The sequence below is a fragment of the Elgaria multicarinata genome, chromosome 10 (genome assembly GCF_023053635.1).
Source record: "Elgaria multicarinata webbii isolate HBS135686 ecotype San Diego chromosome 10, rElgMul1.1.pri, whole genome shotgun sequence".
NCBI lineage: Eukaryota > Metazoa > Chordata > Lepidosauria > Squamata > Anguidae > Elgaria > Elgaria multicarinata.
Genome location: NC_086180.1, coordinates 83,111,153 through 83,183,241, shown reverse-complemented (window position 1 = coordinate 83,183,241; position 72,089 = coordinate 83,111,153). Strand labels below are relative to the sequence as shown.

Here is a 72,089-nt window from a genome sequence, read left to right as displayed (position 1 = left end):
TCATCTTCACAAAGTGATCTGCACAGTGAGAGACATGACTTACCTGAGAGCATACAAAAGTTAATTAATTGTTTGAAATTGTAGATGAAACTGAAGTTTTCTCAACGGGGAATGTTTTTAATTAACTTTGTATTGCTGCTCAGGAAAGGAACACTGAGAATGCAAATACTAAATAATGCACATTGAATATGCCATTGAGCTTACACAATGACGTTTTCATTCTGGGAGGAATAGCAAAGTTGTTTCCGTCTTGGATGAGAGAGCATATGCAGTGTTCTTTTAAACAGTGCTGGGTATGCCACATGGGTAGCTGATGAAATGACTCCAAACCATGTGCACATATTAGCAGGACTGTGTGCTTATCCTGCAGTGGTCTAGACATGCCGTAAAGACAGAAAATATGAAATTGGCTGCAGAATTTAGTCGTCTTTTCATTTTTAAATGCGTTTTAAAAATAAAGTTTTTAGAAGTTTCTAGTACTTCTTGCTCCTAGGAGGCTCTGGAAAGTGTGTGAACAATGTCTGGTAATGTCTTAGAAATCAGAGTTCCTGAAAACCCTCCAAAACATTCCCACTCTTCATAACCCTTCTCATAACCAGCAGAATAGGCAAAATAATTACCTAACTACACAAACTAATTAAAATGCAGCATAAATTATGCAAAATAAGAGAAGTCGTTTATGTTTGCACAATGCATACAAGTCATGCAATAATCAAGCTCTTTTTTTAAATGCAAAGTCTATGCTGTTTTGGTGCAGAACCTGCAGCGTACAAGTGAAGAATAAACATTTTCTAATTTAAATAAAATTCTTTTAAGATTCGCACTAGAGTATGAGTAAAGGTTTCCCTGTTCTGATTCACTGTTGTTCTTTGGCTTGGTTCTTTCCTGTAATCCTGTCCACTTGCTTTCTGGTTTAACTTGGTAAATTCTAATTGGCACATACACAGCCTTTTTTTTTCTATAGGAAACCAAACATGCACAGTTTTCTGTTCAAAACTCCCTTACAGGAGGGAGATACTTGATGGTATCTTTCAGTGCTTTACTCAATGCACAGATGTACTTCTGCACATCAGCAACAGCCTGAAATCTTCAGTGGACTGAAGTGTGCAACAAACTCTTTTATGCCAAGCATTCTGAACAAAGTCTGGAGATAAAGAATGGAGACATGGTAAATTGTTAATATATTGCTCCTACCTGGAAATTCATAACACCCAAATCTGGGGAGAAATTCAGATGGGGAAACATTTATAAGAATCTCTGTTGGTACCCAAAGTTTGGACCTTCTTGACATCTGCAGATCTTTCCAAAGTCCCCAAGAGGGACCTAGTTTCCAAGAATCCATAATACAGCCCAAATTATTTCTCCTTTCTGAGAAAATAAAATCAATTGTGGCTGGGGAAAGGAACTGAATATTGCTTCTTTCCTGAACTTTCCCTAATGTCAAATTGTAGTTATTTCTCATATTATTTTTGGTTCCTATTGTGTTATCAAGTATGAATTGCGCCAGATTGAAGGTGAAGAGAAGGCCCGCAAATTGCAAAGCTTCCTGCGAGGTTGTGAAGTATCTCTATATATGCTCCACACATGAAGTACTGTAACTCTATATATGCTGTCAGGGACTGATTGGGCTCATTGACTGATGTTTGAATTCACTGAAACATTGTCCACTGTGCAGCTTTCAATTTCCCCCCATAGAAAAGAATGGCAGCCACAAATTCAACAATAATAATAATAAAGGAGGAGGATGCATGTCTATCTGTCCCATCTATCCATCAGCACCATAGTGCCAAGGCTGTGACACCTAGGCACTTGGAACTTGGCCCTCGTACTAAGGGGATCCTAGGAGTGTGCACATCAGCGTTTCTTTTTAAAATGTTAGCTTTTAACGTGTCTATGTGGTAGAAGGCAGGCATCCCTAATCAGTACATAGCTTTGCAGTTGTTATAGTTCCTATAGGGCAGCCTCACCCTCAAGGGAATGGAGTGGACAGAGCCCTATCCAAAGAGGGCTACAGGGGCTGTGCAGGCATGCCTGCAATTGAGGCTTTGCTCAGACACGGCAGGCTAGGGTGACCATATGAAAAGGAGGACAGGGCTCCTGTATCTTTAACAGTTGCCTAGAAAAGGGCATTTCAGCAGGTGTCATTTGTATGTATGGAGAAGCTGGTGAAATTCCCTCTTCATCACCACAGTTAAAGCTGCAGGAGCTATCCTAGAGTGACCAGATTTAAAAGAGGGCAGGGTACCTGCAGCTTTAACTTGTGATGAAGAGGGAATTTCACCAGGTTCTCCATATATACAAATGACGCCTGCTGAAATGCCCTTTTCTATGCAACTGTTAAAGATACAGGAGCCCTGTCCTCCTCTTCATAGGGTCACCCTAGGGCAGGCGAAATGTGTCCAACCCTAGCAGCCCTATGCAGGTGGAAGGGAGCAGAGTTACATAACATAACAAGAGCCCTGCTGGAGCAGACCAAGGGTCTATCTAGTCCAGCATTGTTCGCACATTGGCCAATAAGCTGTTGACAAGGAACCCACAAGAAGGACACAAGAGCAATAGTACCTTCCCATCCATATTCCTCAGCAACTGATGTACATAGACCCTCTGCTACTGCAGGTAGCACATTGCTATCAAGAATTCTAGCCACTGTTAGCTTTATCATCTATGAACTTGTCTAATCCCCCTTTAAAACCATCCAAATTGGTGGCCATTGCTACATCTTGTGGTTGCTCCCTGTGCCTCAGATTGCAGCTTGTTTGCGTACTCATTCTAAAAATATTCAGATACATTTTAAAATGGCGACTGTGCATCACAGGAGCGTTGTGGGGTTGCAAGCGTGGTGGTGGTCCAGTCGCACTCCCAAGGCTCTTAAAGGGGAGCTGCCATTAGAGCTGAATAAGACTGAAAGTTGTATGCATTTCTGCAGAGAGAGGTGTGTGTGTGCCTGGAGGGGGGTTGCACTCACACTATTCCCTTACAACTATTGGTATTCGATCATTTTTATGGAGCCTGGGGTACCAGAGTGTCATAGGGAATTATACTAATCTATCCTTGAAATAACAAAGATGTTTACCGCCTTTTCCAGATCATTCTCTCATTCTCACTGAGCCAAAGGTCTCATGCTGGCAATATTTCTAAGGTAATAAAAAAGGCATTCTTGCAAGGAACCAAATGTGTTTTGTTTGCTTTTTTTTAGTTTTGTCCATAGATAAATCAACTGGCAGCATAACACCAAGGACTTAATGTTCTCTGATGGGATTAAGAGGACATTATAAAGTGGAATCATCAGAAGAAGGGTCTTGCTCAGCAAGTGTTTGGAGCCAAAGTAGTAAATCTTCTGTACTGGTTAGGATTAGTTTTGTAAAAGCATGGCATTACCCAATTTTGTGTAATATAACGCAGATGGATTGGTGAGAGCTTAAAGAATAGCAGGATGATTTAACAAGAAATCCAGATCTCAATTGTAGAGCAGAACAAGTACATGGTACATAACACAGAGCCACTTTCTCCCAGCTTGGACTGGAGAGAAATACAGCTTTGGAACCCACAAGGTGGTGGGAGAGGTGGATGGGTAGAGGAATGAACCCACCCCTGCCACATACTACACATTTTATTTTTTGTGTGGCCATCAAGGTTTTAATATATGAGCTGGTTGTGGAGTGTATGGTTCTAGTCTGAATAACTGTGGCTAAATAGATGAAAAGTTCTGGAGAACTTGGAGGTTTGCACACTATTGGTCTAGTAAAGGTATTGGCCAAATATGGATTGTGGATAAAGATAAATAGATAACATTAGGGCAGGGTTATACAACTGGCAACCATCTTAGCTAATCTTCCCCCACCTGGTGCCCTTCTTGTGTTTGGGACTTCAGCTCCCACTAGTAGGGTGACCATATGTGGTGTGAGAGCCAGTGTAGTGGCTAAACTGTTGGACTGGGAGTCAGGAGATCTGGGTTCTAGTCCCCACTCAGCCATGGAAACCCACTGGGTGACTTTGGGCCAATCACACACTCTCAGCCCACTCCACCTCACAGGGTTGTTGTTGTGAGGATAAAATGGAGAGGAAGAGAGGGATTATGTACGCCGCCTTGCGTTCCTTGGAAGAGAAAAGGCAGGATATAATTGCAATAACAAAATAAAAAAATAAATATGAAAAGGAGGGTAGGGAACTTTTACAGTTCCCTAGAAAAAAGGCATTTCAGCAGGTATCATTGGTATGCATGCAGCACCTGGTGAAATTCCCTCTTCATCACCACACTTAAAGTTGTAGGAGCCCTGCCCTCTTTTGTATCTGGTCAAGAGGGCAGGGCTCCTGCAGCTTTAACTGTTGTGATGAAGAGGGGATTTCATCAGGTGCTGCATCCATACCAATGACACCTGCTGAAATTCCCTTTTCTAGGGAACTGTTAAAGACACCCTATTTTACCTACTTTTTTTTTTTAGGGTTTATTTTCCTTCTTCCTAAATACCAAGCTAAACTGTCCCTGTCAGCGATGGGTCGATGCAGAGCTTTGCAGCACTTTGCAGGAGTGCTATTCCTGCCCCATGGGAACTACACTTATACATCCCATAATGTAGGCCCACTGTACATGGCCTCTATTTGCATAGGAATAGCAGCACAGTGCCATGCTCAGTGCCAAGACGCTGCTTGTAGCAATGGTTTGGTTTTAAGTGGAGGGCACTGGGAGAAAAGGGAAGAGACCTTTCCCACTACATAAAAATGTATATAAAGCAGTAAGCCCCCCACACCTTCGGCTTTAATTAATTCCCATCCTTTAAAAACTCTGCAAATGTAGCCATTTAATTTAAAGCACTTTTAAGGACCATTCACACAGCAGGAAGAAATGAGGTCAAAAACTCCTTCATAAATAGCCACACAACCATTCCCAATTGTCCATAGAGCCATCAGCCATGCTGCTACAGCTGGCCCTCACCTCAGAGGAGGCCCAATTACTATGATTTAAGCATTCATGCTGTGCTTCGAGCCTTTTACGTTAAATGTTTTTATTCTATGAAAAGAGGGGGCAAAGGGAGCATTGACTCTGTTAACATGCTTCAGGGCTATTAAGCTGTTTTATGTGGTCTAATGTGCAGGCTCCCTCTTCTGGTTAGGATGGCATGGACTAGGTGATTCCGTGGAAGTACAGAAATGCCACAAAATTGGCATTGGGTGCAGAAATCAGCATTTTGAGAATGTGTATGGCAACTGCCTGGTGAAGTCAGTATATTTATTTACTACATTTATAAGGGCTCTTTACTTGAAAGATTCAGGATAAGTTGGGGTCAAACTATACCTTACTTGTACTACACAAACTACAATGAAGCTATGTCAAAAGTCAACACAGTGGACTTGAACTGGGTTGGACCCTAGCGTGGGAGTGGGTGGTAGGGTGCTCTAACCCTCCCCTGTCTCTTTCACGCATGACTGTGGTCCAGATCCATATCAGGGTCCCTTTACCTGTAATGTATAAAAGGTTGGATGCACACTTAGCTATATTCAGAGTAGAGACATTGAAATCAATGAGCATTAAGTTAAGCATGGCTAACTTAAGCATCACTGACTTCAATGGGGCTACTCAAAGTATAACTAAATCTGCATCCAACCCATTACAAAATTGATCCATTTATTTGAATGGATCACTTCTGTGGCAATCTAAATTGCAGGCATGAGCAATTTAGTTTCCACTGTGATCTAAATCAGGATCATGGTGGGAACAAAGGGTTAAAACACCCCACCTCTCCCCCCCACTAGGGTAGTAGTAAATTATAATAGGAGATACATCTTCAAAGTAATGTGTAATTTGGCTCTTAAAAATACTGAATATTAAAGAATTATACAATTATATGCAATGGCCCTCTATCCTTCACTGACAAAATCACAAAGTCTGAACTCACTTCTCCCCCACCCCACACACCAGTAATTCTACAAGTTTAGGATACAGTGAGTTCCAAAACACAGGGAAATCCCAATAAAGGGGAGATCCATCTCAAAATAACTCTGCAAAAATATGGGGTTTTTTTATGACAAGGGGGTCACGTCATGTGTCACACCTGTGTGAGAGGTGCAGTAGCATCACAGTAGATTGGGCCCAGTTCATCTTGACCACACAACTATTTATCTACAGCTCCCACCACCACCATATAGACATCCTTTCTTATCCGAATACTTACCTACATCACTATATTGGCATTTACTCTTCTCCAGGAACTACTTTGTAGGCACTCATCCAAATCCTACAACTACTTACCCATATTGTTCCATGGGCATCCACCCTAGTCCTGCAGCTACTTACCCACTCTATGAGCATTCCTTCTGATCCTGCAGATACTTAGCCACATTGCCCCATAATGATTCATCTGGTCCTGCAACTACTTACCAGGAGGGATGAAGGGCAGAGGCAATAGGATTCAACAGAGCCTTGGGGGACTTCGTTTATGTGTGCTCTCTGCTCTCAGTGGAACTAGATAATTACCTATGTAAATAAGGAAATGTATGCAAATCAGCCAAATTGGCAACACATGTCACAGAATTCATGCTTTCTTGATGCAGAATTTAGGTTCATTTCATGCAGAATTTGGATTATTGTTATGTACAAGGTACATGCAAGCCTGTTTTATCCCAAAGCCAGATGGTTATAACAGGAATTTATGATTTACCGAGTTTAGAACAAAGAGGGTGAACTCCCAGATGCGGCATCAGCTCCCCACTTAAAATGACACATTACTGCAGCCTTCCTCAACCTGGGGCGCTCCAGATGTGTTGGACTACAACTCCCAGAATGCCCCAGCCAGGCTGGGGCATTCTGGGAGATGCAGTCCAACACATCTGGAGCGCCCCAGGTTGAGGAAGGCTGCATTACTAAATCCATTTTAGCTTTACATGGCTTCAGACAAGGACAATTGATGAGAGCATTCGTATCGATTTGTCCAAGCATTTGATTTAACATTTGAGGGAGATAAAGACAAACGCACATCTGGCTTTCTTCGGGCAAATCTGATAAAGCTTTTATATCTGTGTGACAGAAGGGCAGTTAAGAACAGGCAATCAAGGAATTCAGACTGAAATTATTACAGCGTGGCATACAAAAAGGGAGTCGGTGGGCTGTGGTTTTCTCTTTAAGCCTACAATCCTCAACACAGCAATGAACCCCATGAGATGAACACAGAAACGAACCTCAACACAGAAATGAACCCCATTCTCTCAGCAAACATGCTTAAGAAGTTGCTGTATCACCATTGGATTCTATACTAAATAGTTCCCTGGGTCTACAAAAGCCTTCACAGGGTTGCTGAGCAGTAGCCTCACCTCTGAGTTCTCTTGAACAGCAGAAAATGCATGGATCTTTTTTTCCTTTGTGCCATCTTCTACCTTCTGCATTAAATGAAAGAGGGTACTCCCAGTCCCTTCCCCAATGCTCCTACATGGACTGGGGAAAGCAAAAGTGCCAATAGAAAATCAGGCTACTTCTTGCCTTCTCCAAGGCCTACATCAAGTGAAGCAACATCATTGTGAGAGTTCAAAGCAACTATCTAAAATATCCATTTTCCATCTTTGCATGTCTCTCCTATTGGAGTCACAGACTAATGGTCCATTTCTCGGGTTAGTTGCAAGTCACTGGGGCCAGAACTACAGCAAGGAGAATATAACACTGTGAAAGTGGTTTGAAATGATATATAGAAGGTGTCATGGCCCCAACAGTGGTCAGTGCACCTCTATACTGTTTTCAAGCAGTACTGTAGATCCTGCCTGTTCTTTGCAAAAGATTACATTGGTATTAATGGTATTATTGATGAGATTATGTCAACAAATTGCCTCCCTTTGTCTTGGTCTTTATTTATTTATTTATTGCACTTTTATACCGCCCAATAGCTGGAGCAACCTGGGTGGTTCACAAAAATGAAAACCATTCAAAGTATAAAACAGTATGAAAACATGATATACAATATAATTACTTCTAATTACTTCTGCTGACTAAAGATGGAAAAGCCAATATCCAAAAGCCCCTGGAAGACTCCGCCTTATAGAATTGTTCTCTAGATGCCAGAACAGACTCATTTCATCGTCATGTAACTAGTTGTCTATGATGATGCTTCCCAGTGAAGAAGAAACATTGTCAGCATTTTCACAGTGATTCTAGAGGCAAACTAGGAAACAAATGTTTAGCCTCATCCTGCCTCCATGGTCAAATAAACAAGATGATAGATGCAGAGAGAGGGGACAGACTTTGCTTAATACATTGTACAGCCTTCCTGAATGGAAAACAGGCCCAATTGTACCTGGCACATCCATTTCTGGCTCTGAACGTTCTTGTCAGGACCAACCTATGCTAATATTATGTTTTTCTCTGACCATCTTTTAATGGCAGGTTTGGACTGTTGGGCACGATCTACACTACTGCTTTAAAACAGTTTATAACAGTAGTGACAACTGTTGGGGCCCAGGACACACTCCAGATACAGTTTTCAAACCAATTTCAAAGGGCATGTCTAGACCTGCCAATATCCCAGGGATCACCCCGGGATCATTCCTGTGCATCCATATGACACACAGGGGATCCCAGGAGCAGGGAAGGATGATCCCTCCTTCTCCCCAGGATTTGGCATACCCTTTAATCCTGACTTTTTGTGGCCAGGGGTCCCATGGCCGGGTGTCCCATTTTCATTCCGGCTTCTCATGCGTAACCACAAGGAGCTGGGAACCAGGCATGGATCACAGAGCTATTCAGGAGCTCCATGCCCATTGGGGGTGGAAGGGGTGTGTGTCTTTTTAAAAAACAAACAAAACCCAACTCACTTTTTCGTACAAGTGCTCCTGCACTCTGTTTTGATTAAAAAAACCAAAATGGCAGGTGCAATGTCCTCTTCCTCCTGGGACATCGTGCACTGCATGTAGACTGAGGGGGAGGATCTCACGATCATCATATCATGAGATCCTCCACCTCCACCTCCCTCATCTAGCTATGCCCAATGTGTCATATCCTGATTGGTGTAGATCTGGCCTCAGTATCTGTATCACACTCCAGACCTGGTGTGTGTGTGTGTGTGTGTGCATGTTCTGGTCTCAGGGATCTGAGATGAGTGATAAGAATAGAGACCTTCAATGTGAACTTTTATTTATATTTCCACAGGATTACTGTTGAAATAAGACAGAGTAAATTAAGTAGCATCTCTCAAAGTTCTGTCTCAATGACTTCCCAAATTTTCTATTATTCATTTTCTGACTAGTTTCTTTGCTTTATTGCTGAATCTTCCAACCTTAAATCTCAGTGAGGCCTGGAATGCATCACATTGATATAATTTGCATACAATTTCAAGACAATCCATGATAGTTATAAAAGCTGCATGACTCAAAAACAAGTCAAAATAGCTTTTAATTTGTAGGAACTGACTTGCCACATTTTATTCCTTTCATTAAAAAGGTAAGGGGATTAATATTTAATTTTAGACAGTCAGGAGCAAATCCATTATGATTTCAGAATTTGACTGGATTGTTAATTCTAACACTCACATGTTGCTAGTGTTCTCCTGACCCAGTAAAGTCAAAGGTTCTAATGGAATGACCATGGAAATTATTCTGATACTTGATTGTACTATTGTTCCTCTTGACTTGGACTTTGTCGACCCAGCATTTTTTCCCTACCTTACAAACACAGTACAGGAGAATTGCCAGATATTATTCATCATTTTAAAAATATCAGTGCAAAACCAGCCTTCAACTTCAGCATATAATTGGAATCTAACTCTTCAACCACTAGACCCAGCCAGCGGATGTCAGATGTCGTCCAAACCTGGGAGATATCATTCAAAACATTTGAAGGTTGGAGAAGGCTGCCCTAAGTGAAGCATACCCACCCACCCACGCACTCAATAGCCTGTCAGCTATTTAACTACACCCACCATCAAGTGTTTTAGCATTCCCAGGCAGGCAACAAAAACAAAGGATCTCAGCTTGGTGCAAGCCTATTTAAGGACAAACTGGAAAATTACAATGAGACCCCGCAAGACTGGCCCTACTATGAGGCTGCATCAGTTGAGAGCTGTTCAACCTCTTCTGGACTGTCTTGTTGAGGGTGCATTGGTGCCTTGAGCCTCCAAAATCCCATACTTGTTCACCTGTGGGTTGTCCCCATGCTAAGAAATGAGCGTGGGATTTGCCTGGGAGGAGGAGCAGCCGTCCAGCACCTGTGCACCAGCATACCTGCATGTCCGTGCGTCCTTCAACTCCACAGTTCAGACAATGATATTTGCAAACTTGCTGCCAGTTTGGAGCTACATTATTATTATTATTATTATTATTATTATTATTATTATTATTATTAATTTTCTTGCTTGTGTTGATTTTTCTAGATGGACATGACAGGATTTGCCAAGTCATGCTGTCTTTTATTGATTCAGGAATTTCCTGACTACTGCACATGTTTTAAGCATGACTGCTTTCTGGATGTTGGTGTGGGTTGTAGTTGTTGTTGTTATTATTATAATTATTTTCTTGCATTGGGATAGAGGTCTAGAAGTCTCTGTGCACTTCTTAATTGGAGAAGTCTCTCCAATAGCTTAGTCTCTGTGCACCTTAATGTTGGAAATGATTCTCCAAGTTCAAATGCAAGTGACAAATAATTAAACCCTAAAACCCCATGAAACCATCACCTCCATAACAGCTTCCTGTAACTTACGTTTGTCTGAGACACTTTTGTCTTTATCATTATGTTTGACATTTCTGGTGGAAGCTGTGTTCTAGACTTTTCTAGCACATCCCTCAGTTACAGATTTGAAAATGTCATTTGTCCAATAAAATAAAAAGACCAGCATAATGATTTCCTTTTGCAACCAGGAATTTGGTTTTCTAAAGCCTGCAAATTCTGAATGCTGCCCTTAGTTTTAGCACAATCAATTGTGTCACTTTGAAACTAATCTGCATTATTGCACTGAATAATTTCTTCTGCCTGAGCCATATAAAGCACAATAAAATATTTCGTGTTGCCCACTGGGAGTTCTTGAGGCTAATTCACATGAAGCATTTCATCAGGGTTATGGGCCCAGCTGTAACACTTTCCCATAGTTCCAGAAATCTTAACAAGTTTTAAGATTGTTATTATGAAGGTTGACTAATCTTTAATAGAAATTGCCTTTGGATTATAAAAATAAAGGACACCCTGTCATGTTTATATCTAGACTAAACCATTGAAAAGAACATTTGAATTTAAGGTCATTAAGGCTCCTGTCCTACTGGATCTCCCCATCTTAGGGTGAAGAAGAACGGCCTTTCCTCAGAAGAGGAGATCCGACTTTAGATCCCCTTCGCAGCCTCCTCAGAAAGTCCCTGACATTGGAGCTCTGGCATTGGTAGAGATGCCATAGAGGTACTAATCACTCAGAGGCACCACAATATCTTTAAAATCATGCGGCCTACTTCCTGTCATTTGCGTCGGCAGCACCAGAAGCTGCCAGAATCCAGGTGGCAGCGCCGGTGGCCAGCAGCCGGCAGCAAGTAAAGGACCCGCCAAGGGCCAGCTCCGAAGCGCCGAGGTGGCCCGAAGATTCAGAGCCAATTGGCTTTGGCTTCGGGCCTCCTCGGGCTACGCCAGAACTGCCTCAAAACCGAGTCGAGGTGGGCTGAATCAGCCCACCTCGGCTCGGATTCGGGACCTTGGTCTGAGGCAGAGCACAGCCCTATTCCCCAGTGCCTAACAAATCTGAACCCCTCCTCTCTGCACTATCGTCTCATCCACACATTGAACTGGTAGCATTTCAGAGAAAGCTACCTTGGTGGTCCTGGATTTCACCCTCCTGCCTAGCAACCTAGATTTGGCTTTCAGGACCTCACGACTACAGTTCCACACATCGTTGGTACCAACATGGACCACGACAACTGAGTCCACCCCAGCACTGTCTACTATGCTATCTAGATGGCATGTGATATCCACAACTTTCGCACCAGGCAGGCAATTTACCATGCGGTCTATACGCCCTTCACAGATCCAGCTGTCTATGTGTCTAATGATCGAATCTCCAACTACCACAAGCCACCTTCCCCCCGGGGGCATATCCTTGGCAAGAGAGGATATTTGCATGTCTCCTAAGGAATGGGTCCCTTCTAAGGGATCATTTCCCTCTTCCTCAGAGTGACACACTCCTTCCTCAAGACCCTCATTCTCCATGACTGCAGAGGAGTCCTGCAGAGCAGTTATCTCAGGGTTCCCAGTACTCTACTATACACACAGAACACACTTCATTTGGTACTGACCATCATTCAGAAAGGCAGTCTGTACATTAAGAAAAAAAATGCATGCTTCCCAGGCTTTTTTTTCCATGGGTCTTTCTACATTCACGATGGACATCTTTAGACAGCGACCAACAGTGACCATGCGGTTTGTAAGTGAAAACTTCCCCTCTGGGTAATGCACCATAAAGTTCAATGACACAGCACCATCTAGTGGATGTATTATAGCCTAATGCCAACTTTACACACTGGAGATATCCCACAAGAATTTTAAGTTGTGCATTGTCTCTGATCTTTTTTTAAAAAAAAATAGATTACAAGGGGAAGGTAGATGTTCTGGAGGTTGACAGGACCCACAAACTTCTATAAGTGGCCAATTATGAGCTTGCAAAAATTTGCTCATGTAGAAAAGCTCTAAGTTACATTCAGTGTTGCTTACTCCTGAGTAAAGGAAGTTAGGACTGTGTCAGTTCTCTAACAGCTAGGTAAAGCCAACAAGGATCATCCTGACATACATTTGAAACAATGAAAGCCTCAGGGAACTACCATGTGTACAAGATCATACTTGGGCAGCATTGTATCCTTCCTCTTTGACAGCTCTGTGCATTGGTTACTTAAAAGCAGAAATAGTTTGCACTGGATTTCAAAGATCTACCTGGATTATGATCATTTTTCTGTCACCTTTAGTTTCATACTATGTTGCAAAAGCCATAAAGGGTGTCCGTCTAAAAGTTGTTATTCATATTTCCATAAGAAAGAAGAATAGCGTGTGGACAGAATTAATTTTGGCAACAGTCTTTGTTCTGCCTACAAAGTTGATATTGTCAGAAATTGCATTTTCCTTTTACTTCTGTGAACAATATGAATTTTATCAAGTCTCTCAGGTTCTTTTTTCTGGAAAACATTTGCCACAGTCTGTCAAATATTTCACCCTATTCCATCAGTTAAATCATCTCTGCGTTCATTCTTTCAACATTAATCTATTCAGTTCTACTTCATTTTTATTTTATTTTATTACCACAAGGATGTCACTTTCTCTGCAGTTTTTCTCTCTTAGTGTCTGTTACAGTTGTTGAACTTTAACCTTTGCCTTACTTGTTAAATAACACAAATACATAAATAAACACATTTAGTCTAAACCATGGATAAGCAACTTCCTTCCCTCCAGATGTTTTCAACTACAACTCCCATCAATACCAGCCAGCATAGCCAATATTAAGGAATGATGGGAGTTAAAGTCCCAAAATCTGGAGGGAACCAGTTTGGGAAATAGATCTCTTTTATAACTAGGATTCTAAAATCACATGTTCAGTAACGAGATAATAAAGGGTGCTACCCTAGCAGTAATGGCCAAAATAAAACAGACTAAATCAATGGTTTATAATGCTGCATTGATATTTTTATTCACCTCCTGATATATGGCAGAGTGACTTAATTGTGATAATTGTGACTACTCTCCCTCCATGCTGAGGGACAGAAGTTTTCATTTGTGCCCGCTATATTGATTCCTGAATCTCAAATTGCCCATCCAACCTCTCTTTCTGGGTATCAGTCAGTACAAGACAGCCAAAGACTAATTGAGAAGTTAGCAGATTCATCTATATTGTAGTGTCCTTGCAATAGTGAAGTGTATAACACCAATTGGCTGTGATGACATAGAATATTCATAAACATTTCAGCTGCTGCAAGAGCAAAGTTATGAAAATGTTGATAGTCCTGATTTCTGTGAGGAAAGGGAAAGTTGGGGATAAGGGCTGCATTTCAGACCTTGATTCGAACTAATACCAGTTCTTTTTCTTTGTGTATCTATCATGCATTATTACGATAAAGGTTCACACTAGAATATTTTGATTTTTTACATCAATATATTCTAACCTTTTTTTTTCCTATTTGAAAAAATCAATAGAGTGGTATAAATTATTTGCTCTCCAGCCTACTTTTACTAGTAAAAGAGAGGTACTGGTTCCTCTCTATTCGGCCCTGGTTAGGCCTCATCTTGAGTATTGTGTCCAATGAAGAGAGACTGAAACAGCTGGGCATGTTTAGCCTGGAAAAGAGAAGACTGAGGGGAGACATGATAGCACTCTCCAAATACTTTAAAGGTTGTCACACAGAGGAGGGCCAGGATCTCTTCTTGATCATCCCAGACTCCAGGACACAGAATAATGGGCTCAAGTTTCAGGAAGACAGATTCCAGCTGGACATCAGAAAAAAACTTCCAGACTGTTACAGCAGTATGACAATGGAACCAGTTACCTAGGGAGGTTGTGGGCTCTCCCACACTAGAGGCCTTCAAGAGGTAGGTGGACAGCCATCTGTCAGGGCTGCTTTAAGGTGGATTCCTGCATTGAGCAGGGGGTTGGACTCAGGCTTTGTAGGTCCCTTCCAACTCTACTATTCTATAATTCTATGATCTTATGTGGGTGCCAAAAAATTCCTAGATAATATGAAACATTGCCTAAAGAAAAGCTTATTATTTATATGCCATTGGAACAAAATTTCACAATCAACTTCAAAACTGGCGGAACAAATCACTTTTGAATTTTAGGGTTGTGCACCACCTCAGGTCAAATCCCTAAACCCAAGGTGGGATGGGCCGATTTGGTCCACCTTGGCCCAAATCTGAGCCAGTTCTGGGTCAGCCTGAGGAACCCCGAGGCTGAAACAGATCGACACCGAAGCCCTCGGGGTGCCTCGGGGGTGCTAATGTGGGGCAGTAGTGGACTCCTCCCCATTGCCTGCCACACAGAAGAGCCAGCTGTTAGTCAATGTGAGACCATTAGACTCACTGCCCTCCCCCTCCCTCCCCACCGTTCCTGCCCTTTCCAGTCACCTGGTGCCAGGACTTACTATATCTATGGCTGAAACTATGGCAGCCGTAAAGGGCTATTTCCCATTTATGGCCATCGTAGTTTGTGTAATATATATAAGGTGCCTGAATGCATAAAACTACCCAAACCACTAGTGGAGAGAGATGATTAACAATAATTGGAATATGATTGCAATTATTGGTTTATTGCATTATAGTACCCAGTACCACTATTGTTTAACAACTATGGGATACATCAGCTTTTTTGTAATTTTTGTATAATAATAAATGGGTTTCTTGTTAATCATCTCGTTCCACTAGTGGTTTGGGTAGTTGTGTGCGTTCAGGCACCTTATATATATATTAGTTTGTGCAGCGTAGTTTGTGGCCATAGCTATTGTAAAACCAGAGAACCCCATGATCTCAATTTTAAATCATGGCTCAGCTCTCAGAGAGGAGGATGTGATTTAAAGCTAAGTCCTGGTGACAGCTCTGGTTTTGGGGGTGAGGGTGAAGGGGCTGGAAGGGGAGAGTCGAATGGACTCCCGGTCAGCCTTGCAACTGGCATTCCTGGGTGCCAGCCATGCGACCAGTACCCAGGAACCCACAATTTATTTATTTATTTATTTATTTATTACATTTCTATACCGCCCAATAGCCGAAGCTCTCTGGGCGGTTCACAAAAATTAAAACCACAGTAAAACACCCAACAGTTTAAAACACAATTACGAAATACAGTATAAAAAGCACAACCAGGATAAAACCACACAGCAAAGTTGATATAGGATTAAAATACAGAGTTAAAACAGTAAAATTTAAATTTAAGTTAAAATTAAGTGTTAAAATACTGAGTGAATAAAAAGGTCTTCAGCTGGCGACGAAAGCAGTACAGTGTAGGCGCCAAGCGGACCTCTCTGGGGAGCTCGTTCCACAACCGGGGTGCCACAGCGGAGAAAGCCCTCCTCCTAGTAGCCACCTGCCTCACTTCCTTTGGCAGGGGCTCATGGAGAAGGCCCCCTGTAGATGATCTTAAGGTCCGGGTAGGTACATATGGGAGGAGGCGTTCCTTCAGATAACCTGGCCCCAAACCGTTTAGGGCTTTAAATGTTAATACCAGCACTTTGAATCGGGCCCGGACCTGGACTGGCAGCCAGTGAAGTTGTAAAAGGACTGGCGTAATGTGATCTCGCCGGCCAGTCCCTGTTAATAACCTTGCTGCCCTGTTTTGCACCAGTTGAAGTTTCCGGACCGTTTTCAAAGGCATCCCCACGTATAACGCATTGCAGTAATCCAAACGAGAGGTTATCAGAGCATGGATAACTGTAGCTAAGCTATCTCTGTCCAGATAAGGGCGCAGCTGGTATATCAGCCTGAGCTGATAAAAGGTGCTCTTTGCCACTGAGTTCACCTGTGCCTCAAGTGACAGTTCTGGATCCAAGAGCACCCCCAAACTACGGACCCGATCCTTTAGGGGGAGTGCAACCCCGTCCAGGACAGGGCAAACATCACCTCGCCGGACAGAAGAACCACCCGCTAACAGTACCTCCGTCTTGTCTGGATTGAGTCTCAGTTTATTAGCCCTCATCCAGTCCATTACCGTGCCCAGACACTGGTTCAGAACAGCCACTGCCTCACCTGGGTTTGATGAAAAGGAAAGGTAGAGCTGGGTATCATCCGCATATTGATGACACCTCAGTCCACATCTCCGGATAACCTCCCCCAGCGGCTTCATGTATATGTTAAACAGCATAGGGGATAAGATAGAGCCCTGCGGAACCCCATGGCTTAGGTGCCACGGCACAGAGCAATAATCCCCCAGCACCACCTTCTGGAATCGGCCATCCAAGTAGGAGCGGAACCACTGCAACGCAGTACCTCCAACTCCCAGCTCAGACAACCTATCCAGAAGGATACCATGGTCGATGGTATCGAAGGCCGCTGAGAGGTCCAGGAGAACCAACAGGGTCGCACTCCCCCTGTCTCTCTCCCGACAGAGGTCATCCCACAGGGCGACCAAGGCAGTTTCCGTTCCAAAACCAGGCCTGAAGCCCGATTGAAATGGATCTAGATAATCCGTTTCATTCAAGAGTGCCTGGAGTTGTCCTGCAACCACCCGCTCAAGCACCTTGCCCAGGAAAGGGATATTAGCCACCGGCCTATAGTTGTTAACATCCTCCGGGTCCAGATTAGGCTTCTTCAGGAGTGGTCTAATTACCGCCTCTTTTAAAGAGGCCGGCACCACTCCCTCTCTCAAGGAGGCATTTACAACCTCCTGGACCCAGCCGGCGATCCCCTCCTTATTTGATGTAATGAGCCATGAGGGGCAAGGGTCAAGCATACAGGTGGTCGACCGGACTTGGCCAAGCACCTTGTCCACATCCTCGGGCCTCACTAACTGAAACTCATCCAATAAAACTGAACCGGACGGCGCTCCGAACACCTCTACTAGTGGAGCTGCATTAAGTGTGGTGTCCAATTCATGATGAATCTGAGCGACTTTATCTTCAAAGTGCCGTGCAAATTTGTCACAGCGTGCTACCGAGGGTTCCACCATCTCTCGGCCTGGCCCAGAGTGTAACAGGCCGCGAACCACCCGGAAAAGCTCCGCCGGACGACACTAAGAAGACGCAATGCTGGTGGAAAAGAACTGCCTCTTTGCCACCCTCACCGCCACAGAGTAGGCTCGATAGTGAGCTCTAACCCGTGTTCGATCAGACCCAGCACGAGTCTTCCTCCACCTGCGTTCTAGCCGTCTCCCCTCTTGCTTCATCGCCCTCAGCTCAGGTGTATACCAAGGAGCTGACCGGGCTCTGCTCAGAGGGAGAGGACGCTTGGGCGCGATCGTGTCAACCGCCCGAGTCATCTCTGCATTCCACAGAGCGACCTGGGCTTCGACAGGAGCACCGGCCATACCAGCAGGAAAATCCCCCAGAGCCCTCTGGAATCCATCGGAGTCCATTAGCCTCCGGGGGCGGACCATTTTAATAGGCCCCCCACCCTTGCAGAGGGGAAAGGCCGCCGAGAGTCTAAACCTCAGTAGGAAGTGATCCGACCATGACAAGGGGGTAGATGTTAGTTCCCCCACTTCCAGATCACCATCCTCCTGCCCAGTCGAGAAAACCAGATCAAGCGTGTGTCCCTTTGCGTGTGTTGGGCCGATGACATGTTGAGACAGCCCCATGGTTGTCATGGCAGCCATGAAGTCCTGAGCCGCTCCAGAGACAGCAGCCTCGGCATGGAAGTTGAGATCCCCCAGAACCACCATCCTGGGGGTTCTCAACACCAGGTCCGAGACAACCTCCGTCAGCTCAGGCAGGGAGACTGTGGGGCAGCGGGGTGGACGGTACACCAGCAGAATCCCTAATCTGTCTCGAGTACCCAACACACAGTACAGACACTCAAGATCAGCACTCGACTGAACAGGAAGCCTAGAGAGGGAGATTGTATTCCTATAGATCACGGCAACCCCCCCTCCCCGGCCCTCGAGTCTGTGCTGGTGCTGCACCGAGTACCCAGGAGGGCAGAGCTGGGTGAGAGCAACCCCTCCCAGTTCCCCCACCCAGGTCTCAGTGATGCATACCAGGTCAGCCCCCTCATCCACAATCAGATCATGGATGAGAGAGATTTTGTTTTGGACTGACCTGGCATTCAGCAGCAGCACCACCAGACCCGAGAGCAAGCTGATAAGGCCGCCAGGAACCATCTGGTTGGGGGAAGGACTAGAAGAGGGGACAGCTGTAAGGAATCTGTCCCCTCTTCTCCTCATCTGGCCTGTTCCTCCCCCAGCACCATACCTCCCCCTACCCGTGACCACAGTTATGCAGGCACCCCCATATTCCCCAGAGCTCCCCAGGCACATATTAAAAATTATTTAAAAATTGATTAAAAGTTTTTTGAAAAATTGCTGTTGGTTGCTGGTCGGCTGGTGTTCTTCAAAACAGGGTGGCTCCTCTGTGCGACGCAAAGTGCGGCGCCAACTCGGCGCCGCACTTTGCGCGTCGCCGAGGCGCGCGCCGAGGCGCTGCCTCTGGCCGGCTGCAGCTTTACCTGTAAGCAAGGCGGGGCACTTGTCAGCAGATGTTCAGCAGCTGGGGGAAAGAGACTGCAGAGCCCAGGCTCCTGCAGCCCCAAGGTCTTCTCTCCCCACTGCAAGCAGCAAGCACACCCCACCTTCCCCTGGCCGGCTGCAGCTTTACCTGTAAGCAAGGCGGGGCACTTGTCAGCAGATGTTCAGCAGCTGGGGGAAAGAGACTGCAGAGCCCAGGCTCCTGCAGCCCCAAGGTCTTCTCTCCCCACTGCAAGCAGCACGCACACCCCACCTTCCCCTGGCCGGCTGCAGCTTTACCTGTAAGCAAGGCGGGGCACTTGTCAGCAGATGTTCAGCAGCTGGGGGAAAGAGACTGCAGAGCCCAGGCTCCTGCAGCCCCAAGGTCTTCTCTCCCCACTGCAAGCAGCAAGCACACCCCACCTTCCCCTGGCCGGCTGCAGCTTTACCTGTAAGCAAGGCGGGGCACTTGTCAGCAGATGTTCAGCAGCTGGGGGAAAGAGACTGCAGAGCCCAGGCTCCTGCAGCCCCAAGGTCTTCTCTCCCCACTGCAAGCAGCAAGCACACCCCACCTTCCCCTGGCCGGCTGCAGCTTTACCACAAGGCCAACCCATTTCAGGAGGAGTGAATCTCACTTTGGCTTTGGTGCCAAGACAAGCCGGGCATCCCCTGAAGCACCTTGAGTTGAATTGGGATAATTTTGAAGGCTCCAAAACAGCCTCCAGGGTGAGTGGGGTGGGGGTGGGGCTGTCCAGGGCCCTATTGAATATGTTTTGTTTCTGTCGCCCTTTTCATCCTGCCTGTTGAAGGACAGCTGAGTAGAGCTTATGTAAACACAAGAGGTGAGGAAAAGGAGAAAGTGAGAATCCAAAGGCCAGATCAGGGTTACATTTTTCAATGCTGCCAAACTAGAATCTATTTCTACATTAGCTGTGGTTAATGTTAGAGGTCAGGGATCAATAGGGGGGGAACTGAGCAAAGCAAATTAATTTACGGTACTTCACAGGGTATCAACACAACTTTGGAAGCAGTACGAGACCTTTGGCTACAGGCTTAACTTGGAAGTCAATTTAATTCAACATGACTTACTTCTGAGTTAAGGAAATTGAGGCTGGGCTAATTTTTCACTGCCAACGTGATGGTAATATAATAACACTTGCTTATTATTATTTGTTCTCTCATAAGGCAGGCTACATGTTCACCTCCCAGTTCCTCAGTGCAGTCCCCACCCCCACTGTGCTGCCAACATTCGCAGCAGTAGCAAAAAGCCAAGGGGAAACCACTATGGAATGCTGCAATGGCCACAATTATTGAAGCTACATTGATTTATTGGATTTGTACACCCCACAAATAACAAATGCCCTCAAGGTGGTTTACAATCATAAAACCAAACAACGACACACTAAAATAACCAACAATAACAAAATCACTGCATTTAGTTTGCTAAGGTCCAAACAATAATGGAATAACCATAAAGAAATAATGAAACAAAACAAAATGATTATGAAAATAATACAGTATTGCACTTTTGAAGCATTTGCAAAGTTTAAAAAATATTGAGGAGCGTGCAGTACAGTTAGTAGAGCAACACATGGCAGGTTAAAGGAGAAGGTCACAGTGGGCTACGCTAGAAAAGAAAAGCAAAGCAAAAAAAAAGTGCCACATGAACATTGAAATATTTATATATCCTTTTTTTAAAAAAAGAATGAAGTGTTTTTAAAACAGCTGCACAGCTACACTGGGGACTGATACTCCCTTTTTACAGGGCATCAACATGACATTTTCCCTGTTTTATCTCTTTTCAGACCACAGGAAATCTGACTTTGGGGGAAGAATGGAAGATTTGTATAATCTCTACATATGTAGAAAACCTTAGTGCTATTATTCCTTCCTTTTAACGGATGTGCTTTTGATGTGTGCCGTGATCTATCTGTAAGGTGCAGAACACAGAGAGCTTTTTTAAGTGAGTGGCTTATTGCATACTCGTGATTGGCCACTCATGAATGTTTATGGATCCATTACACAATGTTATCACTGCCCAGTATGTCTCCCATGGTTTTTCCTGGTTAACCCACTTCCACAAACCACAGAGATAATCAGGGGGGAAAAACACAAAATTGTAAATTTAAGAGTAACGACTCAAGGCCAGATGAAAGATCTGCCAGTTTTGGCCCACCCCACATCCATTTTTTTTAATAAAAAATAAAATAAAAATTCAGTTCTTTCTGTGAAAAAAAAATGAAAAAGTGATTTTTTGTAAATTCTTATCTAAAACATATTGAAATTAAGTTCTGATCTATTTCTGTTGTCCAGATGCAACCAGGGAAAATAACGTCAGTGGAAGTCGATAGAGGTTGCATTTGTCCTATCCCCTTAGAATAGTGGTTGGACAACTTGGACCCCTCCAGATGTTACCACCTACAACTCCCCATTGGCTATGTTGGCAAAAGAATTGTAAGGCAAAACATCTGGAGGGGCAGAAGTTGCTCATTTCCGCCTCAGGTCTTGAAACCACAGCTTGCAAGGTTTTTTTTACTGGAGTTCTCACTCCTGCCCCAGTCATCCATGGACAGTCTATCAACTGGCACTAAAATATCAGGCTCCTCTGGGTACTAGCTGTCGTCTTTCCTGCTAGTTCCCACATTGTGGACAAACAGGGCACTACCTGTTGGCTAGATATCTTTTGTCCAGCCACCAGACAATTGCATTATTATATGACCAATATATATGGCTGATGAATTGATCAAGGCTCATTGACTTATGAAGAGAGACTGAAAGAACTGGGCATGTTTAGCCTAGAGAAGAGAAGATTGAGGGGAGACATGATAGCACTCTTCAAATACTTGAAAGGTTGTCACACAGAGGAGGGCCAGGATCTCTTCTCGATCATCCCAGAGTGCAGGACATGGAATAATGGGCTCAAGTTACAGGAAGCCAGATTTCAGCTGGACATTAGGGAAAACTTCCTGACTGTTAGAGCAGTATGACAATGGAACCAGTTACCTAGGGAGGTTGTGGTTTTTCCCACACTAGAGGCCTTCAAGAGGCAGCTGGACAACCATCTGTCAGGTATGCTTTAGGTTGGATTCCTGCATTGAGCGGGGGGTTGGACTCGATGGCCTTGTAGGCCCCTTCCAACTCTACTGTTCTATGATTCTATGACTGGTCAAATACTACTTTTAGGGTGTCATCAGACAAACGTTTTATTGCATGCTCATTATTGGGCACTCACAGATTTTTGCACACTCGTTACTGGACACTCAAAGTCCTATTTACAACATCATCTGTCTTCTGTGCACCTCCTTGCCTCTTCTAGCCTTCTTCACCTGACCAAAAAGAAAAAGAAAAAAAGAGACCCTGGTAAATGTGAATTATTTTTGAGACGGAAGTTGAGACTGAATGGGCCATGTGCAAGTTGTTTACTTCCTCTTTCAAAAGAGGAAGTAATGAGGGACAAACGCATGGGGGGAGAAGTGATGACAAGGAAATGCAATTTTCCCCTGTGTGATGACAGTCTTAGTTTGGATCAAATCCCTTAGAGATGAGACTCACAGTAATGTCATTGCCAATTTGAGAGTAGAGACTAGTTTTCAATTTTATTTTTTTAAACCTTTTTAGAGGCAATTGTATATGTTTTGATTTGTTTATCGCTGTCACTGCAGTAATAAACTGAAGAGGAGAAAGCCCTTTAACTCTGCAGACAGAGAGAAAAAAAACCATACCTTTGTAAGAAAAGTGCATAATGTATTAATTTCTGCAATATTCCCTAGTGTACTTGTAGAGAAGAGTCTGTCAGCACTTTTACAGACCATAATGTTGTTATTGTTTGTTTTTGTTGGGTTTTTTTTTTTTACTTCAAGATGTTTATAACTCAGATCTAAACATTCACTGCAGGCTAATTTTTTTAATATAAAGTTGCAGCCAGGAAACAGACTGTATGTCAACCTTCATTTCTTTTACACCAAAATACTGACAATTTTTGTTGTTAAGGACCCCAACTAAAAAAGTTTTTGTGCTCATGCAGCACAAACAATCCCTGTATATTTTGAAAACTTTTGCTTAATAGCTTGAGATGTGCACTTGTATTTTGATATAAGCTGAATGACACCAAATCTAAGGGCATTCACATTAATTTAATTCAAAATTTAAGCAGTGAGATCCTGACTGGCATTATTTAAATCAAACAGGTGGAGCTGCACCTGGCAGGAACACTCAGCATGGGGAGGAGGAAATGAGTAGCGTATGTCAGGGAAATGAAGTAGAGAATGAGCTGACATTTGGAATTCAGGAACGGTGCTGGCCAATCATACTGGAGACTTCAGAGCGAAGGGAGGGATTTCGACATCTGAATGTAGGCAAATTGCTTGGATTTTCCCTTTAAGTGTTTAATAAGGGGCAGGATATGGGAGTTTTAGCGCAGTGTGGGCAAGAAGCCAAGGATATTTAGATTAGATCATGTGAGAAAGAAGAACTCAGCAAGTAGGTCAGTAGCTTTTAAACTTTCTACATTTAGCAAATCCTCCATTCCAAACTGATGACTCCAAGGAACCTCTGAATCCGCTCCAAGTTTCAGCCAGAACTCTAAAGGAACTATCCAAAGTGGTGAACCAATCCTCAAAATGGGTTTAGCACCTTGGATAGCTCTTTTCTTCTGACTGGTTTTTTCTAAAAGCTGGAGTGGATTTACTGGCCACTGATATCGGAGCCACCAGCCTCCACTGATGTTCAGCAAATTATCTTTCAGGGAAGCATGTTCACCTTTATTAACCTTCTCAATGAAAACCCCCAGATACATCCCCTAGAAACAAAAAGGTTCCTCAGAAACCATCTGACAGGTATGCTTTAAGGTAGATTCCTGCACCGAGCAGGGGGTTGGACTCGATGGCCTTATAGGCCCCTTCCAACTCTACGATTCTATGATTCTAACACAGTTTTGAAAACTACCACAGTAAATGGTAACTCTCTATGTTAGGAGTCCCCGGGAAGATTTGGAGCGTATAGTTGGTTGTTTCCATCCCCAAAGAAGAAGATTAGGAGGTCCACCCTGGTGCGATTTACAAAAAGATGGCTGGGTATTGGCTTCATATCAGAACCCACTTATTCAGGGCAGGTATTTGATTTTTTATTTTTTTTACACCCATGTTGAAGCAAACATAATGTGAGGGAATCAGAAGGTAGGGAGGCTGATGTGTTCCAGGCAGGGCCTAAAATGGGGGGGTATTCTACTGCACTGACTTGCATTCCAGAGTCCACAATTGCTGTGTCGAAGAGTCAAAGTAAATGTTACATGGTACATATGTGTTACAGAATTTGGGCTTTTTTTCTTCTCGTTTTTTAATGATAAGGAGCTTGGGGAGGCTGTGAACACACACAAAGAAGGAAAAGTGTGTGTGTGTGTGTGTGTGTGTGTGTGTGTGTGTGTGTACATATGCACATATGTGGGGCTGCTTAAAATTTCCTGCCATGGTAATCTTTTAACTCAAATGGCTTCCAAGTGGAATGCTGTAGGGAGCGGATTTTGAGTAGAAAATGTCCCAAAGGCCGCATCAGACCATTCATGTGGTCAGAGTTGCAACCTCCCATCGCCGCTTTATATTAAAAAAAATAATAATGTGAAGAGACTGATTTTATGATGCTGTTTTCACCTAAAAATGTACTAAAATGCATATAAAACTCTGTATTTTAGGATAAAATATATTTAGAAGTATGTATAGTGAGGAATATAAACAAAATTACATTTAAATGTGAATTTCTATGGCTATTTGATGATGATGATGATGATGATGATGACAAGAAGAAGAATCACAAACTAATGTGGAACAGGATGGAACACATTTTATATTGTATTGTGTATTTGTGCTTTTAACCTGTTGATTGTTTTACTATGATTTTAATTTTTGTGAACCACCCAGAGAGCTTTGGCTATTGGGCAGTATAGAAATGTAATAAATAAATAAATAAATAAATAAATAAATAAATAAATAAAACAGACTTATGAGTGAACACTTGTGAAACTGTCATAGACAAGAAAGAGACTGATCCTTCCATCCCTACCTGGCTAGTCTTCATATTTTTTATTTCGTTATTCATGTTTAGTTTTACTTCTTTGTTTACTTCTTTGGATCCTGTTGAAACCAATAGGTTGACGAGACCAGAATCTCTGTAGGAGGTTTTAAAAATAGAAGCCTCCTGAATGGCAGCTAGGAGATGTTCTTGATAGCAAAATAGTCAGAGATACTTCTGAACTGTAAAGAAGTCCTCAAGGTAGAACATGGCACTGTTGTCTCAGGGACAAGATGCAATGAAACTGGGAATTGTGACAGACAGGGCTGGCTCCAGGCGTTTATGGTTACCAAGGGAACTTGTGAGCTCAGAACACTCCTGAGGGAGGCTTTTGAGACACTTATTTAGCATAATCCAAGTTTGAAGTATGATACTTGTTGCCTACCAAACCGTGTTCATTTGGTCTGGTACTTCTGCAACAGGATAATTCTGTGTATCTATTTATTTATATTTTGTTAGTATGGTGCAAGAAATGTGTTTGTTTCATTATTCCAGTCATTCATAATGAAAACCAACATTTTAAGTTTATTCATTTAAAATCCATTTATTTCTCATTCATTTTTTTTAACAATTCCCATTTGTTTTTTACTTGTTTCTTTCTTTTACACGCTTTTCCTCTTCTTTTTTCTCTCTCTCCTGCCCCCTACTGCTGGTGACAGCAACAGAGCTTATTTCAGTTCACAACCTGGCTGCTGCCATTTCGTTTTCCCACAATGCAGGGCAGACCTCTGCAACCTGGTGCTCCCCAGTCACTTCCCATCACCCCAGTCAGCATAGATAATGGTCAGGATTGCTGGAGTTGTAGTTGAAAACATCTGCAAGCCATCAGGTTGGGGAAAGCTGCCATAGGTCTTACACTGCAGCCCGCTTCAGATTTTGAACCACATCTGAAATGGGCTGGAGCAGTTCTAGCTGAATTGGGGCCAATTCAGAAGCTCCGAATCGGACTTCGAGCCAAATCGGTGGGTTGTCCATAGCCCTAATTTAGATACCTATTTTGAAATGCATGTTCTTTTTCAAAAGAATATATAAATATATTTTGAATCATGTTTCAAGCTGTGAATTGCACAGGAATGTTTGGAAAATGCAAAAGCTTATTGATAACTAAGTTCCAATCTGCACATTAGTCTGGTAGGTGCAGAATAACGCAGCGCAGACAGTACATCTCTCTTTCTCCTATGCATTTTTCAAGAAGTGTTGTATCTCAGAGTGGGTATTTGTTCAGCCATTCATAGGACAATTCAGCACACATGACTGCATTGAGAAAATAAAAGTGTAGATTCAGCATCCAGCAGAAGTGTTATCCCATGACTCATCCCACCCATCCCACAAACCCAGAATAACCTGTTAATCAAACAATTCTATCAGATAATTAGCTTTGCTCTTCTTAAATATTAATACAATTTAGATTAGATTCATTTACAGTGGCAGTTCAAACGCCAGATAGTAAAATGTTAATAATTTATGAAGAACGGTATTCCTGTATCTTCTGGACTGCTGCTGTATCTCTCCATTGACTTATGTTTCAGGTTTAGACTTTCGCTTCCTTGCCATCGCCCTTATCTGAGAAAATGTGTACATTATGTCAGCGTTGCATTGCTACTAGTAGTTATATTCCAGTTCCACATAGTTAGGGTGACCACATGGAAAGGAGGACAGGGCTCCTGTATCTTTAACTGTTGCATAGAAAAGGAAATTTCAGTAGGTAACATTTGTATATATGGAGAACCTGGTGAAATTCCCTCTTCATCACAGCAGTTAAAGCTGCAGGTGCCCTGCCCTCTTTTAAATCTGGTCGCTCTAGTATAGCTCCTGCAGCTTTAACTGTTGTGATAAAGAGGGAATTTCACCAGGTTCTCCATATATACAAATGACACCGACTGAAATTCCCTTTTCTGTGCAACTGTTAAAGATACAAGAGCCCTGTCTTCCTTTTCATATGGCCACCTTACACATAGTAATCATAAAAACATTAACAATAGAACCTATATATCCTAGTGTGGTGCTTCAGTTTGAGGGACTACACAGAAAGGAGGAACAACTGAGCCTGGGAGTTTTGGGGGAGTGGCCCTTCACGGGAACAGCCAGAAGCTAGCTGAAGGCCCATGCAGCTGACAACAATTCCCAATCACCACAATCCCCATGAAAGACTTGCCAGCACTCAGAAGCAGGGCTGGTAGCAACTGTTGTTCTTAGTACCTTGTCTTTGTTGCTGGCATACCAGTTCCTTGATCTTGCCTGGACTTATTCTGGACTGGGCCCTGACTACGCTTTGATGCTTTCTTGATTCCAGTATTGTTGACCCAGCTTTGGACAGATACTTCAGCTTTCAACCATGGACAGTTTATTGATGTTTCCCTCCTGCTTATCAAATTTAACACTGGTGATTTATGACTACAGCAGGGGTGCCCAGCGCAGCAGCTGCAGGCACCTCACATGGCATTCATATAAAGCTCGTCATTCCCTTACCCCTGGGCAGGCCAGGAAGCAATTCTTTCCTCCCCCCCTCCACCTCCTTGCCTCACCGTTTCTCTCTCGACTCCCTCTTCTTGGCTAGCCGGCCCTCCTGACAGCTAGTATGTGAGTAGCAATATCCTCCATGGCAGCCATTTTGCAGTGGTGCGCACAGCAGTTTCTGAAATTCCCAAATGTGCACATAGGTTCCAAAAGATTGGGGTTTATTGCCCTACACAGTAGCCACAACTAGGGATGTCTGGATTTGGTGAAATCCATCCTGCATGTGTTTTGTGGATTGTGCAGTGTTGTTCGTTCCGGTGTCCATTCATAGATGGATTAATTCCCCCCCCCCATTATGTAGAAAAACAGGCAAATAATTCCATAAGAAATTTTGCAACGTTTTACATAATTTATGGTAGTATGCAACTTTTAGTGTATTATCTCCCATTCCATTCAACCATATATTATCCAGTATGGCATATGTCTCAGCAGAAATGTGCTAATTTTCCTGCAAATGAGTTTGTGTAAATTTTGGGAAAGTAATAAATAAATAAATCCATAAGTCCATGGACTCTGAACACCTGAGGAGGCCAGTCCGCAGTGGATTCTACAGGTCGGATTATTAGCAATCTGAACTCATTTTAGTCCAAGTTGAGTTTTTCCAGCATCCTTAACTACAACAGTCTCACATTATTGAATGTGTGTCAAACTTCATTGCTAAATGTTCTTTTGATCCTGCAAGGTAGAGGGGCACAAACTTTTTGGTCTGAGATCCACATGTGATGCTGTCTTGGGGGTCAGAGGCCACATCCTACCAACAATACAGACCACTCTTTTCAGCAAGCGGGAACAATCTGGATCAGAAGGGAGCTACCAGGATTGCTTGAAATCTTTATATGGCTCACTCCTTCCTTGCTAGACAGAGCAGTCTGTGTTGCTAATAGCAATGGTACAATTTGGTAAGAAATTGTTGGATTGAGGGGCATTGGCAACAGTGGAGAGGGTCAGTTAAGACCTTGGGTGCCCCAGGTTGTCTACCCTTACCTTAAGGGATACACAGCTTTAGGGCCAGTGCCCATATCCTCAGTCAAGCACCACAGAACCAGCAGGGACAACCCCAAACAAAGACAAAATGGCACCTCCCTACCCCTATTCCAGTACAAAAGCTGACCAGACTGGCATTTGGAATTTATTTCCATATTGGCATGAAAACAACATCCTCCCCTGCACCTGAGGGCACAGAATAGAGAAGATGGCACATAAAGTTCTATCCATTCTGTGCTCCTCAGCATCTGTCCCCTGAAATGCCACCTTTCTCTGCCTAAGAGTAGGGCTGGCCCAGAGGACCAGAAAAGGTGCTGCGAGACACCACAGTGTTCTAACCTTGTAGGTGAGGCACCAGTTCTCTAATCCTTACACCACCAGGCCTCCTGAGCAGAGCAGAGAACTTCAATCATTTCAAGCTTAGATACAAACAGTGCTGAGAATCAGATGACTCAGGAATACCAATCCCTGTTTAGGTATGTAGGTCCAGAGTCCACTGAATTCTTTCAGAGAAGTGAGGCCACAAGGTCAAGCAATCATGAGGTGGCAGTAGGTGTCACGGTACTATGCTGAACACAAACATTTACGTGGGCTAAACAGGTCAGTCTGTGAGCATGAGAATATAGGGTCACACATATTTAAAATGTTAACTTCCCTAAACCAGTGGGAGAACATTGTTTTCACTAGAGGAAGTGCAGCATGGGGTGGGGGCAATTGGAACACATACTAGGGAACCTAGCATAGGGTGAGGGAGATAGGGCAGCTTTCCATCACTGCTGTGGTCCTGAGTTGTGATGCTTCTGTGCCATCTGGACTCTAGAGCAAAAAAGAAAAGGTCAAAGACCCCCCTACCCCCCTCCATATACGCTAGTGTCCTGATTGGGACTCCCAAACTGTCTCTAGGGTTAAAAAGGACAAAATATGTGTCAGCTAGCTATGTCTTTAAAGAAACATGCTTTGGGTTCTAACTGAACGTGAGAAGCGATTTAGATATTCCCTGCATTCTGAAGCATTTGTTTTCAAACCAGTTGTTTCACATTTGCAGACAGATTACAGTCAGTGTTTCCTTTTGTGAAAGAGATGAGTCCCCCCCCCCTCCCAACACACTTCAATCTCTAATTCATTCCTCCAGCATGTAAACAAATTAGAGATAAGGGCAACTTCAGGGACTGTTTCCTCATGAGAACAGATTGTAAAAACAACCCTTTGTTTTTCATTCATATACAGCTATCATGGAACACAGTAATTTAAGTAAAAATGGACAGTTCTCTGAACAAAACGTTTCCATGCTAAAGTTTGACGGGAAGAGGACAACAAAGAGAGAGGAAGAGGAAGGGAGAAAAAGGGAAACCAGGGCAACAGCTTTCATGTGAGCAGATAAATTCCAGGTGAGGACAAGGACTAAGGGGTTAAATGGAAGGTTCCATAGATAGAATGGGCTTTTGAAAAGCTCTGCTGGATCAGAGCGAAGGCCTATCTACTCCAGCCTCCTGTTGCTACAGTGGCCAATCAGAAACCTATGGGAAGCTCACACACAGTACCTGAGTGCAATATAATCCCCCTTACTCAAGTTCCCAAGCAAATGGTATTCAGAGAAATAGTGCTTCTAATACTGGAGATAATCTATAACTTGTACCCACTGATAATGTTATCCTCCATGACTTTTATGAACCAAGGAATCACAAACATAAACAACATCACTACAAGTAGGAGAAAAAGGTTTAACCCCCCCCCCCAAAAAAAACCCACCCCTACCTACATACCTGTTCTAGGAGGCCATTTCAGCACAGGGCCAAGCCAGCATCATAGTTGGGTTACGGGCACCAGAAGACCCATTACATGCTCCCCATATTTCTACATTTACGTTACATTTTAATGGCTCAGCACTGAAAGCAGAACGGTTGGGCCAGGCAGCTGCAGCCACCACTACTTTCCTTATCCCCAATGCCTCTGGGCACTGCCCCAATGTACATATTGGGGATAAGGAAAATAATGTAGGTACATGCCTCTGTGCCTGCACTGTTTTTAGTGTCTCCTCTGCTACCCCTTGTCATTGCCTGTTCCCTTAAAGGCAACACCGTTTGCATGCTTAGACAGAAAGAAGGTCTATAACTTCCAGCATGTCCCAGCAAGTCTTATTTATTTTATTTGTGATATTTGTATATCACTACATATAATAAAATCCCTAAGTGGTTCACATCTAAATATTAAAATCACATTTAAAATGCAATATTAAAGAACACCACAATATTAAAACCATTCCCTTTACAATAAAAGCAATACAAGGAGTAAGATGGAACAGTATGATTAATTTAATTACAACCAAGGAAAGCCCGGATGAACGTGCCTTTTCAGGAGGTGTTTCAAAGATGCCACGCTTCCTACTTCCCAAATTGCATTGGTTTTTTTTTCCAAAGGTGGGCGCCACTACCAAGAAGGTCGCTGTTGATATATTGCATGGTGACATTACACTAATTTTGGAATGTCCCTCAAGGCCTCCTCTGATGATCTTAAAGGTCGGCTGGAAATATATAAGTGTGCCAGATATCCTGATCCCAAGTTGTTTAGGGCTTTTTATGACAAGGATATTATCTTTTCTGTAGCTAAAAGGCAGTGCAGTTCCTTTAATACCGATGGTATGTGAGCTTAGCTTGGTGTCCCACTGAGCACCCCAGCTGCTGCATTCTGCACTAGCTGAAGCTTCTGACCCACATACAAGGGCAGCTCCACACAGAGCACATTGCAGTGGAACACATTTTGTAGCTGTCACCCCTTTTTTCTGTCTAAACATGCATAGGTAGGGTGACCCTATGGAAAGGAGGACAGGGCTCCTGCATCTTTAACAGTTGTATAGAAAAGGGGATTTCAGCAGGTGCAGCACCTTGTGAAATTCCCTCTTCATCACAATAGTTAAAGTTGCAGGAGCCCTGCCCTGTTTTGTATCTGGTCAAGAGGGTAGGGCTCCTGCAGCTTTAACTGTTGTGATGAAGGGGTAATTTCATGCATACGAATGGCACCTGCTGAAATCCCTTTTTCTATACAACTTTTAAAGGTACCAGAGCCCTGTCCTCTTTTCTTTATGGTCCCCATATTCATAGGATATACCCTAAATGACTTTTTTGACAGTAATTGTGATAGAGTTGGGGAAGTCAGGGTCATAGGTAATAACGTAACAGGAAAATGGCTTTATAATAAGGATGTACAAGGCCTACCTAAGTGATAGTTTTGGACGGAAATGGGAACACAATATAGGGAACAATTGTCATTCCAGTTACCTGATTCAAAATGCACCCAATGATGCAAACAGAGGGTTCTCTGCAATTTACAAATTCCCATCCTATGAGATATTGAAATGAGCACATCAGAATGATTTCTGATTTATGCTTTGTTACCTATTATATGGAATTGCAATTTCAACATAAGTACTCATTTGAAATCTGTTTTAACCATTTATCTTTTATATATTTATTATTGATTGAAATACTGAATTTTCTGCTAACCTCCCCCCCCCCACATTAGTGTAGTGTACAGCAATTAAAAAATAAACAGGAATTATAAAAGCAAGAACATTACAAACAGCAAAACCAGTAAAAATGACACATTTTAAAAGGCGAAACTGAAAAGATGACTCTGTGTCCTTTCTGCTTCTACACTGAAAGGAAAATATTTTAACCCTCCACTTTCTGCCAACCCCAAATTTTTCCAAATTTGTCATATGATGAATTGTGGCATGGATGATTGCCCGTTACACTCCATTACGGTGTGACACCAGGCTGCTTTGCCTGGTGTACCGTACTGGGAAAATAAAGAACTATATATCATTTTGATGGCCTTTCATGACTGAGAATTTGGCAAGATGTGGTTCATTGCAATTCACTGTTCAAATGGGGATGGTATTAGTTAACCTCTGCATTGCAATGAAATGAAACGGCTGGGCCAGAAAGGAGAGGGAAAGTGAATCAAATGTAACCATTTGTGATACACAATAAGATGATGATGATGATATTTATTTGTATCCTAACTTTTCCTGAATACTGGGCCTGAAGGCAGCCTTGCAAAATATAAAACATATACATTTTAAAACCTATGAAAAGAAATATACAAAAATTAAAAATATATTAAATATATTACAATATTAAAATATTAAACATTTAAAATACATGACAATTTTAAAAGTCCTTAGCATAGACGGAGGCCCAGATTATTCTCCAAAGGCCAGCTGGAACAAAGACGTTTTTGTCTGCTTCCAAAAGCACATCAAGGAGGAGGGCAGTCTAGCTTCCCCAGGAAGAGAGTTCCAAAGCACTGGAGCAGCCCTCTCCCATGTTCCCACCAGGCATTGCCTGTGAAGATGGTGGGACTGAAAGAAGGGCTTCCCCAGAAGATCTCAAAGTATGGGGATCCATGACAAGAGTCATGGATCTGAAACACAAGATGTCATAAACATAAGAGGAATGTTACCTCTATAAATCAAGGCTTACTATCCTTGATTGATCATAATTTTTTCTGCATGTGAGAGCAGATGCACAGAATTGTGCTACATTGTGTGTAATCAGGGGGTTCTGATCTAATAATAGGTATTTTAAATCAAATGCTCCAGATCTCCCTGTTTTTTTTAAAAGAGAATTGGGGTAATAAGATCTTTGTGGAGGTCATGGTAAAAAGGACAATGGAGTAATACATGGGCTTCAGTTTCCACACTTCCCATGTCACAAGGGCATATTTGCTCTTGAACAGGGATCTTATTATATCTGCCTTCGAGGAGTGCAGAAGGTAGAACATTTAATCTGGTTAACATAAAAGCTTTCCTATATTTGGGAATTGATAGGTTTGACATATAATTTGGCATTATAAATGCTCCTACATAGTCCTGATAGTTGGGATGGCATACAGTCAGTCTCAGGTTATTTTGGAATTCAATGTTTCTGATTCACTGCGTGATACCCGCTTTAGCTTTGGTGTATCCCAAAACCCATGTGGCATCAGTCAAGAAGCCCAAATTCTGCAATTTTGTCAATAGTGTCATTTTCCATTTGGATTGAAATGGGTCAGTGAAAGTCAATGGGGCAAGACCTAAAGGACAAAATATCAGCTATAACCAGAAATCCATCTAATATATCAGCATTTGTGCCTCAATAGTTATTTGTCCTGCCTCTAGCTATAAGATTGTATTAGGCACACAGGAGGAGATTCCTAATGTTGCTCTTAGAAATCTTGTATCATAGAATAGTAGAGTTGGAAGGCTATCGAGTCCAACCCCCTGCTCAATGCAGGAATCCCCCCTAAAGCATCCCTGACAGATGGTTGTCCAGCTGCCTCTTGAATGTCTCTAGTGTGGGAGAGCCCACAACCTCCCTAGGTAACCGGTTCCATTGTCGTACTGCTCTAACAGTCAGGAAGTTTTTCCTGATGTCCAGCCGGAATCTGGCTTCCTGTAACTTGAGCCTGTTATTCTGTGTTTGAGCAACCTCAAAAGGGGCATAGTCTTCAATAAGACATATCTGACATCTGTACAATATCTGTGAGATTAATTTGGCAGTAAATACTTGCATGGCTGTATTGGCCACCTTTAGCACAGAAAAAGAGAGGAATGCTCTGGTGCTCCTTTGAGCATTTGCAGTGGCGCACTTTGTTTGGGACTTCCACGAGCCTGATGATTGAAAGGTTACTCCTAGGTATTTATAGGAGGTAACCTGCACAATTTGATGTCCATTGATCTGCCATCGATGCTTGGTTCTCTTTTTGTTAAAGTTCAGGACCTTAGTTTTGGTGTAATTTATTGTCAGCAGTACATCTTTACAATAAGAAGCTACAGCACTTAGAAGGCGTCTCAGGCCTATGCTTGACAGTGATAGGAGCGCTGCATCGGCTGCATAGAGGAGGATTGACAAAGATCTGTTTGACAATTTGGGAGGATGCGAGTTTATCTTTTTCAAGGACTGAACCAGGGAATTAATATAAAAATTGAACAAAGTGGGGGCCAAGACACACCCCTATCTTATTCCATTATAGGCGGATATTATTAATCCTTTTAAATGACCAGCACGGCGGCATCTGACTTTTAAATGTGCATCTTTGTAGAGACTCGACATGAATGTGAGCAGTCTCCTATCAATGTTAGTCACCTCAGACATTTCCCACTTGCCTCTGGGAATTGAGTCAAAGGCTGATTTAAAGTCGATAAATGCATCATGCAGGCCTTCTTTAGCTGATGATGCATACTATTCAGCAATATGTTTGAGGATTAGTCGACTGTTGATCGCCCCACTCTGAACCCAGCTTGCTCATCTTCGAGGACGCTTTCTTGGTCTAGCCAGTCTAACAGTTTCTCATGCAATAAATAAATAAATAAATAAATACTGTTTATTTTAATGGTTTTTAATGCTTTATGTATGTATGTTCTGCGTTTTAGAATTTTAAATTTTGTATCCTCGTTTTTATCCCAATTTTAGAATTTCGGTAAACTGCCCAGAGAGCTCTAGCTATGGGGGCGGTACATAAATATAATAAATAAATAAATGCAGATGGGAGGCATATAGTTTGGTGATTGGTCTGTAATTTGCTGGATCCGATCTTTAACCTTTTTTATAAATTGGGATTATAATAACTAGTCCCCTGGTTACTAGCCAGTTGTAGTAACTTTAGTGATGGGACAAAATCACTCGGGCATATGCTCAAAGGCACCCTTCTTTAACAGTACTTCACATTATGCATCTAGTTTTCCACCTTGTCCAATGCAAGATGCCCCAAACTCCAGATTTTCAAAGCTCTTGCGCTAAAAGACTTGCATGGAGGCTCTCTTTGAGCATCAAGGGGGTGCATTCCATTAACATCCACAATCTTTAATCTATCCTCTGTGTTGACTAGGGAGGATCAAATTCCCTTTTTTTGTTTTTGATTTGACATATGCTTTTGTTTTGCCGTGCTTCAGAGCATTTGGAGAATGGGGCCAGCAAGTCTCCTTCAAGTGGTTTTGCTGCATTTGACTTTCTCTACAGTGAGATCTGTTGTCTGCAAGAAGAGATGCCTTAATAAAGTATTTAGTTCCCATGACAACATTATCATTTGACTATTGACATTTTTCAGGGAGGGGTTGTAAAATTCACTAAGCGGGTTATAGAGACAAGTATTTCCTTCATCAATGGATTTTGCCAAAGCAATGGAGTAAAACTAGAAAGCTGCTGCTGATGATGATGCTAATTGTCTGACCCACCTAATCAGGATCTCACCTTTTCCTCCATCCTATCCATAAGGGGGATTTGTGGCTGAATCAGCTGCAAAGCAGGCAGAAATTCAACAGGCAGACCTTCATCCACAACTGCACCTTCTTACTGGATAAAAGCTGCACATACTGTATTTCTACAGCAGCTATTAAATGCATAGGAAGCTCAAGCCAGTTGTAGTAACTCTAGTGATGGGACAAAATCACTCGGGCATATGCTCAAAGGCACCCTTCTTTAACAGTACTTCACATTATGTCCCATAAATGATAGCCTGGCACTAAGAGCATGGGACACCCATTGTGCATCCTGGGGGGCTATGGTTGGGTCGCCAAATTCCGTATTGGACACTTGCCCCTCTTGGCTAATTAAAGATAACAGGAATGGAACAGGTGGCTGGGCAAAGGAAGTGATTAATGCCTCTCTGTGAGAGGGAGTAGGCCCAGGCCATCTGACAGAGGTGGTAGTGAGACCACTCCTGAAGAAAGCTTCCCTGGACCTGGAAAATCTTAACAATTACAGGTTGGGGGAAAATGCTCCATTCCTGGGCAAGGTCCTTGAGCAGGTAGTTGCAGGCCAGCTCCAGACACTCTTGGGTGAGACTGATTATCTGGATCCATTTCAATCGGGTTTCAGGCCTGGTTTTGGCACGGAAACAGCCTTGGTCACCCTGTATGATGACCTATGTCAGGAGAAAGACAGAGGGAGTGTGTCTCATTGATTCTCCTTGAACTCTCAGTGGCTTTCGATACCATCGACCATGGTATCCTTCTGGAGCGTCTGGCTGAGTTGGGAGTGGGAAGAACTGTATTATAGTGGTTCCACTCCTACCTGGCTGGTTGGCTCTAGAAGGTGGTATTGAGGGAACATTTCTCAGCTCCGTGGATTCTCTAGTATGGGGTTCTGCAGGGGTCAGTTTTGTCCCCCATGCTGTTTAACATTTACATGAAACTATTGGGTGCGGTCATTCAGAGTTTTGGAGTGCATTGTCATCAGTATGCTGATGACACACAGCTCTACTTCTCCTTTTCATCTTCAACAGGTGAGGCTGTGGATGTGCTGAACCAGTGTTTGGCTGTGTCAATGGACTGGATGAGGGCTAATAAACTGAAATTCAATCCATACAAGACTGAGATGCTGTTAATGGGTGGTTTCTCTGACCGGACAATGGGTGTTCAAACTGTTCTGGATGGGGTTGCACTCCCCCTGAAGGAGCAGGTCCATAGCTTGGGGTTTCTGCTAGAACCATCTTTGTCACTTGAGGCCCAGGTGGCCTCAGTGGCACAGACTGCCTTCTACCAACTTTGGTTGGTGGCCCAGCTATGCCCGTATCTGGACAGGGATAACCTAGCTTCAGTTGTCTATGCTCTAGTAACCTCCAGATTAGATTACTGCAATGCACTCTACATGGGGCTGCCTTTGAAGATGGTTTTACAACTGCAGGTTGTGCAAAATGCAGTGGCCAGATTGATAACTGGAACCAGAAGGTTCGAGCATATAAGACTAACTCTGGCCCGGCTGCCTGTATGTTTCCGAGCCCAATTCAAAGTGCTGGTTTTAACCTATAAAGCCTTACACGGCTTGAGACCACAATACCTGATGGAATGCCTCTCCCAACATGAACCTACCCATACACTACGCTCAACATCTAAGGTCCTCCTCCCGGTGCCTACCCCAAGGAAAGCTCAGAAAATGGAAACAAGGGAGAGGGCCTTTTCAGTGGTGTCTCCTCAATTATGGAATGATCTCCCCGATGAGGCTCACCTGGCGCCAACATTGTTATCTTTTCGGTACCAGGTCAAGACTTTTCTCTTCTCCCAGGCATTTAACAGCATATGCTGAGTTTTTTTAACTGACCCCAGAATAGTTGTTTTTAAATGGACATTGTCCGTTTTTGTTTGTATTTTATGCTTTTTATGGTTTTAAATTTTGTATATTTCTGTTTAATGTTCACTGTTTTTAACTTCTGTAAACTGCCCAGAGAGCTTCAGCTATGGGGTGGTATATCAACGATGATGATGATGATGATGATGATGATGATAATACCCTCTGTCTGGATGTAATGGAAGGACATTCAGTCCATGATCAGGAACACTCTCTTCTCCAGGCAATTTTCAAAGAAAAACTTAGCTAATGTGTATTATTTAGAAAGAGAGATGAAGAAAGAGAGATTTGGGTGACATGCCACGCTCCCCGCAGGTACCAAATTTCTGCAGTGCACTCCTTGAAAAAGTGGGTGGGTGGGGAATAAGACCCATTTTAATGACAACTAAAGAAGGAACTAAACTTTCTCTGGTACTAATTTATAGCTAATAATGACAAGGTGTCGGTAGCTTCTGAAATTTTATTCTGTGATGAGTTCCATTTCTTACGAGCAACCCATATAACACAGTGAAATTTATCCAAAGAACATCAGATAGCAGTAGCTGTTGTATTAAAACTAGAAAGGGATTTGGTGATTAATTGCAATAGAGTGACAGGTAATAGAACTGTCTAATCAAAACTGTTTACATTTCCCTCTATTGCAGATCCAATTAAATATTCAAGATATATGATGGAATAAGTAATGCTGGATAATCTCGGCAATTTAATTTCATCTTTAGTTGAAATAGGCAAAGTGAAAGGGAAATATTTTAAACACACTGCATAGAGTTCAAGTGACATTTAAGGCAAATTAGCTCATCACAGAGCCAGTCAGAACTATATTGTTTAATGGTTCATAGTTCAAGTAATCCAGGAATGTAAAGGGCAGATACTTTCATGCATCTAAGCCTTGTTTGCATGGGATATTGTTTTCTCTGGACATGTGCATGGTCAAGGCATGTAGTCTTTCAGGAAATGTAAAGGCTGCATGTCAAATTCTTATAATACATCTCTAAGCTTAGAAAGAAGATCTAGAATTGCCATTCTCCCCTCCTTGGCAAATTTTAGAAGAGAATCCATGGAATGTCAAGGAAAGGAAAAATAGTTTTGTTGAGACTATTAAAATATATCAAGGGATAGGTAGATTGCACATTGTTGTTTATTTATTTATTACATTTTTATACCACCCAATAGCCGAAGCTCTCTCTGCCTCGATCAAAATGGAGAGGCGGGTAAGAAATAAATTTATTATTATTATTATTATTATTATTATTATTATTATTATTATTATTATTATTATCCTGAACTAGATGCCAACTGATTTAATTCTATCTAGATATATGTAAAAGAAAATGAAAAAGTGATGGACAAAGTGATGGATATCTTCGTATATCATTTACTAAAATACATAGCAGTTTCTAAGGTTCTGTCACATTCTAGTGTGACCAAGAAATGCTTTTGAAAAGGCAGTGTTAGGCTTGTGGAAGGAGGAGGCTTGATTCTCATGGATTGCTAAGGAAGCTGCAATCTAGGAGATGTTGAGAGGTGACTCAATCACCAACAAGTCATGATGGGCAGGGACAAGTTTAGTCCTATTTCCTCTAACCCCACTTTCTTTCAGATGTGAACAGCTGCCTATGCAGTTGTGGAAAGTCGAGGCATGAGCATAGGGACAGTGCTGTAGAGGAACAGAAAGTCAGAGGAGTGCATATCCAAGACTTTTTTTCAAACCAAGAACAATGACAACACCTTCAGGAGCACCTCATTGCTCTGAAGTAATAACAAAGCTTTCAGATTAGCATAGAAGAAGTCAGAAAATAAGGAAAATACCAAGACAGACTGGATACTTCTTTCCTTTTCTTTGAGAGAATTCCTACTTCAGTCTAGCAGTTGAAATGGTAACTCCTGTCATTCTGATGGACATTTTGCTAATAAATTATCTTAGAGAGGCCTTCATAATGCATGATCCCCCAAGCCAAGTACAAGTTCCACGTGCATTGAAATCCCCCCTCTCCACTTTTGCTCTCCCAAAAAAGTGCAAAAGCGGAGAGAGAGCTGCATTTGGCTTCAGGGCCCACAAGCTGTGCAAGTTTGGCCTTATATATCTAGCCAAAATATTAAGTAGCTTTTAGTCTGTAAAGCTGATATGGAAGTAAAGTCCTTCACGCCAGCTGGAAGAGCTATTCTGACTATACAATCAAATATGTTAAATGCAAATATGCATTCAACAAGAATGTTTTTAAAAATGCATGCCCTATGCATCGTTTTTTGTTGTTTGTCAAAATGGCACCCATGAGGGATTTCCTCTCAATGCCAAATAGAGAGGACTGTGGTTAGGGAAGGTAGGGATTATTATTATTGTTGTTATTGTTGTTGTTGTTATTATTATTATTACTATTATTATTATTATTAAAGCACCAACAATGTACTTGGTGCTGTACAAAAATCATTAAACGGGGAGGGATTAAATCATCCCATTTGCTATGATCCTGATAATTGTCACACACACACTGATATACATACAAGGTGTATGTCATTTTTATATATTAAAAGTGTACGTGACATGCAAAAATGCATGTAATTTCACATCTACTTCATCCTTAAATAGGATATATCATTTTCATATAAAAAAGGATTCCTCTGTTGACGTGCCAGCAATTCATTGCCAGCGTGAAATCTCTACACGGCAAAAGAAAGGATTGGTCACCTCCAGTCCATCCGCCAAAGGACAACATGGAGTGTTTAAGTCCTTATCCATTCTTTTTTCTTTTCTTCTTTTCTCTCTCTTTTTTCTTTCTTTCTCTCTTTTAAATCCTGTTTAGGTTCATCACAGACCTTCCACTTCAGCTACTTAATATTTCAGCTATGAATTACTCCTATTGTACCTTGAAAATGTGACAGTTATGCTATTCCCAATGATGAATAGAAATGATAATGGAATAATGAGGATAAAGGAGAGCCATCTGCCAAAACCTTTCAGAAATGAATGTGTTCCATTGAAGATCAATTCATCTACAAGAAGTGGAATAATAAAAAAGGGGGAGTGAAATAGACAGAAAACGTAGAGCAAGAATAGGAAAGCTTTTAAGTGAAAATAGGATGTGTGAATACACCTCACTTTTAAAACATGGGGCATGGGGTACCTAAAATGCCACCCAAGAATGTGATAGTCCTTGGGGCTCTTCCAGATGAATGCCAGACTATTATTCTGAGAACAAAATGGGGAAGGAATAATTGAGAGATAGTTTTTAAAGAATCACACAATAGACACAGAGTTGGTAGCAACCCTGTATGTTACCAATTGGAACATTATGCAGCAGGGCTGGATCTAGCATCTGCCTTCCACAGGTGCTTAGTGGGAAATGCAGCATCTGGGGCTATAAAGGCAGCTCTGAGAATGTTATGTGTGTAGAGTTGGAAGCAGAAGCAGTAGATAGGGACAATATAGAATAGGCTACATAGGAAGAGTTTATAGCAGAGGTGGAGAACCCTTCCTCTCACAGAGGAAAGGATCTTCTGTGAGAAGAAGTGATCTGCTTGTTGAAGATACCTCTGCCCTAGTTTGGGAGATCTCCCTTCCTCTTCACACCACAGCTCTCCCCATTCAACAGGCTCCCCTGACTCTTTGTGTAGCATTTTCAGTAAGCTGAGGGGCTGTTCTGGGAAAGAGGAAAGGGGGAGTCTACATCCGTCATTGCAGTTAACCCAGCAAAAATCAGGATCAAATCCCAAGATTTCTTGGCCTGCCTCACCCTTTACCAGATGGAACTAACAATGGGAAAAGACTGCTGGAGGGGGGAAATGGACAAACTGAATAATGTCTGGATCCATTATGCCACTTCACTACTTTTCCAAATTGATTGGTCAAGGAGGAAAGCAGTGAATCGTCAATGGGTAGCTCTGTAGACCTACTTTTCACATTCTGAAAAAAACGCCATGAGAAAAGTAAGCTGTTGTTATTATGTCTGCATGCATTTGAGGAATAAAAATGCATTTGATATGTACGAACACCACCCTTCCCACAGCAGACTAAGGTTGCAGGGAAGTATGGGATGGAGAGGAATGTAGCCTGGGATCAGAGGTGACCTCTAACAGACAATTCTTGAAGTCTTAACAAACCATTTACAGAAACTCAGACAAGCTCTCTTACCCTTATGACAAATTCGATTGCACTGAGGCCTGGAATCAGTGCAGGATTTGTGTCAGGTGGGGTTGCCACTAGTAAGGAGCTGGCCAGCTCTGGTGTAGATCAGGAATGTTGAACCTCTTTCATCCCAAGGGCCAAAGCCCATTTGGAGAAGCTCTCAGGCATTCCAGTGGTAGGTGGGCTGGAAGGCAAAAAAGAGGTGGTGTCAAAGGCAAAGGGCGTAGGACCAAAATACCAAAAAGACTGGCATATTGTAGCTTAAAGTTCTTACTGCCATTCAATATGGAGAGGCTAATGACTGCTTCTGCTCCAACTCTATGCCCACAACATTCTCAGAGATGCCTGTATAGCTGCAGCAGCTGCACTGCTCACTACATACCACCCTCCATCTTGACCAGCTTCTGATTTGCCTTTCATCCCATCCAGGAAGGTGCTCAGATCCCGGTCCCACTAGCATTTTCTCTCTCATGTGAGAACAATGGCTGTGGATGAGCCATGAATCCAGCCATATATCCCAAACTGGTGTTCGGGCTTGGATTTCAGCTCACAAAACCCTTGTGATCCTGAAAGGATCCAAAATGCCTCCACTGTGAATGTAGATTGATCACATGGACCTAATCACACAAGGAACTTTGCCCAAAAAAAAAGTCATTGATGTTCATGCGAGCTGGTCCTGGAAACGAGGCCTTTTAATTCCATTCTCAGAACTGAGGGAAGTCTTAAGAAGGCCTAACCTCTCTTCCAGCTTGGGTTTTGATCCAAGCTGGAGGAGAAGGTCTCTCATGGTCTCTGTCATTAGCTTTGGAAGGGCAAATTCCATCCCAAGGGTCTGCTGTAGGCCAGCACTCCTTACAACTCTTGCCAAATGCAGCCATTTTTCTAACCTTTTCCAAGATGAAGCCTATTCAGTCCAAAGAGAGAGGATAGAAAAGGGCTGCAGAGCATATTCTGAGAGTGGTGTTGGGAGGCCTGTCTCTTTGCAGCCCCTCCTGCTCTCTATCCCTCCACCCCCCACAAGACCTAATGGAGTGACGCTGTTCCATTAGGTGTTGTAGAAGAGGATAGAAAAGGACTGCGTCTATCTAAATCTATCTAAAATTATTTCTTAAGGGCAGAAGTAAAGATAGGAGGATTCTGAAGGTTGAGCTGGGATTATGGGGCCCACAGGGGTTAAACTCCTGAGTCCTATCCTCAGAATCTGTCCCAGCAGCGTCTGTTCCCTCCACCCACTCTTTTTTGTACAGCGGGAGTGCTTGCTAAGACGGTGTAGTTTTTCCAAATTTTTTTCTAAGAAATTCTGCAAAATTTCTGAGGTGAGTCTCAGAAAGATCATCTGCCTCTAGAAGGAAATGAATGTTGTTTTCCCATTTATCAGAAGTAGACATGAGAAGAACCCTTCTTCCCTTGAGCAGTTTCACTCATGAAAACAGCTTTTGCATCCCTTCGAATTTACTAGTTGTTTAGTCAAATTAGGCAGCCATTCTCGTTCTAAGGGTTACACGGTATTTAAGGACAGAGTTAAATAGTACAATGCACTAAAGCTGATAGACCTCAGTGAAGCTATACAACTTACCTTGTATCCTGCTGCCAATATGCTGTGCATTCCCCCACTGCTCCTTCACATCATTGGGCTGCCTCTGGCATAGGGTATGGAATTTAACAAGCTGTGGAAGTGGTGGAGAACTCAACAGAAGGGTTCTGTTTCGGCAGCAGCCCTGGGTTGGATCTCAATTTTGTCATCCCCAGAGCAGAGCCGTTGGAATCACTGGGACTTCAGTTAGCCATGACCAACTGAAGGCCCATTGATTTTGATGAGTATGACTAAATCAGGATCAAATCGCACAATATTTGCTGCTGTACTCGTCCAAATTCATCCACTTCTATTTATGCAATCTTTCTCCAAAGCAAAAATAAGTTTGCCTCCACTCATTTCTGTGTTTTGCAAAAGCTCTGTACAATGCAGAGAAATATCTGGATTTTTTTTGTCATGTCATGTGAGGGCTTTTGAAAAACTCAGTGGATATAATGAAAAAAGAAGCAGCAGATTACATTAGTTGAGCTTTGGGAAGAGGGGAAAAAACTTGTCTAGGTCATCTGATCCCACAGTTAATTACATTGACTTCTTAACCTTGTTGTAACTAAAAGCACTACTGAGCCTTTGAAAAATCACTGCAAATTTTATTTCAAGTAGTTATTTCCCCCCAGAAATCATGATGAGCACACTAATCAATGCTCATATTTTAATAGTGTCGTCAGAGCAGCTTACTGAGGCAGTGTGAATAATTGCATGCCATCTGTATCTTTCCACTTTCATAACAAATCTCACTTACCCAATTGAAAACTACATTTTCTGATCTGTTCATTGCACTGAATTCATGCATGAAATGCAAGAGAATGCCAAAGACTGTGAACATTTATTTACCTATCCCCATGAGACGTTTTTATTCCATTTTCTCTAGCTGCTAGGACTTCGGTCTCCTCTTTGATGAGAAAATGCAGAGTGGAGTACTGCAGTTAGCTCAAAGCACAGGAAAAGCAAATCCTTTGCATGCAAAGCACATGTCTCACATTCAGTCCCAGCCCTTGCACACCAGAAAAAGTTATATATGTCCCTAACTATGGGTTCTCTGTTCTCAAAGAAGGAAAGAGAGATGAGCATAGGGAAAGGAGGACAGCGCTCCTGTATCTTTCACCATTGTATAGAAAAGGGAATTTCAGCAGGTTTCATTTGAATACATGCAGCACCAGGTGAAATTCCCTCTTCATCAGAACATTTAAAGCTATACCAAGGTGACCAGATACAGAAGAGGGCAGGGCTCCTGCAGCTTAAACTGTTGTGATGAGGGAATTTCACCAGGTGCTGCATTCATACAAAGGACACCTGCTGAAATTCCCTTTTCTATACAACTGTTAAAGATACAGGAGCCCTGTCCTCCTTTTCACATGGGCACCCTAGGTGTGCCAAATGTGGCCAGACACACTCAAATGTTTGGTGCCACCTCCCCTTTCTTGCGCCCCCCCTTGCTCACCTGTGCAGCTCATTTCATTAGGGTGTGTACCTAAGGTCCCAATTGAAGTGGAGGAGGGGAAGCACGGTATATACCTTCCACGCTGCAGAACTGCTACATTCCTGAAGCTAGATTAATAATATTTTAAAAAAAGATTCCACACATGTGCTGAGTTTCACATTTTAAACCCACTCAGATGCAATCCTATGCATGTTTGGAAAGAAAAAAGTTGTGCAAGTCTCAGTTGGCCAGGGAATTTGTGGAGTTGTGAGATTTTTTTTCCCCTGTCTAAACATGCATATGATTATGCCTTTAACTCATGTCATGCTAGCATAACTAAAGGAATAAAATAGGATTTCCCTCTGCTGCCCTGATGCTGAACACACATACTTTGGAGTAAGCACCATTTTGTTGTAGGAAAGGATGCACTAATTAAAATTTAAAGTAAGTATTTGTCACTATGTACAGAGTTTCCCCATGGAAAACCTAGCTGGTTCATTGTTGTGATTATTTGATTGGGACTGAAATACAGTTACGCAAGACTGAAGGAGAGGCACTCTATGTATGTTTAGGGATACTAATCACTGCTCTACTTCTGCATTGGTTCCATCTTTATCACCTTCACCTGTCTTTTTTTTGCCCTCTTTTCTGGCTGAAATTCTATGCACATTTACCTCAGAGTAAGTCCTATTGTTCTCAGTGGGGCTTACTTCTGAGTAGGCATACTTCGAATTGTGCTGCAACTCTGTTTTTAAGGTGGCACAAGATACACCCACACACCATATCTAGGAAAATAACAGCTTGCTGGTTACTGCATCATATGTACTTGAAAAAAGGGTGGCAGCAGCTCCAGCCTTTGCCTGCCAATAGAATTATTGGCCTTCCTGGCAGGGGTGGGGTGGGGAAAGCAGTACAATTCACCGCTCTTCGCATCCTCCTTAAAAGCCCTGATTCAAGCAGGGTGGGGTACAGGAAAGCGGAGGTAGCCCAAAATATTGGCGTGTGCCTGGACACACTTGGCACACCCTTTGTGCACACCAGTGCTTCTGCCCTTGAATTGTTCAAAGGGTGGTACATTCTACCTGCTGCACTTTAGAGCTGAGATTTGACCTAGGCCGCGTTCCAGTTCCAGCAAAATACTGCATGAATCCAGATTTGGAAAAGAAAAGAAAAGAAGAAAACCCATCCACTAGCAAGCACAATTGCCACATAAAATACTGAGGCTGCACTCTTAATGTGTTGTTTTAAGGAATCTGTCCCTCTGTTTCTTGTCAATAAGCTACACACTTTGCTATAATTACATTTGGGATGGCTGTGTAGGTGGTGGTGGAGGGGAATCCTTCACTCTTGCTGCATATTTCACATTCTCCCAGCCAGTTACAATACAAAATTGTGTTCTCTAGCATGATAAATCACTGGAGTAATACGAAGAACTGATTTTGGTCTGTTCCCCTCATGTCATTTTGAGAGTATAGAGAAAGTTTATTTTTGTGGTAAAATTGGGAATCGCAAGATGTACATTATGTTAGGGAAGGCTGGCAGATTAAACTGCAGATAAGAATATCTACTGTCAGGAAAGATTATAAAGGGAAGGCCAGACAAGAGTCATTTTCAGCAAACAAATTGCATTTTATTCAGAATCGCTGTGCGACACCATTTCCCTCAAATGCTATATACTCTCATTTGAGTTCCTACGAAGCTAATGCTGTTCAGATGCTTGCCTCTAATGCTCAATATTATTTTGCTTCAGTTAGCACAATATAATCTACAGACAATACAGAGATAGGAGACCATCCTTCATTATTTGACCAGTCTATTTCTATTTCTCTCTACAGAAGGCCAGAATGTTCCTCTTTAACACGTTAGTTGCTGGATCACCTGTTGCTGGTTGTTGCTCCTGAGTATTCTATAGAGACAAATTGAGCACATGGAATTTTAAAAACAGATTTCTCAGTAATGTTTATTTTATATTGCTGGGAAACGCATAAGAACATAAGAAGAGCTCACTTGGAGCAGACCAAAGGCCTTTCTTGTCCACCATCCTGTGGCCAACCAGATGCCTACAGGAAACCCACAAGCAGAACAACAGAACTATAGCCCTTTCCCATTGTTATTCCCAGAAACTGGTATTCAGAACTTGCATATAGCCATCATGGTTGCCAGAACCCTTTGATAGTAGCCTTTACCCTCCATGAATTTGCCAGTTCCCTATTTAATCCTCTATTCAGACATTCAGAAATAGAAAGCAAGGAGGTAAGATGAGGATGCTTTTGTGAACAATGTTTGGGGGCTCTAACATTAATTAGAGACCACCACCCCTATGACGAGGCAGCATCTGCCATTGGATGGACATCCCAAAGTGTCCCACAGGCCAAGCCTGAGATCACAGGCTCAAATTTGGTTAACATCTCTGGACATTTAATGCTGAAATAGTGTCTTCACTAAGCATATGAGTAGTGAAGACAAAAGTCTTATGGCCTAAGCTTTAAACTTACAGTGTGGCTTTAGGCAAACCATTATCTTTCAGCATCAGTGAACCTACAACATGTGGAATCTGCTACATGACTCTTTGTGGTTTTTTCATTTCCTAAACTACACCATGGCTCACACTGAGGCTTTTGTCTACCAACACTTTGCTTTGTTGTTTGTTTTTATTATTATTATTATTATTATTATTATTATTAATATTATTATTAATTGCATTTATATCCCACCTTTTTTTCCAAGGAACTCAAGGCGGTGTACATAATCCTCCTTCTCTCCATTTTTATCTTCACAATAACAACAACAACCCTGTAAGGTAGGTTGGGCTGAGAGTCTGTGACTGGCCCAAGGTCACCCAGTGAGCTTCCATGGCTGAGTGGGGACTAGAATTCAGATCTCCCGACTCCCAGTCCAACACTCTAGCCACTATGCTACACTGGCTCTCATCCAGCTTGAAGAAGAGTCCTACAAACTTTGCTGACAATTTCTAACTTTTTTGGTTGGTCCTAATAAAGGTATTCTCTTGACAATATTTTGACTGGGGAGGAGGAGGAGGAAGAGGAGGAGGATGGACTGACATGGGCCTTTAATACACCTAAGGGTTATCCCAGGATCCCCTGTGTGGCATTTGGATGCACAGGAACGATCCCAGGATGATCCCAGGATATAGGGCTGGTGTAGACATGCCCATGGTTGAAACTATTTGGGGTTGGATCCAGATTAATTATACTTAGATCTGCATATAGACCAATTCATTTTAAAGCTTTATTTTTCTGGCATTTTTCAAAGCAAAATCACGAATTATCTGCCTAAAGTGAATTTCTCTTGCAAAATCACACTTGATAAACAAAAGAGCTCGCTCGCTTAACTGTTCTTGCTCCACAGCAGAATGCTTGCAGTTTCTGATGAGAGCTAGATGAGAGCTTCTTTTAGCTTCTACCCCAGTCACTGGCAATGTGCAAAACAAGCCATCGAGTACGCACACCTCGCTGCAAATTAGTTGCAGTTGGATGGGGGTTTGTTTGTTTGTTTGTAAGTCACATATATTTGGGGCTTGTAAACCAGCAACACTGCCTCCCACTGTCCTAGGCATCAATTCCCCTGGTTATTATGTAGCTTTTCTGCTTCCAGGAGCTACCCCTCTCTCCTGCCCATAAACAAGGAATTCTGGGACTGGTAGTTGTTCAGACAACATGTTGTTCAGAGAACAGATAAGCACAAATCTCTATCTCTCAAACTGCAAGCCCTAATTTAACTGGATAAGCACATAGACACTGTTCTAGCCTGGATCAGTGACTCAAAAAGTTGCTTGTTCTGCTCTAACACCGCTTCTGATTGGTTCCAGCAATAGATTCAGGGAAATATGTTTCCATAAATATCCTCAGTCTTAATCTACAATTTAGGTTCATTTCCCCCTTATTGTAATGGGGCTTTAGCTTCTGCTGCTCCTCAGATTCTTGGGCCTTCCTAAAGTGTAACACCCAACCTCGCTGTCGTTCTTCGGCTCTGAAAACTATTTGATTAATCTCCTGTTTCTAGTGAAGACAGTCTCCTATTTTTCTCCCATTTTTATTTTAATGAAAAGCTCTGTCTGTAAAGGCGCACTCCTATGGCCTCAGTGAAACAATAGTAGGAAGAATATATGTCATGATCTTATGAAAAGAAGTGTGTCAGAATATGGCCTTATACTGCCAGTAACCTCTCATTGGAAGCAACTATTTTTCTTATGAGGGAAGCAGAGAGTGAGATTGAGAGAGAATGGATTGGATGGTGTGTGTGTGGGTGGGTGGGTGGGAAGAATGCTACCTAAGGTATTGATAAGGGAATACAATATTTTCCCATTATTTATATGCCCACACATATAAAAATCAACTCGTGCCCTTTTTCAGTTTTAAACTTTTACATATATCTGGTTGTCACCAACACTTTAGAAACAATTAAAGTAAATTGGGGGGGGGGTCCCTTCTCAGGTGGCACACATGAGATATTTCAACAGAAGCTAACAGAAATGTGAAGAAGGGCAAAACTAATGTTTGTACATACGTATGTTTGTGAAGGAGGTGTTCATCCATTGGTTGCCTTTGGATTATGGCTAAAGGAAAATTCAAGGAGAATTTCTATTGTCCTATAGGCAAAACATCTAAGTATTTGAGGAATGCCCAAAAGATTTGTCATTGGATTATCAACATTTTGTGACTGTCTGTGTGTGTGTGTGTCTCTGTGTGTGTGTGTGTGTGTGTGTGTGTGTGTGTGTGTGTGTTCATATGTGCATCCCTAGTTTATATTGGATCTGCACCTGCCCAGTGCCTGATTCCAAAGGGCTGTTATTTGTCCCCTGACATCTAGGCAAACTTCAGTCATGAAGGGGAACACATATAAAGCATTCACTGAGCAAGCCCAAACCACAAAAGTTTTAAAATGGGGACCCAGTGATGCCTCCAATGTAGGGATGTCTGTGGCAGGAAATTCCAGCCCTTTCAAGGCCCGGCGGATTCCCTCCACACTTTCTGATCATCTTGCCTTTGCATGCCGAACTACGGGTTTTGTCCCCAAATCTGGGAACTTTTTTCCTTTCTGTTTTCCTTTTCCTTTTGTAACTGTAAGGAAAAGAAGAAAATAAAAATGTTCTTGCTGCTGCTCTCAGACAACTGATCCCCTCTTTTTCTGTTGTGGACAATTCCAGTAGGGAGGGACAGTTGCTTGGCAGCTGCATCAGTGGTGGTGAAGTAGTAGAGCAGGGAGGGTGAGAGAGAAGCACTGTGGTGCTGCCCTCTCATCCTCCCACCCCTTCTGCATGCCGCTACCACCGCTGTGCAATTGTCGTGCCTCCCTCTCTGCTGGGGCCAACCTCAGCATGAGAGAGGGATGGGAGTTGCATAGCAATGGAGTGGGAAAATAAGAGGGAAGTGTCATGGCGGTCCCCTCTCATTTATTTATTTATTTATTTATTTATTTATTTATTTATTTATTGCATTTATATCCCACTCTTTTCCTCCAAGGAACCCAAGGCAGCAAACATAATCCTCTTCCTCTCCATTTTATCTTCACAACAACAACCCTGTGAGGTGGGCTGGGCTGAGAATCTGTGACTGGTCCAAAGTCACCCAGTGGGTTTCCATGGCCGAGTGGGGACTAGAACCCGGATCCCCCAACTCCCAGTCCAACACTTTAGCCACTACACCACACTGGCTCACACTGGCTCTCATCCTTCTGTTCTTGCTGGTATGCCACCATGCAAACATGGAAGATCCTCCAGCTGGCCTGACTTGGTGTGGGCTGAGTTGGGCTGGCCGGTGGATGTTGGGTCAGAGTCCAAGGGAAGAGGTGGGCTGGTGAAAGCCCCATGGATTCCTCCAACATCGTCACTCCAATGATTCCTGTTTCCATGAATCCCTCTGAATAGGATGCTTGAGGGTAGGAATCTGCAATAGATCAAAATGAGTTCAGATTTCTAGGAATCTACCCTGTGGATTACACTAACTTAAGTTAGTGGTTTCAATGGGAACAAAGTGCAACTAACGTAGTCTGGATCCAGCCTATAAAGACAGGAGCAGAAGACTGGTTTTCATGTGACAGGATGAACAAATAGTTGTTTTATATTGATTGGGGAATATAGTCCATTGGCCTGATTGATAGTGAAGCAGGCTGATGGCAATAGCGTTTATTGGCAAGAATAAATCATATTGGTTTCTTGTGAGCGAAGCTGTTTTGCATTTAAATTATATTGGTCCGGTCACTTTGTATTGACACATGTGTTTTAAGTTATGGGCTGGAAAATACACTGATTGCAGTAACAAATTTATACTTCATGGTCATGAATTACATCTGATGTTAGTAAATCACACGGGTTCATTTGCGAGGAAGCCTTCTCTTTATTTAAGGCAGGGCAATTGGCTTTTCTTTTATTGGTACATACACATATTGGCGTCTAGTGACTTACTGTATGTTAGATTAAAATGGGAAGCCATTAATGGATGGTTGGCTTGCCGGCGTTGTGCAGATTCCCTCCCACCCCACCCAGAAAATGAAGCAATAAATTGCAGTTGAAGATACATGGCATGCTTAGCTAACAGCAGCCATGAAAAGCTGACTCACCAACAGTGTACTTTAGGATTACCGGTGTAGAAAATGCCAAATATGCCTAATGAAGAATTTTGAAAGCTCCTGCTCAGGAATATAATAATTTGAAGCATTTTGAAGGATGGTCAATGAATTTCTAAATGATTAGCAAAACTCTTTCTGTGTCTTGAACAATAGCTGTTAGTTATAATGGCTGGTCACAGTGGCTCAGACACAGTACCCCTGGGCTGTCATTCACCTCCACATGTTCTCAGGGCCAAAAGAGACATTACATTAAATGCGTGTCTAGCTGCTATCTCTCCCCCCCTCCCGCCCCCAGCTCCACTCTTTATTTTTACTCTAGAATCTGGTTCAGGAGATCTTTGAATTGTCAGATAATGTGCTTAAATCTCCCATGTGATTATGAAGCACATCTAAGCACATTCAACTGAATACATGAATACCCCTCCCCCATGAGACCTTCTGACCAATGCATGATAGTCTGAGGCTACAGCCAGTAAAGATAGGGGCATAGAATTCCACCCAACATCATGCAAACAGATCTCTGCTCATAGAACAGTATCTGCCCCCCTCTTTCCTCACCCCCAGCCCTCTGGAGCGAATCTAGGGTGCAGGGGATGCATGAGGGAGTGGCAGTGGTGGTGGTTCTGTTGATGAATTCATACAACTTAGATATTGTCCACTAGGGCAGGCCTTAAATGCACAGGTCCAGTCCTGCCTCTACAGAAGCAGGTTGGTGGACTAGATATACACTGGATCTGACCCAGCATGTGTCTCACTGTGCAAACCCCTAATTTGCTACCTAATTTTGGCTAAAGTGAAATTTAAAGTACATTTCCTGCTGTTTCTAAACACAAGAAGTTCTAAAGTCAAAAAGATGAATAAGTCAACAAACAAAAACAGCATGGATAAATGAAACTTAAGGATCAGAGAGTGTGAATGAATGATGAATAGGTTTGGAATGGAAAAGGAAGGTTTAGGACTGGAGAACTGGAATAAAGAGGACTTGTCTAAGAATGAGGACTGAAAGATAAAGAAATCAGAGAGGTACATAAGCCACAGCACAAATTACTTTTCTCTCTCACTCCCCAACTCTTCAACTATTGATGTTTACAACTAAGAAAGAGAAGAGAACAGCTTTGAGCAATGGATTTTATAAGACTCAAAAACCCCTCTCCACAAGCAATATGATTGAAGACCCTCTGGTAAACAGTTCCCTGTGATTAGACATTGGGCCTGTTCAGATGTTATGCTAAGCCATGGTTAGGCTGCTAACCCTTTTGCAGCAAATGGTTAGTGAGCATGTTTAAACTGTGGTTATGTAGCCACCATGGTTAGGAATGGTTCACATGACACGCTAAGCCATAGTTCGCACAACACAATGAGCCATAAGGTTTAGCCCACCATGGCTTAAAATGTCATCTGAACAGGTTCATAAAAGCTGTTAGTCATCTAACTTCCTTCCCTCCCTTCCTGTGTTATGGCACCTCTGCATTTTCCATCTATGGAAATGTGAAAGCAAAGTAGTGGGTTGTTGTTTTTTTGTTTGTTTTTTTGCAGACTGACTATTTGCCTTCCTGCAGCTCCCCAAAGTGCTGAATTGTGTGCATGAAGCTTCAGGAAGAACCAAATTCGATTCTGGTATCAAGTGAACCAAGCTGTTTCTCCATAAATGCAATACTTAGCTGTATTCTAGTTATTCTCTCCATACCTAAATACTAGGGGTGTGCATGGACCCCCCGCTCCGCTTCACTTGCAGATCCATGATTTTCGGAGCAGGCCGCTTCACCCCGCCCCTGCTCCGCCCACTTCCGCTCCGCTCCGCTCGGAGCTCCGGATCCGGATCAGAGCTCCGTTTTCCCCCCCCCCATAGGGTTGCATTGAAAGCTAAAAAAGTAAACAACTTTTTTTTGGTTCAAGTTAGAAACCTCACGTTTGGAACCATGACACCTCATGGGGGTATACACAAGCACGCCAAGTTTCAAGGCAATCCCATCATCCCCTGATTTTTGGGGAATTTTTGAAAACCAGGCACCCCATTCAGACCCCTTTCCGTAGCTCCGTCAATTTGCACGTTAGAAACCTCAAACTCGGCACCATGATAGCTTATCCACGTGTCCACACAGATGCCAAGTTTCAAGGCAATCCCATTATCCCCTGATTTTTGGGGAATTTTTGAAAATCGGGCACCCCATTCACACCCCTTTCCATAGCTCCGTCAATTTGCATGTTAGAAACCTCAAACTCGCCACCATGAAAGCTTATCCAGGGATACATATGCATGCTGAGACTCAAGGCAGTCCCATCATCCCCTGTTTTTTGGCGGGGCTTAAACCTGCAGACCTCTCAATGGGGCCATTTCAAAGGAAATCCCAACATGCCATGAATTGGGGAGTAGAGATCAACCTATATGAATCTTCTTCCACACTTGAAAAATGGATTTGGAACTTGAGCACAGGAAGGACTTCTCCCCTGAGTCAAAGCCAGACACACACAACATCCCTGCAAGGTGGGTAGGGGAGGAGAGAGGAAAGGCAGGCAGGCAGGCAGCAGACATTTCTGGGGGCATAAGGAAGTGAGCCAAGGATAAGCCAGTAATGCATATAAAATGGAATAAATAAATAAATAAACGAAGGAGGGGTGGAATTAAAAGCAGCAGTGTTGCTGAATAAACAACAAGAAGAACTTTTTTAAAAAGGCTATATCTGTCTTTTACCAGTAATAGGGGGACGTGCCCGGGGGAGAGGGAAGCAGCTGCCAGTTCAGCTCAAGAAAGCCATTGCTTCACCAAGAACTTGAGAATTAAACGTTCACTTCAACTCATAATAGGCATCGCTCCAGCACTAAGAAGTAAACGCTCACTTCGACTCATGATAGGCATTGCTCCACCGTTTTACTCTCTTTGGAAGGCTCTGATGGCCTTCCAGTACAGGAGAGAGTGGGGGCACGTCCACGATGAGATGCCCTAGGGGAGCTCATCCCCTTGCACCACATCTTTTCAGTTGTTCCCCAAAGTTAGGTGGGTAGCAGTGCTCTCTTATTCTTGGCTTAGTATATGATTTCAGGTTGTGTTTGTGCATTTGGTGGGGCTACTGTGTTAAAAAACACTGGGAAAAGTCCGTTCAGATTAAGAAAGAGAAGTTTCCCAGAATCCCAAGTTACCCGTTTTGCCTATGCCCTCCTCTAACTTTGGGATCATGTGATCATGACCGGGAGCTGACTCTGCCCCTCAGCCCTTTGAAAAAGGTATTTTTCCCGCCGATTTTTAAAAAAATTCTAGCGCGCGACCCGCACCACGCAGAGAGGTGGGAGTAGTCTCAAAATGACCCCCATCCACGACTCTCTGTGCACAAGAATTTTCAGAATGATAGCTTCAAAAACAACCTAGTTATCCGCGATTATTTCCCGCAATGCAATCCTATGGGCGAAATGTTTTCAAGATGGCGACTGGAGTGCTCCGCCTGAACTAGGAGTTCCGAAAAATGGTCGCTTCTCTTCGCCTTGCTTCTAGGGGTCTGCGGCCCTCTTCTACTCCACCTCTGGGTAAGGCGGAGCAGGCCAATCCGCTACTGCTTCTCCGCTCCTAATCGGAGCGGAGCACATGCCTACCAAATACTGCCATTCCGCCATGGAAATACTGGTCCCTATACTACTAGTTGCAGGGAAATGCTTGACATTGGTAACCTGGAAAACATAGAAGTAGTTCATGTGTTACTTTTGCTTGCTCTCTGTTGTAGTTAACTGCTTACAGAAATGGTCTGCCTGCATGAATGAGGTAATGGCAAATGAAGAAACTCATGAAAGATCACAGAACAGCTTCTGCAAGTCAACATTACTTGTTTGGGAGCTTCACAACTATTTTCCTCCCAGAAATTGAGTTGTGATTACCTGACGAAGATCAGCGCATTTGTGGCATCAGTGGCCAGATCTACACCAAGCAGGATATCACACTTTGAAAACAGTTTGAAAACTGTATCTGGAGTTTGTCCTGGGCCACAATAGTTGTCACTACTGTTACAAACCATTTTAACGAAGTAATGTAGATCCTGCCACAATCCCATACCTTGGGAAAATGTCATTCAATTCTACTGTGGTAATGAGACTGTATTGAAGGGCATTGTTTTCTCCAAGCAAATTCCTCTAAAAATAGAAACACTCTACATTTCACATGATATGCTTCTACAGGAAAACAAATAATAATAATAATAATAATAATAATAATAATAATAATAATAATAAATTTCATCTTGGTACATGAGGAGGTTTTTAGGTTATCACACCAAATAAAAATAGTTCATTAGTTGCCTGATGAAATGCAGCCAAATCATACATCAGGCTGGTGATACCCAGCAGTGAAAAATGTCACAGGATCTCAGAAAAACCACAATAGCACATTAGTTTTGTTCATCTTATTTCCCTAAGTAAATATTTAGGAAATACTTCACATATCCTGTGAAGACATGTTGGGAATTCAACCAAAAGTAGAACCACCATATTCAGAGGCAGTGGACCTCTGACTCCAAAAGCTTGGGACAAACAACAAGGCAGCTACAAAACAGGAGGTACATTTTTTTTTTTGCATGACAGGCCATCACAGATAAAAGTCTTTGAAGTAAGAGATTAGTTGTTGTTTTCTTCCCTTAGGCAAGGTCAAATTAAAAGTTTTATGGAAAGATCCTTACAAAATTAGTGATAGGTTAACTATGGCGTCGTGTGGCGCAGAGCGGTAAAGCAGCAGTTTCTGCAGCTGAAACTCTCCCCATGGCCTGAGTTCGATCCCAGCGGAAGCTGGTTTCAGGCAGCCGGCTCGGGTCGACTCAGCCTTCCATCCTCCCAAGGTCGGTAAAATGAGTACCCAGTTAGCTGGGGGAAAGGTAATAACGGCCGGAGAAGGCAACTAAGGCCTGCCAAGAAAATGTCAGCGAAAGCTGACGTCCCTCCAAGAGTCAGTAATGACTCAGTGTTTGCACGAGAGGTTCCTTTCCTTCCTAACTATGGCCTTAGCTAGACCTACGGTTTATCCCAGGATCATCCTGGGGTCATCCCTGTTCATGTAAATGACACACAGGGGATCCCGGGAGCAGGCAGGGAAGACCCAGGGATGATCCCGGGATAAACCCTAGGTCTAGCTAAGGCCTAAATTGAAGAACCCATCAAAGTGGATTATTTAAATATTTTGAAACCCTGTTTCCACCCGGAGGTTCTTCTTCTTCTTCTTCTTCTTCTTCTTCTTCTTCTTCTTGTTATTATTAACATCCCACCTTTCTCTCTCCAAGGAATCAAAGGTGGCATACATTATCTTTATTTTCTCCATTTTATCCTCACAACTCTGTGAGATAGGTTGGGCTGAAAGTCTGTGACTGGCCCTAAGTCACACAGTGACCTTCCATGGCCAAGTGGGGATTGGAACCCAGATCTCCCCACTTCCAGTCCAACACTCTAAACAACTACATCACACTACACCACACTGGCTCTCTGGTTATGGGAATAATGCAGAGACACATTAGCCAGAAAAAAGAAAAAAATAGAAGGGGATGAAATAACTGATATATCGGCACTAAATTTAAAGAAATTCAGTCTGGAAAAGTCAAAGTGGACTGAAAATATATCTCCATCTGAAAGAGATGTATTTTGTTTCTATTGATGGAATTCACAGATACCCTACAGAGCAAACAGGAGGGGGGGAAAGAAAGAAATTTAGCTCAACATTGTGTTGATAGTGGAAATAATGCCTCTTTATGGTACCTAGTCTACAGAGTTATTAAGAAGGTATTGGGAGGTATCTTTAAAGAGAAGAAGTTACAATTGGGAGTTTATTTATATATTTACTTATTTTATTACATTTTTATACAGCCCAATAGCTGAGGCTCTCTGGGCAGTTCACAATTAAAACCATAAAATACAAGTCAGAACACAATATAAAGCTTTAAAAGTTAAAAATATCATATAAAACCAAAATTAGTTAATGCCCAGGGAAAACCTATGTGTAAAGATAATGTGTTTCAGGAGGCGTTTAAAGGATGTTACATTTTCCGCCTCCCAAACCAGATGAAGGAGGTTTTCCCAGGGGGTCGGTGCTGCTACACAGAAGCCCCACCATGGAGGACCTTCATGGCAACCTTCCATTCATTTTGGAATGACCAGCAAGATCTCCTCTGAAGATCATAAATGTTTTGTGCGTGTATATAAGGGAAAGGGGTTTGCTAGGTAACCTGATCCCAGGTTGCTTAGGGCTTTATAGCATAATAACATAACCTTGTACTTGACTCGTTGGGCAGTAGCTAACAGGCAGCCAGCGCAGTTCTTTTAACACAGGTTTTATGAGAGAGTAGTCCTAGGGCATCTCACATAGTATTAGTGTCTAAGCTGGATGGTACTATCAGATTTTGTGTGGTCTATAGGAAATAAATTCCATACAAAACCTGATGCATCCCCCACGCCATGAATAGACACCTTGGCTTAATCTACACCAAGCGGGATATTCCACTATGAAAGCAGTATGAAAGCAGTATATAAAAGGCAGGAGTCACACTACTGCTTTATAGTGGTATGGACCCATTGACACATACCACATACCGCTTTTATACAGGAGTAAGAACCATAGAGCTGAATGGGACTGAGTCCCAGCATGGGCGGCGGCAGCCTTGCTCGCCTTCTCTGCAGGGTGTTCAGGCACCCTCTCTCCCTCCCCCTTCATGGTTAAGCAGTTGAGCAGAGAACTGCTCCACCCTCCTCTTTTGTCAGAGAGACCACCCTTGACATACATGCCACCAACAAAAAAGTGGTATGGTCTGATATAGTGCAAGGACAGCAATACACAGGACGGATGAGCAGCTGTATTGCGTATGGAGGGAAAAAATGGACTCTCCCTGCTCCAAAATGATGGAAAAGGGGGAGGAAGAGGCGAGATGCACTCAGGACAAGGATGTTGTCATGTGAGTACCATGCTGCAAAGACACATACCAGGCATGGCAAGAGTGCAATAAATCACTGGTGTGGTGGAGCTCGATGACGTAGTAATTTTTAGCAAGAATTTGAATGAGCATGTGAAATACTTAAGAATAGTGTTGACTACCATTTGCAAAGCAGGACTCACTGTACAATTGAGTGTCAGTTTGTGTTACATGATGTCATGGACTTATGACACAAGTCTGGAGTGGACATGTAGCTCACTTGTTGGACAAGGTGGACACTATCTAACGATTGGGAGTACCTAAAACTGAAGAGCAGTTTAGGTGTTTTCTAGACATACTGGGATAGTACAGAAGATTTGTTCCGCATTTTGGTATAATTTCTGGATCCTTGTCAGACCAGACACAGAAATGTAATTCTGATTTGGTTTGGACATCAGAGTGTTTTGAGAACAAGAAATACTTCTTGATTTCTTTATATCTTTTAAAAAGGAATTTCTTTACCTCTTTTAAAGGAATTTTCAAAGGCATTTATTTACCTTTCATTAAGACCCATCAGTTTGTTTCTGTTTTTTAAAAATGCATTTCACCTTGTTTAATGTTAATTGGGTGGTGGATCATTATAAAATAGAAATGACCAATCTTTCTGAAATGTTCAGGTGCCAGAGAGAAGTATTCAGTGTACGTACCATACACACATCTGGTAAACATTTGCGGGAGAAAGAGCAAAATGAGGGGGGGGGGACACAAAAACCTCCCGCTTGGGGCAAAAGTGAATCCAGAGGACAAACCCAAATGTATATAGACTGTTTTCTACTCATTGGTTGTTTTATAAAAGAGTGTGTGTGCGTTTTGAGTGAGGGGGCAGACGCTGTAGGATCATCACATATTAAACTTTCCAGTTATCTCTCTATGGACATACAAGTAAACTTCTAGCCTGGAGCCAGTAATAGCTGAGAAAAGACTGTCAACAGAAAGCAATTTGTTGCTATAGCAACTAACAAAGTTTCATTCAGTTTCCTCTTCAGACCCCGTCTCCTCCCCTCCCCAGTTCCTGATTGACAAAAAGGGAGGAACAAGTTAAAAAGTAAAGAGAAGACACTGCGCTGATTGATAAAAAGAGAAAAATAATAATAACCCCAACCTTTTGCAGGCACTAAGAGAGGGGAAATCAAGACAAATTAAGACTCAAAAACTATCAGTCTATTCATTTATCAGATGTAGTAGGGAACCAGGAACAAGATGGTTTTGTTGGCTTTTTTTCTGAAGCAGCAGCTATATTTTCCCTTCACAATGCGCCTCTGAATGTGCAAAGATGCATTTTGGGAAAGCATTGTTAGGGAAATTCCTCAGATTTCACAACTGGTCCAGAAACAGAGACTCTTTATTATACTGTGCACACAGGAGAAAGTGCCTTACCCCATACAAACCGATGGCAGAGACTCTCTAACCATCAGCCACATCAGCATACATTTATACTTCATCCATGTTGCTCTGATGAAGTCACGTGTTCCATAAACAGAAAGCCCATTCTTACTTAAACAATGCCATATTTTGGCAGCGTATGACCAGTACAAAATGTTGCATTCTGTTCCTTGATAAGCACCTCAAGGAGAGATAGGAATTCTAGAGTATGCTCTGACCCGTCAGAAATCCCTGGTCAGAAGGCTTTCAAGGGTAAATAGATTAAACAGTGCGCATCTCCAAGGCCGTTGCTAGACAAGGGTTTAGCCCGGTGCGGGGCCCGAGCTCCCTGCTATGCATGCAGATGACGCACAGGGGATCCCGGTGTCAGGCCGGGCTAAATCCTCCCTTGTCCTGGGATAACCGGATCCACTTGTGGCCCAGTTTTTCCGCAGCCCGGAGCTGAGCCCGGGGCTGCAGAAGGTCTAGCTGGTTCCGTGTTTTTTCCTGGCTGCTCGCTTACTCATGAGTAGCCGGGAGAAGCTGCACACTGAGCACAGCGCTCCATAGGAGTGCTGTGCCCATCGGGCCAGGGGTTTTTAAAATCACGGGGTGGGGAGATGGGGGCCGGGGGGGGAAGAATGGACCCGGTGGGAGAGATGGGGGGGAAGAGTGGAGCCAGGGTGGGGAGATCACGGATGGGTGGGTGGGGTGGAGGGGGCATCGGACATGGCGGGTGGGTGATCAGGCAGGTGGGTGATCAGGAGGGCATGGCAAGCAGGTGGGTGAGCAGGCAAGGGGGGCATCAGACATGGTGGATGGGGGGAAGAAGAACAGGGCCAGGGTGGGGAGATCGGGGACAGGGGGGAAGAAGAATGAAGCCAGGTTGGGGAGATCACGGCCAGGGGGTGGAGGGGGCATCGGACATAGTGAGCAGGGGACGGACGGGCAAGTGAGCGGGGGACGGGTGGGTGAGTGAGTGGGGGGCGGACATGGCGAGCGGGGGGCAGACGGGTGAGCGAGCGGGTGGGGGGCATCAGACATTAGGGGGAAATCAGGGACAGGGGGAGCGGGGAACCCTTTATTCTTTTTTAAAAAAGACTTACCTTTTCATTGGTGTGCTCCTGCGCACATGGCCCCTTTAAGATAAAAAAAAATGGCTGATGCGACAGGGCTTTCCCTTACCCCATCTAGCTAGGGGTGACGGCCCGCGCTAGCTGCAGTGCGGCCTCGCCCCTACTCCCCACTGGATTATCAGGTAGGTCTAGCAAGGCCTCAAGTTTGTGTTCTGAGACAGCCTTGGAGTTCTCTGTATCTTGATGTTGGTGGGGGCGAGAGGGAAAGTGTCAGGAGTGTGTTTAAGCAATTTATTCACATTAAATTGAGGGGCTTCAAAAGGGGCATTTTCAGATTTCTCTGTCAGCATGACTGAGCTTCAAGAACACAGTAGGTTTCTCAGATCTACCCAAGAGATTCTCCACTTGAGCCTCAAAAGTAATGAATATGGGTCCTCACTTTTTGCACAACTTGCTCAGATGCACACATATTGCTCAGAAATTTGCACAAATTGCCAAACCTTCAAATACATGCAAAAAGTTCAGCTTGCAGTCTTAAAACAAGCCGTGCACACGGTGGAACTTCATCGAGCCAAAAAAGAATCAGTTTTCGCAGCTATGGGCAGCCCTATTTATTTTTAGAGCATCCTTCTCCAATCTGCTGCCTTCCATATGTCCTGGACCTCAACTCTCAACTGCTATCTGAATAAAAACACTTTAATATATATATATTTATAAAGTGACAACCTGCATACCAAATACAAAATGCAAGTACAAAAGTTTTTAGTTTATTTAAAGAAATGGCTCATGTTGAACTTAGAATGGCATCTCGCTTCCATCCTTGTTAAATAGTGTACACCCTTACACATTGTCCAAAAAAAAAAGGAAAAGGAAATGCATCACACACACACCCAAATCAGTGCTGTTGTAGCATTCCATGGGGAACACAAAAATCATTTTCATCAGTAAATTTTAAATCACCTTTACACCTGAGGATATTAGGTTCTGCCTCTGTTTTTGACAACACTGGGCTGATCATGTTCTCATTCTGCCAAAACAGATAAACCATGACGTTGGGATGGAGAATATGAATATTTATTGAAAACTTTATGTACTTTTATATATACTGTAGTTCATTTGTTTATTTTGTTATAGCTATCAATGTTTCTCCCAGTCCTTATGGATCTGGGAGCAGTTTTAATAGCTTATTTGAGTATGATGTTGTTGCCATGATAATAATAAAAAATATTATTCTATTCAAAATAGAGGGCTTCAGATAAGTTCAGACCTTATGGATATGAACAGGCATTTACACAATGGACATAGCACCATGCATTACAATTGATCCTGACTATGCAAAACTCGAATTCCAAGTTTCAGAAGTGGTCCTGGAACTTTAGGGATTCAGAATGAGCATTCTACATATGCCTAAAAGAGAGAACATCATTGCAGATGCTCTTTCCAGAAAAGACACTGGAGGAAAGGAGCCATAAAATTCTACAAATCCCTGTCTTGCCATTAATATTAATATTCAACATCTTCTATTAATATTTGTCTTCAGTAAACTTCTGTATTTTGCTGTTTGAAATGTTGTGGACTCTTTTCTTTTTGGGTTACTTAACCCACACATAATAGCCACCCCCACCCCCACACCCCCACACCACACCCTAAAGTAGATACCACGTAGTGTTAAGGCTTGTTTGGTGGAGACAGAAAGAGAATAAAAGATTTCCACCTGGTGGAAGCAAAAAGGAGTAGAGGGTGGGGAAAACACTATTTTGCCTCTCTTCCCCCATCCACTCACGGAACAGGGTACTACTGGTCCATGACAGTCTGTGGTCAGAATTCAATGGGCACTTCAACCCCCACTGATTCATTTCTGCCCTGCAAATTTCCTTCTGCAAATGGTGGATCCCACCAACTGAATTGCACATGTGGGCCTCACTGCTTATGCAAAGGAGATTTAGTGCTTCCTAGAGGAAATACCAAAATGAGCAGAAACACTCCTTTCTGGAAGGAGGCAGGTCATCAAAGCTACGTTATATGAGCTCCTCTGACCTGCCTCCTTCTAGAAATGAGTGTTTCCACTAGGGCTGTGCTTCGCTTCTCTTCAGTTCAGAGAAGCAGTAGTGAGGCGGCCTGATTTACCTCTGGAAAAGGCAGAGGCAAAGAGAGTCAGGGAGGCTGTGGATTGAGGCGAAGAGGATTGCCTCAATCCAGAGATCTGGACACAAGTAAGTGGGGGGGGAGGGGGACTCATTTGGTGGTGGCGGCGCAGTCTCTGCGGCGATGGTGATGGAGCCAGGTAAGGGGGCAGGGAGGAGGGAGGCTTACCTGCGTCCATCGTGGGCTTCAATTGAGGCTCCGGTTGAAGCTGGAAGTGAAGGCCAAGGCTTCAAGTCTTCTGGCTTCAAGTTGGGGCCTCATTTGAAGCCCATGATCGATGCAGGTAAGGGGGCAGGAGGGTTGGCCTACCTGGCACCACTGTCCATGCAGCGACGGCAACGGCGGAGCCAGGTAAGGGGGCAGGGAGGAGGGAGGCTTACCTGCATCCATCACGGTCCATCGCGGGCTTCAACTGAGGCCCCGGTTGAAGCTGGAAGTGAAGGCCGAGGCCTCTTCCAGCTTCAAGTCAGAGCCTCAATTGAAGCCCACGACAATGGACACAGATAAGGGGTGGAGGGTGGCTTACCTGGCGGCGGTGCCACCACCATCCATGTGGTGGCAAAGCCGGATCTTGCTCTGCGGAGCAGCTCAGAGAGGATTGGGGGGTCCGTGCACAGCCCTAGTTTCCACTCATTTCAGGTTGCTCTGGAAGCACTAAATCACCATTGCAGAAGCAGTGGGGCAGAAGAAAATCAGTGGGGACATAAGCATCCCATTGGATCCTGCCCAATCTCTTGAATAGATCACACTTTAATGTTTCATCTCTTGCATTGTTTTCAAACGAATGCCCCAACACTCTGCATGAAGAACAAATGCTTCTTGATTCTGAAGCTCTACTGTTAGAGCGCCCCATTTTTATTGTGGAACCTTTATAGATGGAACAAGGTCAGTTTGCAGAGCAAATATATTTCTAGCCCTTGAAATGCTTCCAGAGCTGGAGTGGGAGATTACATAGATAGATAGATAGATAGATAGATAGATAGATAGATAGATAGATAGATAGATAGATCTGTTGACTCAGTCAATCGGGGCCACAGTTATGGAGTCAAAGCCAAAGCCAAAAGTGGATATAGCCCTTTCTCTCTCTCTCTCTCTCTGCCACCCTGAAGCCTAGGCAAGGAGCATCCCCAAAGCATTCAGAGAGCTGAGAGCAGGCCCAAAGGACCATAGGAGATGCGAGTACAGGTTGCAGGTTCCCAATCACTGTTAAGAAAATAGCGAGGCTGTTGAGAATACAGACGTTGGCCCTACCTTCCCTTATGCCAGAGGTTCTTAACCTGGGGTCCATGGACCCCCAAGGAGTCCATGTATAGGCTTCAGGGGGTCCGTGAAAGTCAAATAAATTTATTCATACTTTGTGTATGTCATACACTGTATGAGGCAATCAATTTTTAATAAAATAAAGTATATTCATTGCATGCAAATGAATGTTTATGTGCTTATGTGCATTTTTCTAGGGAGGGAGTCCATAGCTTTCACCAGATTTTCAAAGGAGTCCATGACTCAAAAAAGGTTAAGAACCACTGCCTTAGGCAAAAGAAAACATGTTAAAACCCCACCAAGAATGTATTATGTATCCATTTAATAGCAAAATGGTCACTACAGGTGCATGTATTCAGCTAAGCATCAGAGACAGTTAAATGACCAGTCCCACTCATAGATAAACAAATAAAATGCTACATTTTGCATCCTTAATGGGTTACATAATGAGCCATAACCATAGGACACCTCAATAATCACACCACAATGGAACTACAATTAATTTAACATGACACCATTACTATCCCTGAAAGAAACATTTTCTGTGTGGCTCAAAAGATTTCTGCACTGATATTCAGGTGATTGTTCAGCATTTCTTTGCATTTCATCACACACAAAATTGATTATTACTGTATATTTTTGGTGAAAAACTTGTACTAGCTGACAGCTCTGACTGTCCTGTTTATTCAGAATAAATGAACTCATAGTTCACTGTGCATGTTAAAAACACAGCAATTTAATAGGTATTGAGTTTCAAAGCTGATAACCCAATTTAGACATACACAGGAAGCTACAACAGAGGATAACAAAAGAGAGGTATTATATTTTCATGATTTTAATAAAATCTTGATGATCTATAGATCCACTCCCCTCCCCCACAAGAGCATCCTTATTGTATTGACGTGGTCCTGGGGAAAAATGCCCCTTTATTTCTCTCAGAATAGGAGGATGCATAATTGGAGTAAGGTGTAATTTAGGTGATCTTGAATCGTTTGTTAGATCTATTCAAGCATTGTGCTGATTGTGTGAGGGCTTAAACTGGGGTTGGCTTTAGACAGATGAGGGGATATATCTTACAAGAAACTGTACACTGAGAGCAAGAAACATCAATTACTTGCATTAGTCCAGCCACAGTGCGTTTTACTGACCTGTAAATCAGCAGCTAAGCTCAACAAATTTGTGGTTCATTGTGCATCACCTTGGGCCAAATCCCTGAAACCGAGGTGAGGCGGGCTTATTCATTGCCTTGCCTCGGTTCCAAGTCCGTTCTGGGTCACCCTGAGGTGCCCTGAAGCCGATCGGCACCAAAGCTTCGGGGTGCCTTGGACCACTTCAGAGTGGCACTGGGAGCTCCCTCCCACTGTCCTGGGAAAGCTGGCACAAGGCCGGCCGTGATTCCTTTGGACTCACCTCCCTCTCCCTGCTCACCTGTTGCCATCGCTGCTGCTGCCACATCACCCGCTGTGACCAAGAAACATGGAGCTCTTGAGAACCAGGCTGCAATTTCAAGATATCATGGGGGCTCTGATTAGTACTTCTATGGCCACCATAGTTTGTGGCCATAGAGGTACTAAACGCCCCCCATGATGGCTTGAAATTACAGCCTGGCTCACAGGAGCTCTGCGTTTCTTGGTCGTATTGGACAATGTGGCAGCGGCGATGTGGCGAGCCGCAATGGCGGCGGAAGTGATGTGGTGGCACCGATGACAGCAGGAGTGATGCAGCAGTGGCAATGATGGTGGCAATGCAGCGGGCAGTGATGGCAGCAGGTGAGCAGGGAGCGGGATGTGAGTCCAATGGACTAATGGCTGGCCTTGCTACCAGCTTTCTTGGGTGTCAGCTACAAAGCCGGTACCCAGGGTCTTACAAGGCCAAGTTGCCTCTGGCCCCCGAATCTTGCCTTGGCAGAGAGATGAGGCAGGCAACCCCCAAAGCACCCCGAGTTGAATTGTGGCTGTTTTGGGGGCTCTGAACCGCCCACCAAGGCGAATCAAGGGGACAATGCACAGCCCAAGTTCACACCCTAAATCTGCATGTGTAGCTTAAGGGTCATGAGACAAACTCATTAAGTAGCTGCCCCCATTTGCATCATTAGCATCATCTACCTTATACAGATCTCAAATGGATTGCAACAGGAAATTGTATGTGAAATGCTTTGAACACTCTAAGTCAATATTTACATATTAGGTGGCTATTTTGGACCAAACTGGAAGAGGTATAGGGCATTATCAGACAAACATTTTATCACACACTTGTTACTGCCCACTCATGGTTTTTTGTGCATCCTTTAGATGCCGGCATCCACCTCTCACATGCCTCCCACTCCTCCCACTCATTTTTCCATTGCAAAAAAAGACCCAGAAAATCTGACTTATTTTTTAAAAAACAAAACTTGCTGCCATTTTCCTGCTATGTGTAGGAAAAGCAGTGCAATAAAAAAAAAACACGGAATGGGCCACACCGTCCTTGCTTCTTCCTCTTCCTCTCCCTGTGTAAAAAGATTCTCACTAGGGGGGTGCACGGACCCCCCCGATCTGCTTCTCTTCCAGATATGCAATTTGTGGATCAGGCCGCTTCACTCCGCCCCGCTCCGCCTATAGTCTGCTCCGCTCCACTGCGGAGCTCTGGATCCAGATCGGAGCTCCACTTTTTAACCCCATAGGCTTGCATTGAAATCCAAAAAAGTCTACAACATTTTTTCTGTTAAAGTTAGAAACCTCAAGTTTAGCACCATGACACCTCATGGACATATACACATGCATGCCAAGCCTCAAGCCAATCCAAGTGTCACCTGATTTTGGGGGAATTTATGAAAATCGAACACCCCATTTTCAGACATGGACTGTTCCCTGACATTTTGACAGATAAATTTTTTTGAAGTGGGCACCCTCACAGATGCCATCTAGATCCACATTCATGCCAAGTTTCAAGCAAATCCCACCATCCCCTGATTTTTGGCGGGGCTTTAACCACTAACGCACCACCCATAACCCCAATTCACACCTCTTTCGATATCTCTGTCAATTTTCACGTTAGAAACCTCAAACTCAGCACCATGATAGCTTATCCATGGATACACATGCATGCCAAGACTCAAGCCAATCCCATCATCCCCTGAGTTTTGGGGAATTTATGAAAATCAGACACCCCATTTTCAGACATGGACTGTTCTCCGACATTTTGACAGATAATGTTTTTTGAAGTGGGCACCCTCACAGATGCCATCTAGATCCACAATCATGCCAAGTTTCAAGCAAATCCCATCATCCCCTGATTTTTGGCGGGGCTTTAACCTCTAACGCACCACCCATAGCCCCATTTCACACCCCTTTCGATATCTCTTTCAATTTTCAAGTTAGAAACCTCAAAATTGGCACCATGATAGATCATCCATGGATACACATGCATGCCAAGACTCAAGGAAATCCCATCATCCCCTGGTTTTTGGCGGGGCTTTAACCTTTTAACTCACCCCAAATCAAGTCCCATGCTAGAACTACATCAATTTTCATGGTAGAAACCTCAATTTTGGCACCGACACCTCATGGATGTATACACACGCATGCCAAGACTCAATCCAATCCAAGCATCCCCTGATTTTTGGGGAATTTTTGAAAATTGGACACCCCAGTATCTCAAGGATTTAAAGCTGCAGACAGCTCAATGGGGCCATTTCAAAGGAAATCCCAACATGCCATGAATTGGGGAGTAGATATAAACCTATATGAATCTTCTTCCACACTTGAAAAATTGATTTGGAACTTCCAAAAGTCTAAGTGAGCGCAGGAAGGACTTATCCCCTGAATCAAAGCAAGACACACACAAACCATCCCTGCGAGGTGGGCAGGGGAAGAGGGAGGGAAGGCAGGCAGGCAGCAGACATTTCTGGGGGCATAAGGAAGTGAGCCAAGGATAGTTTCAAAGCCAGTAATGCAAACCATCCCTGTGAGGTGGGAGCAGCTCAGTGAGATGCCTTTTCTTTTGCATCCCATAACTAGGAGGCTAGGAGGATAAGAGTAAAGCTTTGTGATCCTTGCTTCAGAGTTGATTGACTGCACTGTGATCACAGCCATTACTAAACAACAAAATAATAATGTTAATAGCAGTACTAATTAATATTAATAGCAACAACAACAACAACAACATCAACAACAATAAGGAGTTGAACCACAATGAAAGCCTGCCTGACTTCACTGAAGAGGAAAAGCCAGGAGAGCTTGGGCTATGGGGTGTAAATATAAAATGGAATAAATAAATAAATAAATAAACAAACAAACAAAGGAGGGGTAGAATTAAAAGCAGCAGTGTTGCTGAAGAAACAACAGGAAGGATTTTTTTTAAAAAAAGGCTATATCTGTCTTTTACCAGTAAGAGGGAAGTGGACGTGCCCAGGGGGAGGGGGAATTATGCCAGTTTTGACTGGCCCTGTCTAGGGACCAGTCTAAGAATCAAACAAACACTTCAACTCATGATAGGCATTAGTCTCCACTGGTTAACCTTTGGAGGACTCTGATGACCCTCCAGGGCAGGACACAGTGGATGTGTGCACTGGGCACGTCCACATGCCCTAGGGGAGCTCATCCCCTTGCACCACATCTATTCAGTTGTTCACCAAGGTTAGGGTGGGTAGCAGTGCTGTGTTTCCCATCTGTTATTTATTTGCTTAGTATATGGTTTCAGGTTGTGTTTGTGCATTTGGTGGGGCTACTGTTTTAAAAAACACTGGGAAAAGTCCATTCAGACTAAGAAAGAGAATTTTCCCAGTATCCCAAGTCCCGTTTTGCCAATCCCCTCCTCCAACTTTGGGATCATGTGATCATGACTCTGCCTCTCAGCACTTCAAAAAGGTACCTCTCCCGCTTCTTTACCCGATTTTTCCAAAAAATATAGCAAGCGAACCGCACCACGCAGACAGCTGAGAGTAGGCTCAAAATGACCCCCAGCCATGACTCTCTAAGCACAAGAAGTTTCAGAAAGATAGCTTAAAAAACAACACAGTTATCCCCTATTGTTTTCTGCAATGCAATCCTATGGGTGAAATTTTCCAAAATGGCGATCGGAGCGCTCCGTGAAAAGAGAAGCGCTCCGCCTATGGGCGCTTCTCTTTGCCATGCTTCTAAGGGTCCGTGGTCCACTTCTACTCCGCCTCTGGGCAAGGCAGAGCAGGCCAATTCGCTTCTGATTCTCCGATTCTAATTGGAGTGGAGCACACCTCTAATTCTCACCATTGTGGGACAGTAGCAGGAGGCCATAGTGATGGTAGGGAAACATGAAAATCCCCCCCATCTGATGACACCCATAATGGCAATGCGGAAGACAAACTCACTTTAGCTGGTGAAGTGAAGATATATGATAATTGGTTATTGCAACAATGAGATGGAAATAAAAAAAGGCTTCCGTCTCTGTAAATGTTCACAAGACTAAATGTGAACAACTCTCTTCCGGGAGTGTCATAAAATAGAACACAAAAGGAAACCGTAGTACTATGACTCCATATTCATTGAACATTTCCATCAATATGAAAGCTCTGTGCAGTGGTGGGTGATGACAGATAAAACCCCAATGTCAAAGCATAAACGGGTGGCTGCACTTAAGGGCAATTAGAACACTAATGTCTGACACCGAGTGGGTTTACACCGCAGGTACTAGACGTAATAGGCTAGGTTGTGCTATTAAGAGATGTCCTAGAAAAGCAACTCTTTGAACAACCTTATCTTTTGAGGTTTATTCCCAGCATGCATTTGACAGACAGCAGATACTATGTAATTTGAAACTTTCAGAGTGCAATCAAAAGGGGTGGGGAGTGTGAACTCACTTGCCTGTTTAGTGCTTGCTTGTATGGATTTCATTTTAGGGAAGTCATTGTTTGAAGAACATGGGCATGCAATAACTCAGAATGGAAGGAAGGATTCACTCAACCTCCAGTTAGTGAATTCTGTTATCACAATATTTTCATTTGTAAGGTTCCAGAGTGACTGAGAATGCCCTTTTTAGTAGGTTGGCTAGCTGCATTCAGCTATTACAGATACTGCAGCTGCTTAGAAATTAGACCACTTGACTTATTATTTATTTAATATGAGTTTGATATTGCACAATTTACACAGAAAGGAAGCACAAGTAAATCACACAACCACCAAATGGTACGGATTTGCAGAACCTTCCTTAATTTTTTTTACAAGTAATTTCTTTTTTGCTTTTTGAAGAATTCTTTGGAGGATTTTTTTTCTCACAGAAAATGTTCAATACAGTTGTCACAGAAATGTTGCATAAAGCAGAATTTAAAGCCAATTTGGGAGGTTTCACCCCAACCTGCCCCATCAAATATTTGATGAAATTTCAAGAGGATCGAAACATGTTTCAGGGAGACTATGGCCCTTTCTACACCCAAGGATTATCCCCAGCAAATGGAGGGATCATCCCTGCCTGCTCCCGGGATCCCCTGTGCGTCATTTGGACATACAGGGATGATCCCGGGATGATCCCAGGGAAAAAGGCAGGTGTAGAAACGGCCTAGGACAGTTTCTCAGGGGTGTCCCACACATTCCTAGGCTGTTACTAGGTATAGTCTTATGCAAATTGCAAATGAAATTTAGACAATTCCCCTGAGGAAAAACACATGAAGCATTTTGGAGGAAACCCAAAGAGTCTGGAGAAGACAACCAACATTTTCCAGGAAGATTTGTCACTTCCCCTATTTTTTCTCCAAGCAGGAATGTTCAGATTTGTGTCAAACTAGTAACAAGATAGAACTATGATCCCCACCCCACATTGCCAAGAAATGTCTCTTGTCTTATCAAAACAGTTTGGACTTCCCTCAAAACTGCCTCTATATTTTCAGCCAACATGCATCTACAAATTTACCTCAGATTTTTACCTATTGCACACCTACCATTAATTTCATTGGGACTTCTGCAGAAGAAATGGTTAGTGGATGGTGGCTTAACAAAATAACTCAGGCCCTTTCTACACCTAAGGATTATCCCAGGAAAATGGAGGGATCGTCCCTGCCTGTTCCCGGGATCCCCTGTGTGTCATTTGGATGCACGGGGACAATCCAAGGATGATCCTGGGGGGAAAGGCGCCCTCAGTTTCTAACACAAAAGAAAATTGCCTTAATTCACAAATTAGACTAAGCCACACAGTAAATAACAGCTTGCGGTATTTATTCCTCTTAGAGGTATTGCTCTACAAAATAATGCCTCTGCAGCACTTGCACTTAGAAATACACTGTATCACTTTAAATTTGAAAGTGTGCCATTGCTTTTTGTCACTTAAATGTATTGTGTCAATGGTAATTCAAATGCAAATGGGATGCCCTTTTCTGCTTGAAAGTCATTGTTTTCATACTGCAGGAAATTGCTAGGCTGGAGTATGCAGTCATTGTAAACACACACCCCTTGCACAAATCAAAGAGCTGTCATCTACTCTCCAGTTATTAAACATAATAACCTGTGTATCTTAACAAGTTAGTGCAGCAATGAAATTAATAACCATAATACTTGACTTCAGGTAAAGTGCCATTTCTCTTTCACTTATTGCCTCTCTAAAGACAACATCTTTGGATCGTGATCTCCAAGATATCACCAACATGGACTTCAAACCTCACCAAATCCCCATTTAGAGCCAAACTAGATATTTGGCCAACCATGTATTGTATTTATGTATTTATTGCATTTCTATACCGCCCCATAGCCGAAGCTCTCTGGGCAGTTTACAACTTTAACACAATTCAAAACAAAACAATAGTATAAAACCATAATATAAAATACAATATAAAAACACAACAAAGATAAAAACAGCAGCAATGCAGAAATACAAATTTAAAATACAAATTTTAAACAGCAAAGTTAAAAT

At 43.0% G+C, this 72,089-nt stretch overlaps 1 protein-coding gene across 1 annotated transcript; it reads right to left on the bottom strand.

The window, feature by feature from the left end:
* Positions 1-15,887: 15,887 nt before the first annotated feature.
* On the bottom strand, positions 15,888-50,719 carry LOC134404983 (uncharacterized; the record flags this gene model as incomplete). Its single annotated transcript, XM_063136040.1, has 3 exons — positions 50,556-50,719; positions 16,686-17,499; positions 15,888-16,343 (listed from the first exon to the last, which is right to left on the bottom strand). Coding segments are annotated over exons 1-3 (1,434 nt in total), but the record flags the coding sequence as incomplete, so codon positions are not given.
* Positions 50,720-72,089: the final 21,370 nt, after the last annotated feature.